Source organism: Diadema antillarum, unplaced genomic scaffold (genome assembly GCF_040938485.1).
Source record: "Diadema antillarum isolate AM-2024a unplaced genomic scaffold, OU_Dant_1.0 seq00001611_RagTag, whole genome shotgun sequence".
NCBI classification, from domain to species: domain Eukaryota; kingdom Metazoa; phylum Echinodermata; class Echinoidea; order Diadematoida; family Diadematidae; genus Diadema; species Diadema antillarum.
The window spans coordinates 354,791-426,879 of NW_027272324.1; the positions used below are offsets into that span (position 1 = coordinate 354,791).

Genomic DNA, 72,089 nt, shown 5'->3' on the forward strand with positions numbered 1-72,089 from the left:
GTCACACCCTTAATTTAAGCAAAGTTTGACTATGTTTTTACTGATCGTTTCAATTGAGTTGCAGTATTTTATTCAGAGATAGACACTATCCGACTGTAATGATAATTCTGCCTTATGGTCATTTCAATAATGCATTTATTGATGATAATGTATAGATTTGATTTTTTTTTGTGTTTGTCTTTTTAATCATGATTTATCAAATTATACAATCCTGACGTTGGTCTTTATAGTAATGTTATTATGATACAACCACCAGTGTGATCATCTTATTACCATTATCGATCTTCTCTTCATTTCTTCAGCATTCATAAACACTGGCATTCATGTAATTGTTTGCGGTAATTAGTTAAAAAAATGATAATTGGTACTGTGAACACTTCGTATCGACACATTTGACACCCAACGCAGGCTACAGATCCGTACATATTCGCCTTAAGCATATTATAAGCATTTCATTATTTTAAACTGATATTCCTTTTTGCTTCTGTTATGTATTCCTTTTTAGTAGATTCCCATTTTACGTGACACGAATGACTTAAAAAGAATTATTGCTTTATCCAAAATCAGTTCCATGTTGGTTTTCTTGTTGTTGTTTTTTCCAATAATTTGTTTTTATTTATTTGATTAATTGTCTGTTATATCGTTTTTAGGCAAATCGAAGTCTATATCAAGCAAGGTGAAAGATTGAAAGCACAAATCCAGACTAACTGTAATCCACAAAATGAAATTGAGAGGTAATTTTTTAGACTGAAAGTTCTTGAGAAGTGGATCGATTAAACTACAAATATACAAAGAGAAAGAAGGGGGGCAGAAGTAGAGAGAGAGATAGAGAGTGAAGGAACGAGGAAGAGAGGGATTAAAAGACAGAGCTTGGAAGACAGTGAAGTGAGATGTGTCTGCCCGAACACAAACGAAAGGTAAAGATGAAGATAAAAAAATTAACGGACGAATTGATGGAAATGTAAGATGAGAGAAATAATATAGGGAGGAGAAAATGTAAGAGAAGAAGGACGAAACTTGGGAGAGAATGAAGGATCTAGGAGGAAGAAGATATTGTAATTGAGGAAGTAAAACGAATCGGACTCTCAAAATGTCAATGAACCCTTCACAACTTCGCCACGGAGCCAGCCTACCGCGATGGGCAAAGAGACACTGAACGAATACACTTTGAAGAATTTGAAACGTCCGGGTCAACACCGTATTCCTCCCCAAAGACAAACTGGAAGATTTAAGGTGCTCCTCGAGATAGATTCGCAGTTCTTCTTTTGTGAGTAAACAGAAATACCACTTTATGATAGGAAAAGCATTGCCCCCTCCCCCCCCCCCCCCACAAAAAAAAAATAAAGCTCGCACCTGTTGGAAAACTTCTAGACGAACCGATCACCCATGTGGCATAATACTTTATTCGGCCGTACCACTATCAAGTCATTTTAAAGAATGCTATTTCAAACCCAGGGAAATTTAGGCTATAGGAAGACCTTTAGGGCTTTAGTATGATTATAAGTCAATTTCGATGATTTGATGATATAAACCGATTTGATGACATCTAAAAGGTATTTAATTAAACAACATTTCAGGGTGAAATTAAATCTTTCATCTAGAGATTGATTTAGAAGGTCCGTCATACCGAAATGTACAAATACCGTATGCCTAGATTTTCGTTAATCCGAAAATGAAATATCATTATTATGGCATTTTAATCCAAACATTGGTAGCGTTACTTCGAAGGTTCGTTAATTCTAAAATGGAATAACATTCGTTATTCCGAAGGTTCGTCAATCCGAAAATGAACATGTTCAAAAATTTCTTAGCAACAAGTTGCAGAAAAAAAAAACCACAACAAACAACAAACAAATACACAAAAACAAAAACTAAATTCAGAGTTACGAATTATTTTACTTCATTTTCAGAATTTGGGAAACACCGAATGATGCTGATTATTTCGAAATGAAATAAGGTTAGTTATCCGAAGGTTTCTTTCTTTTTCTGAAACCTAGCTCCAATTCCTGATGCATATATGCTCATTAGTCTGAAAATGTCATATATAGGGTTCGTTCATCCGAATATTTGTGTCTTTATTCCGAAGGTTCGTTGGTCTTAAAATGAATTAAGAGTTGTTATTCCGAAGGTTCGTTTATCCGAAAATGAATAAAGGTTCGATATTCCGAGGTTTCGTTTTAATGGTTAGAAAATGAAAAAAAATAAAAATAAAAATGAAGGAAACAATCAGCTGACAAAAAAAAAAAGCCATGCGTATTTTGAACCTTCGAAATAAGAAACCTTATTTCGTTTTTTAGATAAACGAACCTTGGGAATAACGAACCTTATTTCGTTTTCGGAATTTTGAACCTTTGGAATGACAAACCTCCTGATGATGTTCATTATTATCTGAAGGTTCGTTCTTCCGAAACAAGCTAATTCCGTACATTACAGTAGATGTTTGTTAATCGGAAAACGACATAGGCTTCGTTATTTAGAAGGTTTGTTTATCCGAAAATGAAATATGGTTCGTTAATTCCGAGGGTTGTTAATCCGAAAATGAAAAAAAAAAAGTTAGTTATACCGATCCAGAAATGAAATAAGATAATTACGAATGTACATTCAGAATTACGAACCTTATTTCGTTTTTTAGATGAATAGGGAACTTCATGTCATTTTCGGATTTACGAACCTTTGGAATAACTAACATAAGAATATTAAAAATCCGAACCTTCAGGATAGCAATGTGTTTTTACACAGAGAGTTGTTTTCGTTTATTTGTTCCTTTGTTTGGTAATTTGTCTGTTTGGCATATTGTTGGATATGAATAGAAAAATCACTATTTTGAAGTTTTCAAAAAGTGATGAAGCAATTCTAGTATAGTTTGAATTTCAATGGCGATAGTTTCGTCATTATTTTGTTTTGTGTGTTTGGATCAAACATGGATTGCAACCGTACTTCTTGCACATGAGATGCATGGAGTATATTGTCGATCCTAACAGGAGGGTTGCTGATCTTCTGCAGTTTCTTACTGGTATCAATGATGAGAAATTCTGTCTGGTTATCGTTGTTCAGTGACTTATTTCTTTTCATCTAAAATTGAGTGTCACTGAGACATGATTCCATCAATACACAATTCTTCTGCACTTTCACCGGTGTGATCACCAGTGTCAATCACTGTCATCGGCATGGCGGTATAGAAGATGTTTCTTGAGGACATTGAGCAGATCGGGATTGTATATCGAAAAAAAAAAAGATGGAGCCCCAGACAGGACATAGCATGTGGAATGCTGTCGTTCAGGTATAGAACTAATGAGCCAGGGACAGGTTAACCCTAATCTTCCATCAATCCAGCTCCGAAGGAACCCACTCCAGTGCATATCCATGGTTTATAGACGACTTGCATGACCATTGGTGCTGAAGGCAGAGCTATACTAGGTCCAACAAACCAACGAGGGTGACATGTTGAAAGTTCATGGTTAGAACAATGTAGGTTCTGTATTTTCAGCAATGCAGTTTCAGACCTGCGGTTCCTTCTATACGGCAAGGGAACTCTAGTAAGCCATTATCATACACCACAGCCAGTATACCATTTTTGTCGAGCCCACCGGAGTCGAGGGGAGACTAATGGCCCAGTCACAATGTCGGCGATCTGTCGGGGATTAGTTTTGGCCGGGGGTCGTCGTAGAAAATAAAGAATCCTTGAACAATCCTAGCAATAATCCTAATAAAAGTGGAGCAGTCACATTGTCTGAGATTTTTTCAAGGATTTTAACCCGGTTTTGTCGAAAAATCGTGGGATTAGCCTCCGATCGCCGATCTCCGATCGGAGACGATATCTGCGATCGTCTTTTCTTTTAATTGGCATCTTCAAAATCTTCAAAATCTTCTGTCACAGCCTCCTGCAGCAAGAGCGTCTCAAACTTTTAGCGATCCGGTCGGAGGCGCCCTTATATACACGGCGATTTACTACGATTCCACCGTACGAATCGTCGGAGACGATCACAGAAAGCGTACGAATCGTCGCAGGGCGCCTCCGATTCAGTCGGAGGGCGCCGGAGACTACTCGCAGACATTGAATCTCAACCTGAATTTCCAATCCCACACAGAATCTTGCGACTAGTCTCAGATTATTCGGAGGACGCCTCCGATTAATCGAAGGGCATCGTAGGTCATCGGATATTGTGTCTGGGATGCCAAAAATGGGTGAAAAATCTTGTAAGCAATCTTGCAATTTTAAGTTCAAAGTTAGGGACCGCGACGGGTGTGGCGATGCCTAAAAAATCTGCGACAAGCCGCAGGCGTCCGGAGAGCGCCTCCGATGGGTGCAAAATCGTGAGATCTGTCTCAAGATTTTGTTAAAATTTTCCGGGTTTTACCCATCGCCGACGCATCGCAACTGATTTGTGACTGGCCCATAAGGGATCTCCTGCGGCGTCTGTCCGTCCGTCGTCCGTCCGTTCGTCCGTCCGTCGTCTGTCCGTAACGCTACAAAAACTTCAATAACTCATTACTCTGGGCTTCAATTGCAATCAAACTTCAAGGGAAGAGGGGTCATACAAAGTTTCACATTTTACCATAATACTACGAAGGTCATCTCAAGGTCAAAGCTCACAGGCAGGGGTCAATGAACTTTAGCGCCCAATGTTAAGTTTTTATGGCGCCTTTCTATTATGGGTCATAACTTTTGATCCATAACTCCATTTGCGACCAAACTTGAATAGTAGATGTCTCTTGGGGAGTGGATGGTCACCACAAGGTCAAAGGTCACAAGCAGCTGTCTACGAACTTTTAGAGCCCAATGTTAAGTTTTTGTGGCGCTTTTCTATTATGGGTCATAACTTTTGATCCATTGGTCTGTTTGTGACTAAACTTGGATGGCAGATGTCCCTTAAGGAGTGGATGGTCACTGCAAGGTCAAAGGTCACAAGCAGCGGTCAACGAACTTTTAGAGCCCAATGTTAACTTTTTGTGGCGCGTTTCTATTATGGGTCATAACTTTTGATCCATAACTCCATTTGTGACTAAACTTGGATGGTAGATGTCCCTTGGGGAGTGGATGGTCACAAGGTCAAAGGTCACAGGCAGGGGTCAACGAACTTTAAGGGCCCAATGTTAAGTTTTTATGGCACGTTTCTTTTTTTACCATGAATTTTTACCCTTTTATACTCTTTTTATCTGTTTATCTCTTTTTTATGTGTTATATCCCATTCGTGTATACGCGAATTGGCGAGACACAGTATGGCACTTGCCTTTTTTTTTTCAAATTACATGTCGTTGTTTTGTGGTTCGTTATTAAAACTGGCGATCTGGCCGCAATATACTGGCCACTTATGGGCCTGCAAGGATGAGACATCTAATGTAAGAAACCACCAAACCTTTCGCTAAAGCTCCTCATTTAGAATATAGCGCTTCATTCATTGAGTAGCATCTGTCTGGTTGTGTTTGACTTCATAACGGGTCCCTTACCACTCACTCAGCCAACGGCATACGTGTTGGGCCAATTGTTTCAATTCGCCCCTCCCATTTATTCCCCATAGTCCTACCCCTATTCAGCTCTGTTGCCTACCGTCGTCGTCGTCCCCTCAGCTGACAGTAAATGGCACAAATAACTATAAATGACGTACATTGGGGCGTCACGACAGCGTACATGTCTTGAACCACCGTCTCACCGCTTTTCTCCGAAGCCATTTATCATTAATATCATTATATCCGCACAACTCTTATCGGCAAAATGACCACATTCGAACAGACTAAAAGAGCAACAACAGAAACGACAAAAATGTAGGCCTCCCCTGACAGAGTTGGCACGTGTGATAGTAACTCAACGTTAGGACCCTATACCCACGTCTGTACCTTAACAGCAATGTCTCAGACTGAATAAAAGCAATGCTTGCAGATAGTTTGACATTAAACTTAAAGTCGGCCCAGAGATTCGTCACAAATTCAATAAATACATGGTGGTCAAAATTGATCTTAGTACGAAGACGTCCAACTTATTTCTGATTATATGGCTACATTGTTCATATGCATTCCTTCAAATTCCAGCCTTTGTATCTACCTTTATCGCCGAATAGCATATCTTCAGTAATAATAGTATTCGGGATTCCCCATGCTTTTTTATGTCTCTAGACATTACGAAATGGATTTAACTTCACCTATACATTTTCAGATAGTACATCATCTCTTAGCTAGTGGTCATTTCACATTACCTGTATAGCTAATGGGCTTTGTCATTATGTGAGTAGTAAAATTGCAATAACAAGCCGTTTGACCAGAAAGAGATGGATTTTAAGTTTAAGGAACTCAGCAGATAGTAAGGATGGCATTGCTCCTCCCCGACAATGTCCGATGACCTACGTGAAATACACCCAACAGACAGTGGTGATGAGTCAACTCGCGTTGAGGAGTACAAGAATGTAAAACCGGTGCCGTAAATCCGACTCTTCTTTCCCCTCAATGAATAAAGGCAAATGAAGAAAAATGAATAAATAAACATCACAAACAAACACATATACACATAATAATAACGGAAAGTGTAATCATGAGTTTATATGTTGTAGCTCCATGGTGTAACACTCAATCTTATCACCAAAAATAAGACTGAAAACATTATTTTCCCCCTTTTTTAAGAATTGGAGCGCCCACAACCAAACACTAACTAAGCACCTGCAGTTCACGCGGGAATTCACCCCTTGCCTCAGTCATCTCGACCCCAACTTTTTGATAGAAAGCAGAAAGAGGATTGCTTCAATAACGGCACACGCTTTCACGCGTAGCAGCACGAATGGGAGGTATACACACGGAGTGTCCAGATAGACTTGGTTGGAAAAATCGAAGATCAGCAAAGAGAGCATAAATCAGCGGAAAAGCTACAAAGTAGATGATTAACGGTTAGAGGGAATAGGATATTACTTAGAGCCGGCTCGTGATTCTGTCAACATACATGAGATAGCGGAAAGTGGAGGAGGAAGACTGGCCTGTTTCTCTATTCCATTCCTATCTCGCTCCCCCCCCCCCCCTGCTCTCTCCCTCTTGGGTGTTACCTCTTTCTGTTAAGCTTTTTCCCTTTACTTCATTCATTCACAGGCCAGCATCCTACCTCTACACACATGAACGCAATTCGTCCAATCTCGGCGGGGAATGTTTTTTTGCCGTCCAATCCGGATGGAGGAGTTTTCTTGGAGATGAACTCACTCGATGACGATAGATTGATACGCTGAACTTGATTGGTCAATTTTTAATCGTTCCGTCATGCACCATTGCTTGTCAATTTCAAATCACATGAGTTGCTTGTTATTATATTCCAAGATATCCAACTTTCATATATGTCTACCTCGAGAGATTTTGTAGAGAAGAAGTCAACGTTTGATGTCATTTGAACAGACCGACCTCATCTCCGATGGGCGCAAATTGATTTCAAAGTCAAACGTGGCACTGGTATATTTGAAATCATTGGTGCGTTGAGTGAACATTGGGAAACAGCCAGCAATCAACTCAAGTTTGCAACATCCGTACTCTTCTTCATCAGAAATTCAGTGACAAGCCTAGACTCGTTGGAGAAGCTTCAGTGCTGTGGAAAAGAAATAAAAACACGATCGTCATGGAGATGAAGAGTTCCTGTCATCGAAGCTTTGTCTGTCTTCTTTGGATTTTGGTAGGAATACGAGCTACAAGCGGTGAGTTTGGGCAATACAAAATACAAGTTCCATTCTTCTTTTTTTTCATCCCTTTCCCTCCTTCCCCCGTGTTTTCCTCTTCATCTTCTTCCTTATAAAGTCATTGTCTTCTCCATCCATCAGTTCAAACGTCAGGTTACAAGGTACAAACGTTCTTATCCATTTAGATTGTTTTTATCTAGATTTGCCCTCTTTTGCACGATTTATAGCACTTTCGAAGGCAACGTGAAGTTTAGAAAAACATTCGACAATCGGAATAGATATTGATTGCTCGAAGTGCAATCCATCGCCAAATGGCGAGTCGTATTTTAAAAACTAATACAGGCTGTTTATCACACCGCCGTATCAGACGATGTGTTACACGCCTTTAATAAACCACTCAAAGAAGCAAGTCCCATAGTTGAACTGGGGGATCAGCGCAATCTGAAGATAAATAGCATGAATGAAATCTGATGGAGTAGTTCTCATTTATTGCAGAAAGTACTTCCACTTTTAAGAGATGTGTAGCAAATAACAGATAATGAGTGAGAGTACGGAGGGGTGGAGTGGAAATGGGAGTAACGAAATACCTCCAGGTTGATGACGCAACTATTGCGACGATCTAATGATGATGCGTGGCTAGATGTTACGTAAGTTTCCACAGATTTCTCAGACGAGCACGCAGAAGGGACATTGGCTGTTTCGTGTAGAGTAAGTTTTCTGAGTCATGTGAGTGATTCCGACAAAAAGCAAATTGTAAAAGCAAATTGTATTTGTGTGTGTATGAGAGAGAGAGAGAGAGAGAGAGAGAGAGGGAGAGAGACAGTGTGCGTGTGTGTGTGTCTGATCGCATTTGTAATGTCGATACAGGGTCATTTTTATTTCCAATTTCAACTCCTGTATAACATAAATTCTGATGTAGTTTACAAAACCTCAGTCACGGTGATAGTGATAAAAACAAAATAAAGCGAATGTGTCTGATATAAAGAAAACAAAATAATTGTACTCATTCAGAGAGCTATAAGTACTTTGTGCCTTATAGTTGTTGGTCCAGATGAAAAGCATTGTTATGACAAACATGTAATGATTAACAATGTTATTGTTAACTTTGTGTATGTGTATGTACGTATATATATGAATATTTGTGAAAATGAAGACAACATGTTCCATCCTACTCAATTGCTATGCATGTTGGTAAGTAATTCATCAGACATAAACCGGAAGATATAGGTAAAAGGGAATGTTTCAAAAAGGTTTGATTTTGATGATCTAAAGACTTCACTTATAAAGTTTGAATTGTACCAATAGTACTAGTGAAAGAAAATCCAGAAAAGCAGAGATTTGTGAAGCAATTGGAGTGTTAAAGGGACTGTATAGTTCTGGTTTAGATGGAGATTCTACAAGATAATTAGAAACTTCTTTTATGAAATATTAAAGAGCATATTATACAATTCTAAGAGGAATTCAAAGTTAACATGACAAAAATCCGTTTTGAAATGGCTGATATATCCAGAAATCTGGTGTCCCAAAGAAAGGTGGGTCCAATTCTTTATTAGGACCACTTTGCTTTACTTTTTTTTTTGATATCTCAGCCATTTCAAAATGGATCTTCATCAAATACACTTTGAATCCCTCTTAGAATTGTATGCTCTTCACTATTTCATATAAGTGGTTTCTAATCATCTCGTAAAATGTTGAAAACTGAATCCCCATTTCTATACCATCCCTTTAATGGCATTCGGCATCGGCTACGTATATTATATTTGTATGCCCCTGGAGAATCTCCATGATCAAGTCAAATCTTTTATTGAAGACGTCATACATACCATTTCGAATACTTTAAAGTCCTTTAATTTTTTTCTCTTTGTTAGAGCGTTGTTAAACTATGGAAACGTTAGAGAACTCGACTTGACTTTATTTGGGATTCACTTCATTTTCAAAGTCATAATTCTTTGACAACTCTTGGTATCAATGAAGAATTCAGCCTTAGATAGTCATCTGACAATGAAATGTGCACAACGCATGTTCAATGTGACAGACTTCGCCTGCCATTACATTGTTTTCGCTTTACGTGACCGCATGACTAGCTCAAACCAAAACATAATCCAGACGGCATCTATACAACCTGCCTCCGGCAGATTGGCAAAACTATTATCTGTAGCATCTCAAATAAATGTCTCATGACAATCTAAAAATCAGTGCAGTTTTATCGTTTTATCTTCTTTGGTGCTTGTCAGAATAAATCAAAATTAAGCAGTCCTACCTGCTTTATAAAGTTTAACTGATACTTCGTTTGAACTCATTGTGTCATTTTCCTTCGCTGCCACTGATGTGATGGTTTGTGTTCTCTGCTGTCTCCCAGTATTTCCCTCACGCCATGCACTGAACTCCCATCAGTATCAGTAAGTGGCAACTTCAGTGGTCGACTGGTGCAAGGGCTGATTTAATTTCACTTTCCAGGTTAATCTAGTTTCATCGTTCGATCCCTATGCCTCCACACAATGGCGGGAAATGATGTTTCATACTAAGATTCCCTACCCCTACCCCGAGGACATACATGCAGTTAGGTGTGTAAGTCATATCGAGGAGGCGTTTTCTTCGAAAAATCTGAAAGAATTATGTGTTGCTCTGTCAATATCTGCTTTAGCATTTACACAGAATAAGGAGTCGTGCCCAAGACGTTTAATGTCTGTGGGATATGACACAAGGGAATTGCAACTTTCGCTGTTATAGTTATCACGATCCGCAAAGCGTTGGATTGCATGCCTGCCCCATAAGGTCAATGATGAACTATTCAATACTCAAACCTTTGTAAAACTTACGACAATGATGGTCCAGGACACAGATAGTTAACCACTCCCTCCTACCCACCCCCTACCGCCCCCCCCCAAAAAAAAAAGAACATAGAAACAAACATAGTGAAATATAGGAGAAGTAGCTGAATAAAGATTGTAAACTCAAACAGCGTCAAAAGGGGAGGCAAACCAAAATTTGAAATAAAATTATGTCAAGTGCAAGAACCCACCTATGATCAATTTTTCTTGCATCATGAATTCGTGCACCAAGATCAGGGCCGACTTTAAAAGTCAGTGGTCCTTGTTTTGGGGGTTAAAATTTCTTTTTTCTTTCATTTATTTTTGTAAATATGTATCTTGCAAAAAGAGTGACCATATCAGCATATAATGAAAAAATAGATTTAGAATTTGAACTTAGAATGAATGTGATTAAATGAAAGTAAGACAGAAACGACAATCCTTAAAAGTAAAATAACGAAGTACACTAGTCTCTGATCAGAAACTTGCTACAGGAATCATTAGTTTGTTTGTTGTTGTTTTTTTTTTTTTTTGGTTGTTTTAATCGTTGACTGGCTTTGAGCAATCTTTTTTTTTTTGATATTTGAATATTATTCAAATGGCCATTTCGGGTCTATGTTGCTATGGCCACAATGTTTTGTTTGTTAAAGTGCTGTTTCGCACCTTGTTCACTATGGTTTTATTGTAAAGAGTTAATTCTAAACCAATAAAAGTTATGGAATCTTAAAGTTTTCCACGCTTTCACAAGAAGTGTAGGGAGTTAATTCTAAAACAATAAAAGTTATGGAATCTTAAAGTTTTGCACGCTTTTACAGGAAATCATATTAGCCAAAACCAATTTTCATACTGGCACAGATGATGATGTAATTTCCTCAAAATCTTCCTCTGAAAATTGTACACATATTTTCTCTAAAGTTTTTTTCTTTAAAAAGGAATCGATAAGAATAAGATATGACCGCATAAAATTACTGTGGTCTTGTCATAACCCTGCAACGATTACTGTTATGCAAGGTAATGCCCATATGCTAAATCACCGCCCCACCCCACACCCCCCGAAAAAAAAGAAGCATGAATTTTTTAATGATAATTTCTGTGTATTATACAAACCACTGGACAGTTGCGAATTATCATGACCTCTTCCAAGTTTCGTGTCATTGGTGAGTGCATGTGCGACTTTAAAGTTCTATCTCTTATGTCCGATTTTGGTGCAGTTTCTATCACTTTCTTTGTCTGAGTGGGGGTCACCCCACGACCTAGACACCCAAGAGATCCACGAGCTAGACATGGAAAAAAAAGGGCCATGAGTCGTACGCTTACAAGCCATACCGCTCACGAGTCACACGGCCACGAGCCAGACACAAGATGAAATTAAAATAATATTATCCCCGAGCTTGACCACGTTGACACAAGACAAAAATGTGGTCCACGACCTTGACACAAGATAGGCAAAAAAAGAGTCCATTGTATTGTATTGTGAATTCTCAAGAAATGTGTCGCAGTGATACCCTTCATATTGTTGTGAATAAGCCTTCAGAATATTCACTGTCTCAGGAATGACATCAACACAATTGCATCAACTAATCATTAGCTGTTATGTCTGGCTAGTTACATTGTATCTTCTCACGCATGTCTTGAATGGAAGATTTTGCAAAATGCGATAAGCCAAATAGATGTGCTTTCTTGTTTTGCCACGTTGCTGTTATTTTCCTTGTCGATGCCTTCTTGAACAATTTGGTTTCCAACTCTTCGTTCCTAAAATGAAAGTTGAATTGTTGAAGTGGCCAAAAGAGTTACCGCTGATGTTGTATCATTCGTAGGGAGTATACGTCATTGTATCCCACCCGCTACAGATACCCCTGCACAAATCATTATGGTCTACAAGCTATAGACATTGGAAAAAAAAAAAGTTTATGGGTTATGCGGTACACTCTCGAGTCATATAACCAAAGAGTGATACATTCCACAAGCTAGACACCAAGTAAAACAGGCCCACGAGTTATAGATACTATAGGGAAATGAGGTCCAAGAGCTCGACACTAGGCAATTAAGGCCCACGAGCTTGATTACAGGCGGAAGAGGTCCATGGGCTCGACACTACGATCGTGGGCTTAGTGCATGTAATGTCGAGTCTTTGGACCTCATTCTCCTAGTGTCTCTAGGTCGTGGACCGTATATCTATGGCGGTTTATTTTACTTAATGTCGAGCTCGTGGACCTTGTTCATTAAGTGTCTAGCTCATGGGCTGTGAGACTCTTGGGCTGTATGACTCGTGGACTCTCTGACTCGTGGGTGTGGAGCTCGCGACGTGTACCCGAGGAATCATCGTGTTTAACCAAGTAGGACCTACAGTAATCCATGTGATGTGCCCTCATGTCTAGGGATGCAGTTACCTCATTCAGCCTCACTTGAAATGATCCATATTATGTCCATGACCTTCCGATTAGGGACTTACGATTCTTTCATGCACACGTCAAGCTCCACCCTCCTTAATTTCAGAAAAGAACGCCACACCTGTATCAACTATCAATTGTTAACAATTTTTGTTCATATACGCACCAAGTAATTTTTTTTTCCATAAAAATACGTCCTTTACAAACACAAGGGATTTAAAGTTGTTTTTGGCACAGAGTAGATACATGAATAGATGGCTAAGAGGATACGATGAAAGAGAAATATATGCGAGAAAGATGTGGTTTGGGTTATCTTGGTTCATGCGGAGAGAATTTTTGTATTTACCGCAGCATACAGCCGCAAAGGAGTCACTGGCTGACTCAGTGTCTGGGAATGAAAAAGAAAACCAAAACCCAACAAGAAAACAGAACGAACAACACACACGTGGTCTAATTCGTAGGTTCGTCGAATATGGGCCTATAGCAACTCGCAGAAAACGGTACACGCCAGATTTCCTCTCATCAATTACTGATTCAACAACCAGAGAAACTTACACTATGTGTTCTTGTCCGTAAAAAGCTCATTGTAATGATATTGATATATCCCTGCTCGAGTAGACTAGCCTAATCTAGGCAAACTAGCAAACCCTTTTGGTAGATCATGGGGGCTTAACCTACAAACATGGAAACGAATGTATGGGAATACTAGGAATATATCTGCACATTAAAGACTCATAAATTCAATTTTAAAACTCTCACAGTTCCAGTGCTTAATTTCCCTTCTTCGTTTTGTGACCTCACATGCAATTACACGTTATAAATTATCGAATTGTTAATACTAGATAAACACTATAAACCCAGTCAGTATGTGGGCCAGGAATATTTGGACTTACAGTCTGTATATTGCTCCCTCCGAAAACAAAACAAAACAAAACAAAACAAGCACATTCTAATACAGGCTAGTCATTTTCTTATTCAGTGAATTAGAAAACGAATTCGGATTTCTGGATTTACATTTTCCACCAGTCTCCACTCCGCTGTGCATTTTTTTTTTCGTTAATGTTCTGTTCCAAGAGAAAAATCCTGCAGTGGGAAAAAAAAAGACACAAATTGCAAACATTGCGTACATAATTGTACATGTAGTGTTCGTAATTTAATTAATTCATAACAAGTCAAATCAGATGTAGTGTATAGCTTCTCAAAAATCAACGATAATAACATATATCACACCTTCGGTCATATTCTGAAGTCTTTGCTGTGTCTGTAAGGGGTTAAAGCAGGGTTCAAAAAAAAAAAAGAGTTTAAGCGATAAAGAGGGGAGGGGGGACTGCGGGAGGGAGGAAAATAGTTTGATATACACAGATTTAAACATAAGGTAGCTTTTCGCTAATACATTGTGCAGGACTTACTACCATCACCTCTACCTGACCAAACGTTTTCCATGACAAAATGCTGGTCGTGTCAAGAGTTTAAACAGCTGTCATTATTCTTTCTTCACCAAGTAATCAAATGGGACACGATTGATTTTGACAAATGGAGTGGTGCGAGCTTTATCAATTCTCTGCTTTGATGCTCATTGCATCGTATCACCACACGGAAGCAAAGGTGAGAACAGACGTGTTTCAGCTATGCGACGAGTTTCTTATCTGCACTTTAAGGGCATCTGACCTGGTCTCGTCCGAATCATCCTTTAACAATGCAGCCATATTAGATGTTCATCATGTTGTGATATGCAATACCGTGAAATGCAAAGATGAATGGACTGCTAAAATTATGAACAAAACATGTGGTAATTAATGTCGCAAAAGGTCAATATAACGATTGCAATTAATGATGAAATTAAGTGCATCGTAATGTTGTGATATGCAAATGCCGAGAATTGCAGAATTGAGTGAAATGCCATGATTTTAAAAATGGACAGAACACGTAATCACGTACGTCGAAAGAAGGTCACTCTCATTGTAATTCAATTAAGTGAAAATGAAGCAAACGATGAATTTTGATGGATGGCGTTGAAGTAAATTAGACTCTCATGTGAGACTTGTTACTTCACTGGATTCACTTTACTGGATTACAGTAACATAACGTGTAAAAATGGACGTAACCAAACTGTAATTATTTCAAATGTGGGATTTTTCAGTACTGACAAACAGATGCACTTTTCTTCCATTGTCGTCTTAAACAGGGACGGACCGGGGGGGGGGGGGGGGATATGAACTTTAATCTTGACCTTTAAATGTTCTCTCTTCCATTTCAGTTTTATTAGTGGGTGAAATGAGATTTCAAACTGATCCAGCAGCAGGACTGATTATAAATCTAGCCAGATTTAGATTGGCGTTTGTCTTTGAAAGTCTATATCTTCCATCAGCGACGTTATTTTTCTTTTTGTATAATTGTGACCATGCACCTCAAAACGAACATAAAGTCGCACTCACTGATTTTGCGCGAGGACTGAAAATAAGTGAAATGGGTCAACCTAGCCGAACTTGACTTTTTCACATTTTGTGAAAGAGCGGGTCTTCTTTTACATTATGCTAAAATTTTGTATCATAAAACGGGCAGGAAAGTGTGTTTTTTTAGCAGTTTATCTCGAACATTTTTGGTAGAATAGTGTGATTAGGTGTGTCTTTAGAATCCCTTTTTCATTTCTGAAAAACCTTGTCCACACTCTTCACTTTCAACTCTCATAACTTTTGGAAAGATAGTGCTACTGCTTTGACAGTTGGTATTAATTATGGACAAAATGTGTTAATGAGGCATGCTTAATTTCAGTTTAATCTGATACTCCCTTCATTGTTGTTACTTTGGTGGTTTACTTCCTGTTTTTTGTCCCATTCATCGCACAGCCAGCACGGTTTGGTAAAGATTAAGCGCTTGAATAGACACTGTACTTCAGAGCCTCTTTTTTCAGTTCACGCTTTTCCTGAGTTTGTGCTTTCTTTCCAATATTTATTTAGATAGGTTAGGAGAGTCCATTTGATTTGAGTTATACATCATTTTAAAGCTTAAAGTCTGCTCTTTCAGAATATGGTCTTAACTAAAAATTCATGTCTGGCGACTTTTTGTCTGTTTTGAGGTGCAGGGTCACAATTTATATTGATCATATCAATATAACTTCACTTATACATAAACAATAAAAAGACCCCTATGAATCATTTCGTAAACATGAATATTAATGTCATACAAAACATAATCATTTTTTTCCCGGATTGACACAGATTTCAAATAATATGATTTTTTTTTTTCCGGGGGGGGGGGGGGGAGGTGGGATCCTTGCCGGGGTGTTAGCTTTTAGCTTTAGCTTATTTAAAGGTAAGTGAACATTAAAGGCTCACGAAATACAGTGACTAAAAAGTTTCAAAAATGATATTGGTGTAAGTGATAGAAAAAAAAAGTTTTGAATTTTTATATCTAAAGTTTTATGATGGTTTGTTATGTAACGTATATGTATAGTGAGTAACCGTATAGCAACATATATCCATATAATTTAAATTGTTGTCCAGAACGACGTCATGAACTGTAGTAGTCTTCTTATCCAGCGATGACTGCACCGAAATTTTAGATTTTCCCCAAAATTTCACTGATGTGTTTTACTAGTATACTACTGCCTTCACTCATCCACGTTTATGTTTGAGCTTTGGTTTCCTATTACTCTTCGCTCATTCATTCAATGGTACTTTCATTATGTTTTCCACAAGTATCATCAATAACGTTTATTACAGTTAAAGAATATTTCATAATTTCCCCTTCCCCTTCTTCTCCTTTTCATTCCTTTCCAGCCGGAGTTTGCTGGGGAGCGTCCAGCGATGGTAGCCTCTGCTCCTCGCTCATCAAACTGGACATATCCCGAGAGGAGTGCTGCCAGCATCAAGGTGCTACCATCTCCTGGTCGCCCGCCAACCTCACGCTCGGTAATATTATTCGGGTGTTGATCACGTCGGGATTTTCGTTATCGGAATGTATCCCGTGCCGAGGTGAGTCTCGTCCCGGTAAGTGCACGCAACTAGCACCGTGACCTCATCCCAAGCTCCTCCACTTGTATCACTCTTCTCTGTGTAGTCGGTATGTATCTCGTAGACTAATCTTTCCTCTATGACTCGTAGCCTGGTTACCATGCGTCAAGTGAAAGGTGGTATAGGTTCGCAATTGAGGTGTGGTAAGGAAAAGAATAGTTGAAGACAATAAGTGAAATTAGAAATAGGCTAGCCTTCGGTGTATGACGAAAAATTAATTATTGTTTTTAAAGGATTACGGTCATGCCAGCTACATGTTACAATACTACATTTTATTTTTTGTACTGCGTTGACAATTCTCTCATTAAAGGAAACCAAATCCCAAAGAGAAATGTGGATTGAATAAAAGCAGCAACGTTACTAGAACACATCAGTGAAAGTTTGAGGAAAATCGGACAATGGATGCAAAAGTTATAAATGACATGACGTCGTGAACTCTATAGTAGTCTCCTCATCCAGCGGATCCAACACCAAAGCTTTAACAATTCCTAACTTTCGTATCGATTCCGATATTCCTTAAATTTTAACTGATGTGTTCTACTGATGATGCCGCTTTCCCTCAATCCACATCTCTCTTTGGATTTTGGTTTCCTTTAAACAACTTCTCTTGCTCAGACAACTCTATATGGAGTAATCGCTCATGATTAATTTTGGAATTGTATAACAAATAGCAGATATGCCTTTGTTGCCTGTAATAGCTTTCGATAATCAAGATAGTTTTAGTCTGGCGAAGATTGTAATAATGTTGTTTACCGACCAAAACATAAGTTCAATGTAGCAACAAATAATTTACTCAGAGAATTTATATTCATATCAATGATAAACTGATATACATTTAGTAGCTATAATGCCAAAAAAAAAGATGTTTTAAATACATACGTACCATATCGTATAGCAACTGAAAAAAAGAAAAGGAAAGAAAGGTGCATTTACAAAAAGAGTTAAGTTTCTTTTAACCAGAAAGCAACAAGCATTGCCAGCTCAGACATGAAATTTTGAGCAGAATCATGCCTGTATTATAGGCACCATCACCTGTTGCATTTTTTCTCCTCGGAGTGTCAATCCAAATAGGCCTAGATATACCAATAGAAGCGGACGATGACAAAACATAAGAGAAATCTGTCAATGGAATCGTAGTAAACCGCCACCTGTTTCCTCTCTTGGCCCATTACCTGTCTGCAACGTCTGTATAATATGACATGTTTGATATTGTGACTGTGTATATAGCTGGCTAGAAGAAGAGGAAATCGGGACAGTGGTCGCACACAAACGAGGACAGCGGACATGAGGCATTTCTTTCAGTCCTGATAAACACGACGAGGAGGGGGGGGGGGTGGGTGATAGGCAGATATTTTGTCAGTATCGTTTGTGATCGATCGGTAAAATGCGATGTTTGTTAGTCTTATCCTAGTTGTTGTTGTTGTTGTTGCTGTTGCTGCTGCTGCTGCTGTTGTTGTTGGTGGTGGTGGTGTTGGGGGAATGGATGCTGCGCTTATAAAACAAACATTTGCCGACGTAATTCATGTAATATTCGTTTCGACAGAAGGATAAATGATTGGGCAATAAAGTCAAACAACGTTTAGAGAAATCATATTATTGCAAAAGTGATTATAATTACAATGGGTGTGATGATACAGATGATTATTACCATTATGATAAGATGATATTATCGATGCTGACAATAAAAGTAATAAAGATGATAATGATAATCAGAATAATATTGATGATAATAACAATTTGTTATTGGAAACATTACATGATTATGATTTTTGAAGATCAAAAAAATAGCATGAACCAAGAGAACATGTAAACTGATCTGAGAAAGAGAGAGAGAGAGAGAGAGAGAGAGAGAAAGAGCTAAAGACAGAGATAGAGAAAGGGATGTCGGGAAGAGAGGGGGTGGCGGGGAGGAAAGTGGGAGGTATTGATGATCGTCTCGGTCTTTTGGGCATCTGATATTTCAACTTGCTGATATCTCGAGTGTTTTATCTACAGGGAAGCTTCTGCGTCATTTTCCCTCTAAGAAAAATAAGGCACATCTAAGTTTGGTGTATTCTAAGTCTAGGCTATTTCGGATCAATTCCTCGTTGCCGTAGATGTAATGATCTGTCTGACAGGTGATATTTATATGCACTCACTGACAATGATGCGTGAAGAGTCTTCGTAACAACCGAATGGACCCCTCAGGACAACATGAATACCAAAACCGATCTTGTGACATCCACAAAGGCGTTAAATACACTCAGCAAAAATAAGGAAGTAAACGCTTTTACCCAGTTCGTGTTTTTCATAGAAGATTTTGATAAAAATCATTGTGCCACATACCATAATGTTATTAAAGGATATTTAAGTGGCTATCAACCTGGTAGGTTTATGCAAAGAAAAAAAATTACGCATGAGGAACGCATTCATTTGTGTCCTCCAAGGCACAAAAGTAAAAACTGCAGAAATTGACATATTGGAATTGATATGAGAATGCCCTTCAAGATAAAAAAATAAAAACGATAAAAAAGACCAATTTAACGCAATGAGAGACATGAATGAAACAGCAGAAAGGAGTATTCGTTCCCTTTTACCTCGTTATATTCTCAACAAGAACATAGTGGGGGAACTGATGAGGGAACGTGATAATTTTCTGTCAACTCAAAGTTTAAATGACATAGGGAGTAAGCCGCAGAGGTGATAAAATGGACAGAATTTCTTTATTTCCTTTTTTCTAATCAAGGAAATAAGAATTCATGACAAATTCAAGAACCAAATAACTATTATTTCAAATTTTCTTAAGATGGAATAACATTTGAAATTTCTACCATCTTTGTTACTGTTACTACTTCTCTTAAAGGGATGGTACAGTATTGGTGGAAATGAAAATTGGGCTTTTTAATTTTTGTGAGATACCAAGAAAATACTAGTACAGAGCATACCATTTTGAGAGTAATTCAAAGTTTATTTGATGAAAATCGGGTTTGGAATGACTGAAACATCCAAAAACGAAGTAAAACAAAGCAATCGTAATAAAGTGTGGGTCCCACACTTTATTAGAATTGCTTTTTTATGGATATCTCAGCCATTTCAAAACCAATTTTCATCAAATAAACATTAAATTCCTCATAGAATTACATGCTCTCTCATATTTCATAAGAGGTTTCTCATTATCTCACCAAAAATGTTTAGAAACCTGAAATTAGGTCTCAACCAAAACTATGCGATCCCTTTAAGTCTTTTAAATATGGATTTGACTAAAGATTCTTCATTGTCCTCCATTATTTTTTTGGCTTCCTTTATCTTTGGAGGGTTACAGAGATATCATAGGTTGATTTCTGCAAAACAATTTGCATTTCTTAATATGTTGAATACTGTCCTTTGTGTCATTGTTACATGGAAGAGTACATACGCTTGAATAACAACTTGTTCATTTTTACAATTTTTACTTTTGTGCCTTGGAAGAGGAAAACGAATGTGTTTACTCATGGGTAAAGTTACCCTTTTTATTGACCTCCTAGGTTGATAACCAATCAAATTGCCTTTAACATAGTATATAAAATATTGATATCAGCCAAAAAAATCTATGAGAAAGATGAACTTGAAAAAGTGTTTACTTTCTTCTTTTGCCGAGTGTAGATAGCACAGGAAGTAGTATCATCTACAACATTGAGGGACGGCTACCGTAATCAATACTCAGTGATGATGTTTGCTTTTTATAAAACTAGATTCACATTATCAAACAAGAATGTGCTTTGATTTCTTATCTGGAGAGGGTGAGTCAATCATGATATGGATTTTTTGCAGCACACGACACACGTTACAGGTCTGTTGTGATTATTGCTACGTCGACCGTTCCGTATAGTGAGAGGTGGCGCTGTCCGTCTTCAACGTAAAGCCTTGATAGATCGCTGGGCAGCCATTTTGTTGGTATCAAATATCACAACAGTTCAACGAATTAACTACCTAATTACGCATTAGTCAGTCTTGTTACGAGGACGTGTAACCCGTTTCCTTCAACCAACATATATCTCACATTCACCCTTTAGCTAACAACACACATTGTACCATGATTATTATATCCATTAATGTGTAATATTCAGACAATGTAACTATGATATATAACGACCTAACACACACATGTTGTATTAGTAACTGTTTTAACAAGTATGTCACGTGTCGTTTTTAGTCATGAGTTATATATTCATACTGGTATATAAACACAAAATATCTTATGTGGTTGATATATTTCATTAGTTGATATTGCATGTGTGTATGATCATTTGTATATATTTTCCTAAAGCATATACTAGTACATGTTCCTTGTATTCAACATTGTATTGACTGTCACAGTCCAGTGTCTTTTTCTTCATTTTTTTTTTTACTTTTTACACTTTTTACACTTTTTACACCCTTTGAAGACTGTTCTTTCTCATTTTGTACCAAATATGAAAATAATTATATGATTATGTATTCTTTGGATATGAAACATAAAATGCACGTTGTCGTGAAGACATTATCTGTTTTCTTGTTCGTCTCTATATTCAACGAAATGTACAAAAAAAAAACAACAACTCTGAATAACTTTGCAAACACTTTCTTTCTGTCTTTTTTTTTTTTGGTCATGGTAGTTTTGTAAAGAGATGAGTGTTAGTGTGAAATAAACTCATGCTAGATAGATGAGGACACCCCCTAGAAAAAAAAATATAATTATAATATATAAATTTCAAACTTATCGTGCCTCCTTCTATAATAAAGGCATTCCCCTTCTGGCGACCTCCCCCCCCCCCCCCCCCCCCCCCCCCCCACAGCACACACATACATCCATAATGATTATGGGCAACCCTGGTTTACTTGACTAATCCTAACATTTTGCAATGCTGTGGATTTGACACAGAAACGTGCGACGAAATCAAATGTCGCAGCGACCAGAAGTGCGTCGTGGAGAAGAACAGGACGCTGTGTAGGTGTGAGCCTGACTGTACTGCACGCCACGTTCACCGCGGACCCGTGTGCGGCACGGACAACGTGAACTATGAGTCCCACTGCGCCTTCCTCATGAAACGATGCCTGGAACCCGCCAGCGACATCGAGGTGGCCTACTACGGCCAATGTCAAAGTAAGATCATTTTTGCAACCCTGTCTCCTCTAAACTATAAAAAAGATAGAAAATGTTCATCATGATAACAGGTAAATGTTTGCATGAAATTATATTGCTTGTTTCAGCTTTTGAATTTACAACTGAATGGATGAACAGAATTACTAGTTTCTTGTGAAGCACTTTGAGGACAACGACGTGATAAAAATACAAAAACGTTTATGTATAGTTTATTATACTATATAAATGTCAATTGAACTAAATACCGATAAAAAGGCAATAATCAAATGCCTATTATCTCTATTATCTATTGTAAAGGCCTACATTTATATCTGTCTGTCTGTCTGTCTGTCTGAATGTACATGAATGAATATTATGTATGTATGTATGTATGCATGCATTTGTGCGTATATCGGTGTAAGATATTGCATTATTAACTACTACCTTTACCGTCATTTGTATTGCTCTCCTAACCAGAGTCGTGCAACGGTGTTACATGTCCGGGAGACAGACGTTGTGTCGAGGATCAGGCAGGGCGCCCTCATTGTGTCATGTGCTGGGCAGTGTGCAGCTTCCCAATCGGCGACGAGGATTTCGTGTGCGGACGTGACGGAGTAACCTACGAGTCTCGGTGTCATCTTCGACTAAGTTCGTGTCTGAGAGGGAAAGCGGTCGGCATCACCCACTACGGCCGCTGTGAGAGTACGTCAGCGTGATTCCTTGTGTATTATTTTGCTTGAGTTGACTATGACTAGTTATTATGACATTCACTTCTAGCGTTATCCGACAAAATGTTTATATAGGTTTTATTTTTGGCGTAACCCTTCGTGAACAAGGTCGTATGCTTGTTCACTACTACTTATCAACTTCAACTTCAACTTTATTTTCATTTCCACTGAATAAACAGGGAAAATTATATACAATGCATTAACAGAACATATTTGTAACAATTTCAAAGAGAACGTACATGTGAACACGAGTAACAACATAAATTCATTTTCTAAGGTGTATGTATGCATAATACCAGGATTGGAATGGAAATGGAGGGTCCCACTAAAAAGCAAAGCTTGTAGGGTATGGGACCCTTGGAAAATAGGAGAACAAATAATGACTTAATGAAACTACAAACATTACATGAAACAAAATCATAAAGTGCTCTCCCGTTGTAACGATTACGGTTATAACGAAATTTTGGTAACAACAATCTAAAATCGGCGTCCCAAAATTTTCACCTATACATCTTTATACATTTTATTTGTTCCGCTATAGCGAAATTTCGTTTTTTACGAAAGAAAATTGCGGGTCCCTAGGACTTCCTTATAACAGGAGTCACCTGCACACCAAGAGAAAAAGAAAGAACTAGAATGGGATATGAACCCTTGTCATCTATTGTACTGCTTACTGATATGCGGCCTCACCACTGAGCTGAAGCCAGAGCATGGCTGTGACACAATTATCATTCACAACAAAGTTCCTTCATTTTTGCAGACAATATATTTTTTACAACTTCGACACTTTCATTGGGCACGATTCTCCTTATACTAAAAGTGCAAGAATTAATTGGGGGAATATGATGAATGATGCGTTGATAACATGAATCGTGATAATGGTGATGAGTCAATGAAAGACATGAGGAATGGTGTGACTGTGCACCTCAAAACGAACATAAAGTCGCACACACTGATTTTGCGTGAGGACTGAAAATAAGTGAAATGGGTCAACCTAGCCGAACTTGACTTTTTCATATTTTCTGAAAGAGCTGGTCTTCTTTTACATTATGCTTAAATTTGGTATCATAAAACGGGCAGGAAAGTGTGTTTTTTTAGCAGTTTATCTCGAACATTTTTGGTAGAATAGTGTGATTATGTGTGTCTTTAGAATCCCTTTTTCATTTCTGAAAAACCTTGTCCACACTCTTTACTTTCAAGTCTAATAACTTTTGAAAAGATAGAGCTACTGCTTTGAAAGTTGGCATCAATTATGGTCAGAATGTGTTAATGTGGCATGCTCAATTTCAGTTTAATCTAATAATCCCTTCATTGTTGTTACTCTGGTGGTTTACTTCCTGTTTTTTGTCCCATTCATCGCACAGCCAGCTCGGTTTGATAAAGATTAAGCGCTTGAATAGACACTGTACTTCAGAGCCTCTTTTCTCAGTTCACACTTTTCCTGAGTTTGTGCTTTCTTTCCAATATTTAGATAGGTTAGGAGAGTCCATTTGATTTGAGTTATACATCATTTTAAAGCTTAAAGTCTGCTCTTTCAGGAAATGGTCTTAACTAAAAAATCATATCTGGCGACTTTTTGTTTGTTTTGAGGTGCAGAGTCACAATGGTTATTCCTTTTCTTTTTTGTTGTCGTTTTTTTTCTCATCATGTTGATACCGGCTGGCTGTGAGGAATCAAACTTATTACATAGACTGTCAGACAAACCCCCCCCCCAAAAAAAAAAACAACAACAACAACAACGTGATAGAGTAAACAGTTGTAAATTGAATTCATAGCTTGTTCGAAATGCTGCATTTATGAATTGCATTCCTCTGTCTGTCTGGGAGTACGTCTTTCATTCTCTTACATGTTATAATTATTTGTTTGATATTAGTGTTCTGACTACCCAGCTGGATTATTTACCAATCATGCTATTATTTCTACTGTCCAGGATAATTATCATAACATGCATTTCAATGTACCAAGTAATTACCCGTGCATTCACTCCTGACCGGCGTTCTGCTTAACTCGAACAGATTTCACCACCTGCAGCCACTTGAGCTGCGTAAGAGGAAAGACGTGTGTTATGGATCCAGGCACGAGGGAGCCACGGTGTGTCCGTTGTAACATCACCTGCCCAGAGCGATGGCAACAAGGCCAAGTGTGTGGCAGCGACGGGCGCACGTACAAGACGCAATGCGATCTCCAGCGACACATGTGCTCCAACGGCACGTACGTGCACGTCGTCCAGCGACATGCCTGTGACGGTAACTGTCTGATAATAATAAATTACTTATGTGTTAAAACATTATGTCAGTATTGCCGATCTTCCTTTAAACTGGCTCTCTTTCAGAGGGTTACTAACATTAAAGGGCACTGTGGTATTGAAATCGGATAAGGATAAGGAGCCGTGAACAAGATAATCTGGGTTCGACTTGTGCCCATTAGCGCCAACGCCATCTAAAGTATCTTTTTACATACAACATCTTAAAAAATTCTTGCTATCCGATTGGTTGACCGCTCATCACGTTACATTCACAACAGTAGTGACAACTCAATTAAAGACCATTGCACGTCTTTGCTGTTGTGCTTGCAAGTTTAGTCGAATAAATGTTTTGATAGTGCATTCTGACGTCATTAGTCGTTTACATCTTACTCCCATGAGAGGCTCTCAATAGTTCAATAGTTCAATAGTTCAATAGTTTATTTATTTCCATCATCACAAAGAAAAGAAAAGACAAAGTTGACATAATCCAAAGTGATACAATTTTTTTTTTCATTTCTCTTACACTCGTCCGATAAAGGATTTTTTTTCAATACAATATAAATTATACACGAATGATGTCGTAAAAAAGAAACAATGCACTTTGTCATGGCAACAAATTTTTAATAGTAAATAATCACAATGATGGAAAACAGTGTTCCACTAAAAAAGCCACGCTTGTAAAACGTGGAACACTGGAACAAAACAACAACAGCACCAATTTGTTATACCAATAAGACATATTCATTTTAAATTCTTATATATACTATTGTACATTTTACTCATTGATATAATGGTGTTGATACTATGAACAATACTTACTAGGATTTTAGGATGCAAACGTATAAACTATATAACATATCACATTTGTGGCACAGACACTATGGGGCCAGGTGTGCCAGGAAAATTGAACGGAAAGGAAGATATGCAATCGGCCACAAAAAAAAAAAACATAACGACGACAACAACAACAACAATAACACAATACACAGAAACAACAGAATTTGAGGAAATGCACTCAGACAGATACTGGACAACGAAGAACGAGGAAAAAGGAGCAGGGAAGAATAGAGAAGGAAAAGGAGAGGGATGGAAAAGGTCTGTGGACACACTACAAAATCTCAAGGAAAAGTGAAACATGACGGGTTTTTTCATTGAACAGAATTAAGTGGTATATTTAGAAAACAAATATTTTTTGAGTTTATACTTAAATGTAATTAACTTCACAGATTCTTTTAGATCATTATCTAAGCTATTCCAAAATCTGGGTCCGGTATAAACAAATGTATTTTGAGCGTGTACAGTTCTAACTAAGGGAAGATGAAATTCTTTAGATTGTCTAGTGGGATAGTTATGTACGTGGCTGTTACGGTGAAATAAAGAATAAAATATTTTGGGTAGATGATTGCAGTTGTAATTAAACATAAATTGACCAAGTTGAAACAAATACAACTCTTTTATTTTCAGAATTTTGTGCTCAAGGAAAAGCTTGTCAGTATGTGCTGGGATATGAAGGTTAAAAACGATTCTGAGCGCCATCTTTTGCAGAAGAAAAAGTTTATCTAACAATATCGAATAATGTATTCCCCCAAGCAAGAATTCCGTAATTCAAGTACGGCAATACCAAACTTGAATAAAGCGTAATCAAAGCCGAAGAAGGAAGATAATATTTCAATCTATTCATTATCCCTATGTTACGTGCAATTACTTTACAAATATTGTTTATGTGACAATTCCATGATAACTTCTTATCAACACAAACACCTAAGAATTTAATAGACGAAACCTCTTCTAGGGGAGTAGTGTCAAATATAACATTACCTGGTAATCTATCTAAAGAATTACTGAAAAACATATACTTTGTCTTCTCAATATTCAGTGACAATTTATTTGCATATATCCATTGTGAGACATTCTTCAATTCATCATTCACTGTACTAATCAAAGTATTAGGGTCAGGGTGGGAATAAAAAAGATTGGAATCATCCGCGATTAATATGAAAGAGAGTTTATCTGAAGATCTATAAAAATCATTAATGTAAACTATAAATAACAGTGGGCCTAACAAACTTCCTTGCGGAACACCACATTCTATTATCTTCATAGAAGAATCAAAACTGTTCACATGTACATATTGAAATCTGTCAGATAAATAACTCGTAAACCATTGCAAGGCTTTTCCGCGAATACCATAATGGGATAACTTAGAAAGAAGTATACCGTGATTAATCGTATCAAAAGCCTTTGAGAAGTCCAGGAAGATGCCTATTGTATGCGAAAATGTATCAAGTGCATGTGTAATCTTTTCCACAAAGGTAAGTAAAGCGTGGGTGGTGTTGTGATTTTCTCTGAATCCAAATTGAAAATTCGTAAATATATTACTCATATTGAAAAATTTTACAGTTCGGATATATACTATTCTTTCCAAAATTTTAGAAATTGAAGTTAATAACGATATTGGTCTGTAATTATTGACATCATTTTTCTCCCCTTTCTTATATATAGGTATAACTTTGGCAATCTTCATTTGACTTGGTACAAGCCCAGTACTAAGTGATAGATTAATAATATATACTAAAGGATCTATTATTTGAAGAATTATATTTTTCAACAAATAATTATCGATTCCATCACAACCTGGGCTTTTCCCTTCTTTCAAATTATTAATAATATCAATAACTTCTTCATTATACGTAGGGTCCAAAAATATAGTTTTAGGATTAGGTATATCTAAAAAATCAGAAAACACTTTATTAGATGAAGGGATACTTTGTGATAAATTTTTCCCAATCGATGCAAAAAAATCATTAAAAATTTCGGCCATACCAGCAGGTACATTGCTTGAGGTATTACCCCATCGTACTTCTGAAATACTAGATGCATCATTAAATGTATTCATAACATCTTTTATTGTTTTCCAAGTATTCTTAATATCATTTTTATATTTCATTATCTGGTTGATATAAAATTTTCTCTTTTGTAAACGCAATAAATTAGTAAGCGTGTTTTTCTAAGTCACATATTTTTGTCTGTTTTTATCCGTAGGGTTACTCCTGTATTTATAAAACAAATTATTTTTTCTATTAATCGATCTTAAAAGTGATTGGGTTATCCACGGGAGTCTTGGAGTTCTTTTATAAGAACTTTTCCTTGTGCAAAACGGAATATGTTCATCAATTTTAGAAGTGATAGTTTTCATAAAATAATCAAAACACAAATCAAGATCGGTATTGTTGTATACAAAAAACCAATCAATATCTTTTAAACTATTTTGCAAATTAATAAGATTATTGGCCGTAATCTTACGACGTCTCTGATAATTATTTTGCCTAGGAGATAACTTAATTGGCACTTGTGTAAAGATTGGATAATGATCAGAGATGTCAGATAAAACAATACCAGACTCGGGAATTGGGAGAATATTACAAAAAATATTATCAATCAAAGTGGCAGATCGGTCAGTAACACGGGTCGGCTTAGAAATTAACGGTAATAAAGAAACAGACATTAAGGTTTCTACAAATTCTTGCGAAATATGTTGGGAGTTACATTTCATAAGATCAATATTGAAATCACCCATTAAATATACATGTTTATTTGTAAAGATAGAGTTCTGCATTAGATTTTGTACATACAACAAAAATCCATTCGGATTCGATCCAGGGGGTCTGTAAACAACTCCAATCAGTATGTTTTTCCCATTCGGGTTTACCATTTCAACAAAAAGAGATTCAACTACATCAGGCTCTCACTAACCCTTTATGTGCCAAAATTTCGAGATTTTGGACAGTGTGTACAGTGTTATGGGATTTCAGTGTCAATCGGCAAGCAGAACACACCGAGGGTAAAGTTTGCACTATAACACTAAGAAAAAAAAAATGTGGCCTCACAATATGCAGATAACCTTGTAGCTCGCACTATCGGTTGCAATCGTTCTCTCACCATCAGCTGATCAGTAGTTTCAATCGACGGCTTCATCGTACAATTATGGCACCATTCGTCTTTCCTGAGGAATGGTCGCAATTAATGTGCTACGTGTACATTCAGGAATCGGCTTTTATCGCACTCGTTAGTGTTCTAGATGTACAGAGTGAATGGTATTTCCTCTTGCATTAGAACACGATTTTGCTTTCAATGAAAGATAAAACACTCTCCACAACTCGGCTTCGCGCCATCGTACTCGTGATCACCAGAAGTGGCTATGTACGCTATCCCGAAATGTGTTTTCAATTTTGTGAAAGGCTACATTAAGTTGTGAATCTTCATTTTTCATAATATGCATAATTTTATGGAAATTTCTCCGTGAAGCTTGTGTGAATACCTTCTAATGTGAGCTTCTTAATTTCTGTTCGCATCCAGCAAATTTTCCTAACAGCGGCGAGGACGTGGGGTCCATTGACCGGGATACCTTCTTAGACATTGTGGAGCCCATAGCCGTGCTCATCGGCAACGACAGTGGGTTAGCTCGACAGCAAAACAGGGAATCCAGCTCGAAAAGCGTCGAAGGCACGGACAGTTTCGTCACGGAAATATACGAGGAAGCAACGACCATCGTGCCTGTGACTCTCGACATAGACAGCGAGGGAGAACCGTCCGTCCAGAGGGAATCGTCCGTCCAGAGGGAACCGTCCGCCCAGATCAACGGCGAGGCGGAAGATCAGGCGCCATCAGCACACACGCACGACAGCAACCGCAACGGAGATACGCACGGTGTGGGCGACAGGCATCGGCCACGTGATGACGAGAGCGAGGAAAGGGCCGCCGTTCCCCCTGCTAACGAACCAGATGGGGAAGATTATGTTTAGACTTTGAGCACAGAGAATCGACAGCAAGAAATGGATTCGGTGGCTGCAGTTGGTTCGATGAACTAAAGCAATAGATCTCGATTGTGAATTGAGATCTGTTCACTGTAACTCTCGATTATGCATGGAGTTATGAGTGGAGAAAAGTTGCTTCCTGCATTTCTAAACAGTATTCGCTTTAGTTTCAGCTGTAAATGAAAATAATCATGCGCAGTAATTGCTTTTTCTTTTCTTATGTATTGATGATAATATATGCGTCCACAGAATGTTCTTAACTTCTCTTTCTCTATTCTCTTTTTCTGTACCAACTCAGTTTGATCCCCCCCCCCCCAAAAAAAAAGAAGGTAATTATTCATTTGTGTGCGTGTGTGTGTGGTTGGTATGAGGTATGCTTACTTCTTTCTAAATCATCAGTCCTTTTCCATCTTCAATTTTTCTCAAGTTTGTCGCAATCTATGAGGCAAGATGCTAGATAGACAAACGTGTCTTAAAATGTTGGTGGCGCTATTAATCACAGTGTCTTCTCCCCTCTTTCATCTCCAATATCTCTCGACTTTTTGTCTGTACAAAAACTACAAAAAATCGTTACAAGCGAGAAATATGATTATGAGTCTGTAATTATTAGTTATGCTTTTCTGTAAATAGCATTACACTGACAGTTTATCTACAACAGAGTTATTCAGCAAGCATTATGTTATGAAGATCATAATTAAACCATTCAGTTTGTTTGGTGTATACTTTTTGTTGTTCATTATAATAGACGTAGAATTAGGAAGGCTTAGATTAATGTTTTCAGTATTAGTTTTCAGTATTTCAGTTTTCAGTATTTCATTTGTAATATAATATATTCAATGCAGACAATTCCCAATAAGTACATTTGATCTGAACTGAATTGAATTGAATGGAATTGAATTGAATTATCGTCAGCTGACAAAACGGCTTTACACGGTTACGCGATCATTATCATAATGATAGTGATGTCTAACTTACATTCGATATGAACTTGCACGCATGAGCCAAGTTAAATTGACTCCTCAAAATGTATTCACATAATAATGTGCAAACATGACAACAACTAATTATGCATACGATGTTACAGAAATTTCTACGTGTGTTGGTCATAGGAAGAAGTCTGTTCTATGAAATGAGAGAAAGACTTCTCCATTGATTTTCGGAAAGTATTTCTGAACTCTGGTAAAGACATTCGGTCATTATGTCGTCCATCAAAACGGGGAAAGAAACTGTTAATGAATTCTTCCGCTGGCATTTGTTTTTGCTTTATTCCTTTAAAACTGGCAGGGATGTGTGACACACATGTCAGATTCCTCGCCACCATTCATGTAAATTAGAAATAAAATTGTATTTTATTCCTAATGTACAAGGTTAGAGTGTTCTTTATGCACTGTTGTATGTGAATCCATCAAATAACAAGACGAGGTTTTCGAGTCATAATTTCCGACCAAGGTTAGGATTTCATGAGCTTTAGATGCTACTTAGTGACTATTCGTAGTGATGTAAAATTCTTGATTTTTTTTTAATATTCAAACAATACGCTGAATACCTCAAATATTCGAAATGTACCTCATAAGAGATGTCGTATTTTCCCATGCAGCTTATCTTTGTGCTGGTTTGTCTCAGCTGTAATAATTGATTGTGCATGCATTGTTTTCTTTACTCAACTTGAAGCACATTGTACAGAAAATAAATCTATATTGTTAAACGTTAAGTTGTCCAGCTCTAAGTTGCTTTTCTTTCATATATCTTTCTTATGGTATTATACGCATTTGATACGAACATATAATAAAATATACACTCAGCAAAAAAAGAAAGTAACCACTTTTTCGAGGTCCTATTTTTCATGGAAGATTTTTATAAAAAAACAATGTATTATATGCCATATTAAAGGTAAATTAATTGGCTATTAAAATAGGTTGATTAAAAAGAAAACTTTACGCATGAGTGAGCACATTCGTTTTTGTTCTCCAAGGCATAAAATTGAAAATTGCAAAAATTAACATGTTCTCTTTCATTTGCAAATGCCCTTCACGATAACACTGACTACAAAAGACCATGGACACAATGAGAGACATGAATAAAATAGGAAAAATAAGTTTTTGTTCTCTAAAACTAAAAGGGAAAAATAAGAATTTTCTGTCAAGTCAAACTTCAAATGACATAGGGAGTAAAGCATAAAGATGATTAAATGAGCAGAATTTTTTTATTTATTTCTTTTAATCTAGTGATTTAAGAATCCATGTGACAATTGTAAGAACAAAACATTATTTACAATTTCCTAATTTGAGAAAAAAAGCTCAAATTTCTACCATTTTTGTCAATTATTACTTCTTCTCTTATTTCATTTGAATTTAATTTTGACATAAGATGCTTTATTTTCTCCATTATTTTTAGCCTTCATTGATCTTTTGAGCTTTAAAGATATCATAGAGATCAAAGGTTTAGTTTTTCAACTTAATTCATGTTTCTTTTTGTGTGAAATTTGTTGTTTGTTCTTATTGTTCTATGGAAGAGCGCATATACGCATGAATGACAACTTGTTCAGTTTTGCTATTTTTACTTTTGTGCCCTGGAAGAGAAAAACAATGGTGTTCACTCATGCGTAAAGTTTCCCTTTTTGTTTTTGTTGACCTACCAGGTTGATAGCCAATTAAATTACCTTCAATATGGTATATAATACATTAGCTTTCAGACACATATTCTATGAGAAGTCTAGACTTGAAAAAGCGTTTACTTTCTTTTTTTGCTGAGCGTAATATACATGTATATTCATGAGAATGATATTCATTACAATAATAATATGTATTTCATTGAGTGCATTATATTATAATGCACTCAATCACATACATAAATAGCGTTGGACACTATACCCGGCTAATTTAACAATTATAGCTTGCTTAGTTGAGCTTCATCGATCTATAGCCAAAACTAAAAACACGTACTGTGTTCATTATTGTTAATGAAACTCACCTTCTTTTGTCTAAGGGAAGTATATGAATAAGAATATCTACAATTTTATTCTATTTTTTTTCTTGCAAAAAGGGTAATGCAGGAGTCAATCAGTTCCATTGTAGACTACTGTAGTCAACATTTCTACAATAAATCTTTTGTTGTGTATTTTGAAATATCCCTGTGTTAAAATGAACCGAAGGTTTGTTGACTCCGAGCAGAAACATTTTGTTGTTTTATAAAATATGAATGTATATATATATATATATATATATATATATATATATATATATATACTCGGGGAAAAAAAGAAAGTAAACACTTTTTCTATGTTATATTTTCATAGAAGATTTAGATGAAAATCAAGGAATCATTGAAGGTGATTTAATTGGCTATCAACTTAGTAGGTCAATAATGATTATAAAGGGAAACTGTACGCATGAGTGAACATAATTATTTGTTTTTGTCCTTCAAGGCACAAAAGTAAAAATTGCAAAAATTGACATGTTGTCTTTCATTTGCAAATGCCCTTCAAGATGACAATGATAATAAAAGACCAGTTTGACACAATGAGACACTACAAATAACAAAAATACGTTGTCGTTCTTTTTATCTCTTTATAACCTCAAACGAAAGCAAAGTGGGAAACTTAAGGGCGAAAAAGAATTTTCTGTCAACTCAAACTTCAAATGACATAGGGAATAAAGGCTCAGGGATGATTAAGTCAACAGAATTTCTTAATTTTATGCTTTTAAATTAGTAATTCAAGAATCCATAATACAAATTTAAGAACCAATTTTTTTTTTTTACAATTTTCCTAATTAAAAAAATCAATTAAAATTTTTACTGTTTTTGTTGAAATTGCTTCTTCTCTCATTTCATTGAAATTTGGATTTTACAGGGGATTCTTCATTTTCCTCCATCATTTTAGCTTTCTTTAACTTTTTGGCTTCAATGATATTACAGAGATCATAGGTTTAATTTTGCAACTTCATTAATGTTTCTTATTGTGCTAAATTTGTTTTTTTTTTCTTGTCGTTATATGGAAGAGTACTTACACATGAATGACAACGTGTTCATTTTTCCAATTTTTACTTTTGTGCCTTGGAAGAGAAAAACACAGGTTGATAGCCAATTAAATTATCTTTGATATATGGTGTATAATACATTAACTTTTTGCCAAATATTCTATGACAAAATAAACTTGAAAAGGTGTTTACTTTCTTCTTTTTTGCTATATATATATATATATATATATATATATATATATATATACGTGTGTATGTTTGTGTGTGTTTAGTGCATTATTTAATGTAATGAAAATGAACGTGTGTGTATGTAAGTGCAAGCGTGTTGTTGTGTAAGTGCTTAAATTGTTCGGTGTTAGTATTATGCCTATGGATGTGTGAGTGCGCATTCCCAAGAATATTTTGTAAACCACATTCCGTAGTATCACGAAAATAAACAGGGCTACTATATTTCCATATCAATGTTTGTGTTTGTCTGATTTTGGAGTTTATTTTCGTGTTTCACTTTAGATAAATCACATGCGAACGATGCAATAATTTCATAAGGAACAAGCAATCATAATACAACAATTTACCATCAACATTACAGGTGTATTCCATAGACAAACACCCAAGGAAGCAAGTATGATAAATCACTTATGTAGATTCATGCTTAGTTTTTTACCGGCGTAATGATATCAAGAGTTAATTTGAACAGACATGAAAACAAAAATAACGTGCACAATAGAAAATTTCAAAGAGCATAATTCGTTAGCATACTAGAGAACGCGTTTATTCTTGAAAGTATTTGACTTGAGAACTATAACCACGTTAATAAAGGGAAGGACAAGCAGAAGTGGAAATAAGTCAAAGACACTGCATTGTGAGTTATATGCAGGGGACACAACATGCTTGCAAAATCATTATGGAAAGAATCATGTTAAGAACTAAGGTTGAGTGAGCATTACTACGCACAGAAACAAGTCCCGCTCTCGCCAGTGTTCGGGAATGCAGCGCTGTCCCGCCGCCGCGCCGTGTCGACTTATGTGAATAAATTAAGGGAGATACTTTTTAAAATCCTAACAGAGTTGTCATACAATCTTTTATCATCATCAAGCTTTTGTGGAATTAGTGAAACAATGTGAACCAATCTGTTGATGTCCTACTGAATGTAATCAATTCGGCTCGATCAATTCTACTGTTTAAGCTTGTCGTGACGGAAGCAGCACGTACATAGGAAATGGCTGAGACCTGGATTTAGGGTCAAAATCAAGTTACACTCTATTTAACATTGTTCGTCCCGAGGGTGAAAATCTACAAGCCTCGACATATTTTCCATATCATGAATTATCTAAAATTCTGCTAATGGGTGACTTTCCTAGCAGTCAGTTACTCCTTCACTAAATAATCTGCATTTACTGTAGGTGTCCTGTAACCCTTGTGTGCCACATTAACTCTCTCTCTGAACAAATGACTCAAAGTCGCATTGCTATATTATATCAATAATATCTTGCCCTAGAATACGAAAGGGTAAGACACGCAGGGTACGGAGGTATCCATTTTTGGTTTTCTTTCTGCATAAGCAAAATCGTGCCGTTTTTAATTACATGTAGTGTGTAGGGGTTAACATGCTACGTGGCGCCGCGAACAAACTGTTGTCTATTGTTTGCTACATTATTTGGCATTGCATGCGTGTGTGTGTGCGTGTGTGTGTGTGTGTGTGTGTGTGTGAGTGAGAAAGAGGGAGAAAGAGAGAGAGAGAGAGATGGAGGAGGAGGGAGGGAGAGCATGGGGGAGGGAAGGATCGAGGGGGTCGGAGGGGAGAGATTAACCCTTTTTGGCTCCTTTTCGGATGAGTCAAGACCGTATGTTGGAACTTCAGATAAGGATGGTTTAAACACACGAGTTGGATTTTGCCATCATGAAGGATGTCCTTGGTACACAGCCACAAATTATAATAAACCACAAGGAACACGTGTTTAAAAACATGCTAGAACTAAAGTAGCTGATCACGGACTGACTTACGCATCTGGCTGCATCTCGACTTACCATGCTTATACGATGCTGTTCAATTTTAATGAAATTAATTTGAAGAGAAAAATATTACACACTTGCATGAACAATGGTGGTCTTACAGATTTACAAGGGGTTGGTTATTCAGTGTTTGGACAGACATCAAACATTGACAAAAAAGAAGAAGAAAAGAAACAAGCATATGCCTAATAGTGAATTGTGATACGATTGTCACAGCTCTCACATCCCGAAAATAATGCTTATATTTATGGGTCATAGAAATGTCATGTGTAGATTGGACCAGGAAAGGAACATTATGCGTGCAAAATAAAAGACCAAATCCATTGAGGGAGAGAGAGAGAGAGAGAGAGAGAGAGAGGGAGGGAGGGATGGCACAAAGAGAGGGAGAGAAACATGGTTTGATAAACTTAGATATGTGGTGGCTGGACACTATAAACATAATGCACGACTATCTCAACAGCAGGCTATGAATGCCAATAAGTAATTGATTTAAATTTTTCATCCATTCCAGTGCGATTTTTTTTTTTGGTACATCATACGCACAATTTTTAAGTCATCGCCTATGAGAATCGGGTGATGCTCAATGTATTAATAGGGCCTACACATAAAGCATAATAATGATTGTTGATATTGTAGGAGACAGCGAGTTAATCTATATACGTCTCGTGGCATACACACCAGGTCGACCTCTTGTCACCGTTTCGTGTTTGTCTCATCGACTTACCTCTATGTTTGCAACCTTCACGGCCATGCTGGATGGATATTGACGTATAGAGAAGTGACTCAGACGGATCACTCATCTATACAAACCAATGACCGACTTGTTTCCTTGTAATCGACCGTCTGTTCCACTCAGTCTGACATTTTAGGCCTGAAGTTCAAGTAGTTTGCCCTTCAATACTCATTGTTGTATGTGTAGTCCCCCTCCCAGCCGACACCCCCCCCCCCCCCCCCCACCCCGCGATCGCTGCATTCAACACTAGTACAATGCCTATTTTACGGACTTTGGCGGTCATGGCCGAATCTTACCGATCTGCTGTAGTTCAACGAAAGCTTCTTATTTTCCATGTTTTCTGTTCTAGTTGTTCGTTCGTTTTCGTGTTTGTTTGCTTTCCCCATGTCTTTCAGGCTCTGAAGATGTAGCGGCGCTCAATAGGTATTATCAAGGAAGTTCCTTGGTATTATTCCTCAAAGTACGAGGGGTAGTAGATCACCAAAAGAGAAGGACGCCATCATTGTCAACTGATTTAGCCACTTTGACGCTTAGCATTGTCACCACTGAACTTTATATGAGGTATCTGGATATGCCACAGGCTCATTTACAATGTGCAAAGCCGCCATCTGTAAAAACCAGGTACACTCTATATGGGGACTTGCACGCGTTTTCCAGTAGAGAGTGTCACCAAGATTTCAGGTCATCAGGTCTGATGTCGTGAGCTCAGTACACAGACCCTACATGTAAAGCGGGGTTCCCACTGTCGTGCGATCCATTGCGAACGCCACGATTGGACATTCGTAACTGATCGTGGAAAATTTGTTGAACTCGTCTGAAATTTCACGTTTGGATACGAGGTTATACGAATCAATACGTGTCGGTACGCTTGTATGCGATATGGTCACGATTGGCCTATTTCAAGCGATACGATCTGTCACGATCTGGTCTGCCGTTCAAATACGATCCGACAGGATTGTCCTGATTGAGTTCACGATTGGTTCCGATCTAACATGACCATTACGATCAGGATCCCCGATCTGGTACGTGCAGCAACGTACTGATACGTTCCAATACGAATACCGCGAACCAATACGGGCTGCTGAGATAAGATACGATATCTTTTACGATCGGGATCAGAAGCGACCCCCATTTAAGGCGCGATTGGACCCGAATGGGAATATTATAGTCCGGCTGACGATACATTTCATTGCTTCCCTTAAATTATGCAGAGTGATTAGGCCTATTAATTTTATCCACAACCATTGATGATGGCAAGGCTTGACAGGTTGACGATGATGACAACATAACCTTTGCAGTGTTGCTAATGACGATTATGTTATCAGAGAGAAAGCAACACCCAGGCCAGCCATAACCTCAGATATTCCCTCGTCTAATATTAAACGTAAAGAAATTAATAGATTATCAAAACGATATGCTCACCCTCCCCCTCACAAAAGAATGAAATAACGAACCCTATACATAAGATCAGATGATTGCCCCTCTTCCCCAGAAAAAAAACAACAACAGCAAAACAAAATGACCTTTCTCTCCAATACATGAAGAAAATAATTATATGATGAAATGGAAGCTAAGAAAGAGGATGGGATCATTTTTAATGTTATGTAACATAGTATTATGTGTTATATACGCTTGATATAAGAAAGTTGGCCGAATGGATAGTATTGCTTATGTGTTCGATTTCATATTCGCAAAGTGTATGTATCATATGCCTTTTTATCTCAAAATGTCGTTATCTCATGGGTTATTAAAAGTTTGGTTTATTCGGCTTGAGTTAGTGTTTTACTTAACAATGTTTAACATAACTGATACACACACATACCAGAAAAGTGACTCCCTAATCAAAATGATGCCACTTTTTAACAAAAAAGGAGGTTTTACGCAAAATTATTTCGCAGGGGTATATTGCTACACTTATTGAATAACTAACTGTGAAAAATAATAAGAGTGATCTTCATTGTCATAATCATACGAGTGATGTCACATCCACGACAATGGTCACTTTTACATTTGCAGTAGTAATGAGAGTTGAAAATAACCATTTTCCTCTAAAATTATGCTCTACCAAACATACCAAAAAGACATTGAAAAGTGTCAAAATAGATGTAAAGGGGTCAAACGATTGCTGATGAAACAACAACTCTTAATTACTATCTACAATACAGAAACAGCAGGATACTGCACCCCCCCCCCCCAAAAAAAAAAAAAAAAAACCTCTGTAATATACTTTTAAAAATCAACCATTTGCCTTTGATATGTACCCATTCAAGCACGATTTATTAAATTATTCTCATAAGTTTGTACTGCCGTTAGTCAATACGTGCAGACGTACAATTGCCATTTTATTTTTGCTCATTTTTAGTTTTCGTTACAAAAGTTATCCCATATCCTGTTTTGTGTGTCTGTATAATGGTAATAGCAACTCATTAATGAAAACATCATTAACATAATGTATGAAAACATCTAAAAATCTGTAATACAGCTTTCATTTTATGAAATCATTAAACAAATGATTTTGATAATATACCTTATAAAAACTACGACAGTTAAACCCCACACCGTCATACAATTTACCGTTTGGAAATATTAATCTAAAGATGCAGGCTACCACCTATCAGAATACAAAATAAAACAATTTATGGGTAAAATAAGGGCAAATGGGCAAAAAATAATCATAATGATAAGCGGAAGTAAAGGGAAAAAGTCGATCCCGATCAACACGATTAAGAAGCACGATTAGAAGAGATTTGCTGCGTTTGGATACGATCCTAGACGATCTGATGCGATGATCACGATCAAAAACTAATCGTGATAATCGTAGAAAATTTTTGAACCGTCCAAAATTTTCCCACGATTAACGCGATTGCCACGATTGACCTTAAGATCTGATACAATCTGATAAGACCATCACGCTTGCTGCACGATTAAGACCACGATTTCAATCGTGGCGCCAATCGTGATAGTGGGAACCCCGCTTAAGGGCGATGTGCCTGGTAAGATGGCGGTTAGGTGGCTTCAGAGTGATTGGCTCGTGTAATATTCGTATACCTTCTATAGAGATCAATGGTTGTCACTATACTATTCAGGAACTGGTATGGGCGATCATGTAGCAGCTCTACTATAATAGTGTATGATATTTATTACCTATCGCAGCATCGGTCAGATCAGTTCTTTTAAATTCCGTTCAGTTCAGTTGAATGCAATTAATACAGTGCAGTGCAGATCACTTCAGTTCAGTTTAATTCAATTCAGTTTACTTCGGCATTTGTTAAAAACATGAAAACAAAAACAGGTTGAATTTTCAGGAGTGAAAATGATGACATGTCATTAATGCATTGCGTGAATTTGTTTTGATTATCATTTTTTAGTTTTTGAAAACCGAGGCAAAGCGTGACGACACTTTTGGGGAGGGATCGTTAGGAGTTGACTGTTGAATGTTCATGAGACCAGTACACCGTCTCAGCGTTTGGTTAACAATATTATTCGCCATATTATGCTGAATGTTAGGAACGAGTTAGTGATGGTCTGATTCGCAATTTGAATGCATTTCACAGAGCAGAGTCGAAGTATAAGAAGATAAACATTTTTTTTTTTTTAAAATCAATTATCACTCTCTGTACAAATGTATTTTGTAAGATCGCATACATGTTAACAAACATGTCAGGGAAAAGGAACCAGCGGGAATCGAACCTGTCATCTACTGCTTTCCGGTCTAGGGATAGCTTGGTGGTAGTGTCGCTGCCCGGAAAGCAGTAGATGACAGGTTCGATTCCCACTGGTTCCTTTTCCCTGACATGTTTGTTAAAATGTACATCAACAGTTGCGATCTTACAAATACTATCTTGTACAGATGGTGGCAATTGATTAAAAGAAATAAAGATCTATCATAACACATCTCACCCCATCTGCAGTGACATTCTCTTCCTTACAAGACAAAGATTTTCACCACAATAGTGCTTATTTATGACCAGACACGTAGCCAAGTTTATGACACCTCCATCATAAATTTGGGGAAAGCGTATTAAAACAACATCATGCAACGAAAAATTTAATAATACAATACATGACTTGCATACGCTTCAACTATATCTCGAGTATATAGGTAGGCCTACAAGTTTTCGCCAGCATGCAGTGTGAACCAATAACAACAATTTCGCTGTCATACATTATGACAAACGTGGTTTGACACGAGTGAAATTCACACAAGACCTGATCTTAACCTGGGAAGAACGGAGATAAAAGTTGACGTGTATCCTCTAATGTCCGTCGCGTCGAAAGTTGACAGACGTGCGCTCCGGATATAGAAGAACCCCCGAATCGGACGTCAGGGAACTCTTGGGTGTAACATAAAGATGATATCTTACTAGGGGGTGGAGAATGAAGTCAAGAGCGAGTCTAGGTCTATCAGAAAACAAGAGGCAATGAGATCATTCAAAGTTTCTTCTGCGACTTTTCACAATTAAGATTAAGCCCGTCATGTTGAAGCAGTGGTGAGGACTATAGATGAAGCAAGGGGAAAAGGGGATACAGGTAATACCACACGTATAGCTTAGACCTAGGATAATTATGAAGTTCCACTTAAAAAGTACTGACAGTAGTATCAATAATAGTGCAGGTATCTATAATTACATTGATACTACCAATAGTGTTACATTAAGAAGTAATTACTAAAATAAAAGCAAATAGGTATTCATGATGAAGTCAGCACTTATAACACACGTATAGTAACAATAATGTTGATGACAATAATAGTTGAATTGAGGCCCAGGGACCTGCCCTCACCACTTTTCTAACAGGACCTTCATCTAGGTCATGACTAACACAGTGGTATGGGCGACACTCTGTGTTTAAGGATCATCATAATGGGGCGAGCAATGCACCCAAGCAGGAGCTCTTGATGAGGAATAATATAGTGCTTATTTAACTATAGTAGGCCTACTTCTGGGCTATAAGCTATAAGCTATAAGCTTGGGTACTATTATAAAAATCTTGACACCTAAACAGGATATGCTTGGTTTAAATCCTGCTCTGATAACATGTCTTACCCGACATTTCTATCTTGAACCAGATGGATAGGCCTACATGGGTCATAATGTAGCCCTACCTTGCTATTTTGCATGGACTAGGGTAAGGACCCCGAGGAATAAACACAGCTAGAACTGCGAACTCTATACCCTGGGTATAGTGGATGCTAGTGTTATCATTATTTTGAGATAATTTTATTTCATTAAAAGATGTGCGTAAATGATTGTACGTGCATGTGTTTGGTGTGTACATATGAGCATTTCCAAATTCTGAAAGAGGCTGTTCATTCGACGAGACACCTTTAAAAAGTGACAATACGAGTGAAACGTGACATATTTATTTTTTTTTTAACTTCAAAACACAAATACCTGATATCAAGACAGACCGATTTATTTGTTTGTACACATTCTGCTCAACATCATTTAAAACGGCAATGCTGCCATATGACCGCATTATATAATGTATACTAACTGTCTATCAAGTGATGAACTGTTCACGTAATTGCACGGACACAATGTCAGATGTGAACACTGCTTTATCAAGTAATAACATGCAGCAGGTGTCTTTAACAAAGTCCTACTATACAGTAGTGTTCTCTGCTGTGGTCGCATGTCTGACATGTGATTTGAGGCCCTGCTTCCGTTTAAAGCTTCTTGGCATTTGGCTGGTCCAGGACGTAGGCGGTTCCTTTCTTCACAGTCGCTATGGTGTTGTCGTTTATTTCCAATGATGATTGACAATTAGCACAGTCGTGAAAGGTACTAGCCGGATTCTTAATTCTTTTCCCTTGAATGAGAAACACAAAAAAGTTATTGCCTATGTGATTTTTTTTTCAATTTCAAAGTTTATTTCATTTTTCGACATAACATATATATTTCACTTCCTTTGATAACAGATAATAAGGTGAAAAGTACATTCAATTGAAAAGACTGTACCATAATTAAGGAGCCTTATAGTAATTATACATTGTAGTAAAAAAGAAACAGAAGTGGTCGAAATAAAGTACATGTATAACCTTGCGTAAAGTGCGAAAAATGGAGGGACCCACTAAAAAGACAGAGCTTGTAGAATGTGGGCCCCTCTGGAAGAGAACATCAACGGAAAGATAAATTGAAGCATCGTAAAATTAGATTACTTAATGACAGGTTTCATTTACAACTATTGCGCAGGTACATATAGCTATGTCAGCGACATTGACAGAAAGCGATGTTTAAAAAAAATTTTTTTTTGCCCAGGGCTTAGTAGCTGACAGAATACAGGTTAGTATTATACTATTCAAAAAACAACAACAAACAAACAAAGAACAAACATAGTCCTATTGACGATGGAGTTATATTCATTATCGACTTTAATACAGCTAGCTCCAAGAGCTCATAATATCATAATAATGTTGTCTTTCCTCAAGGGTCTTGAATCGTGTTCTGTGCTGCTTCTCATTCACTGTCCCGAAGGATGGTCATACGAATACGCAATTTTGTGCAAAGTTCGCCCCAAACTTGTGAAAAACCAATAAAAGTAGCCGAAATAAGGTCACACAACGGAACCCGAACAATACACGAAGGCTACACGAATATGTAATATGAAATCTTTATCAAGAAGTTTACCCGAAGGACACACACGAAGGAAACACAACGGCTACACTAAAGGGCTTTTTACACTTGTAAATTTTTGCTTAGTCCCGTACCAACGGTGGGGCTAAGGGGGGGGGGGGGGGGGCTTAGCCCCACCGTTGCGGGACTATCCTTAGCCCACTTTCTGTTTACACTTGTTTTTGCCAAAGTGGGCTAGCCCCACCGATAGTATCGTACTATCTGGCCCTGCAAAATAGCAGGGTTAGCACCGCAATTGCGGTGCCAAGCAAGTGAGTGTAAACAGAACGAAAAAATAATCCTGGGCTAAGCGACGGAGACGAAGTCCGACCCTCACTGACCAATCAGAAACGAGGTAAGCAAGTGCTGCCGGTGCGTGCGTGTACGTGTACAGTACACAGCGTAATCATGAATATTCATGTGGTTTGGAAAGTCCGGGGCTAAGAAATACGAGTGTAAAAAGGTCAGTTTTCTCCTTAGCCCCGGACAAGAGATAGTACGGGACTAATTGGCGAGTGTAAAAAGCTGAAAAAAATTGGTACGGAACTAACGATAGTCCTGGGTCAGAAGAAGTCCGGGGTTGAGAAACACAAGTGTGAAAAGGGCTTTAGATTTTTCCACCGCTCACGAAGTTGCTGCCGGAGCCTGAGAAACTCCTCTGACATTCATAATTATGATGGTTTAAGATGTCCTCGCGAATGGCCAGATGTTTTTTTTTTACAATCAAAGCCGAATCTTAACATTTCCTTTATCGTGTATCCATCTTCGCTCAATTTCGGGACAGCGTGACGTTTGCATTAGTAGTGAAATATAACGCGGTTTCACAATATAAGAACGATGTGATGGTCTGACGGAAATTAACATTATCATACTCATTATGCGATTTGTCCTATAAGCAGCACACTTGCTACAAACAAGGAGCGAATCAATAAAGATAGGGAGGAAATGAGTATGACTTGATGGGAAGTGAACGATGCAAAATCTTCCCTTGAAGAAAGACTACGCCGGTAGCTGACTCGCTCGCCTGCCTCGTTAGCGGGATAGTGACACATAGAACAGGGAGATGGGCAGCGTTCCAGACAGGAAGATGTGTGAGAGATGGTTTCCTACGCACCACATCCCGACCCCCTTTATGACGTAACCGTACCTACGCATCCTACTCCGACCTACCCTAACTCACACTTGGAACTGTTTCTTATGGCAAACATGATTATCTTCCAAAGATTCGAAACGCGTGCTCATGAACACTCACGATGTTTATTAGTGAAAAAAAAAAAAACATCTGAAGTTCAACATCAATATAATTCTGCAGCAATCATCGAAATGTTACTTCTCTCTTTCTAAAATAAACAAATAAAAAGTAAACAAACACAAACAACACTGCCGACCTCCTCGACTCTTTTTTTTTCTCCAGAAATCAACCCGTGGTAATTCTTGAGTATGGTACAGCTCCCTCTGTTGTTCCAATCCATGAAAAAAAACCCAACAGAACAGAAAGAAACCACAAATCTTCCCTGCTTTTCGAGTGGGTGGGGGGGGGGGGGGGGGGGGGCGCAAGGGATTTTTGGTTCAAAATTTTCCAAAAGCACCAAAATTTGGCACACATGTAGCCCAAACCATACTATTTCGAATTTTGATGGGCGCCAAGAAGGGCGCCCTCTGGGGCGGCCATGTTGGCAAAATCCAATATGGCCGCCATATAGGTTTAAAGGTCACTTGCATTTGAAAACATAAAAGGGTTACAATCAATTCTAAAAGTCAGGTTAAGAGGTTTTCCGGGTCAAGGAATTCGAATCTGAAGTTGTTTTTATGGTCTGAAGTCAATTTTTCCTTATAAGGTCACCTTAAGGTCATTTAGGGGTCAAGCCATTGTATTCATAACAGTTTATTGAAAAAATGGCTTGCCCATGGTCAATATTCCAGGAATGCCAGCTTTAGTAATAGAATTGCAGTTGTCGACGGCTGAAAAAAGGCGTATTTCTTGTGAAGGGCGCCCTCCGGGGTAGCATATTTGCAAAATCCAATATGGCTGCCACCTACGTTTAAAGGCCAGTCCATAACAAAAAAAAAAAAACCTTTAAAGTGTTACAATAATTTGAAAAGTCAGCTTTAGAGGTTTTATGGGTCAAGGAATTCGATTCTGAAGTTGTTTTTATGGTCTGATGTCAACTTTTCCTTATAAGGTCTCCCTTTAAAAGAGTTTTCAAGATTTTATTATTGGATTATTATTTTCATCTTCATCTGCAAGGAATGCAATAAAAACATACATATATGAAAAATAGAATCCTATCGCTACCTAATATATTAATCGTTTAGCAATAAGGGCGGGGGGGGGGGGGGGGGGGGGCTACTCTCTATATTACCGGCGTCCTTGACGTTGCCGTTTAAAAGAAAAGTGTTTTTTTCTCTGTTGCAGTTCAGGGATCCTCAATCACAATAGATATTCATAATTCAGATTTGAATTCAATGGAATAATAATTATGAAGATCACTCCTAATCTGGATGAAAAAAATATCTGTCGTGTTTAAGAGAGTTTTTAGTACATCAGGTTGGCATCTATTTGCTATTTTCGAACTTGTGTAAGAAAGTTCGATTCTAAAGTCCTTCGATAAGAAATTTATGTGCTTCCACAGCTAAATATGCCGTTCAGAGAACATGACGGTCCTGGTGACGTCATGTAGAGAACAAGCATATTTCACAGGTGCCACAGTGACACCATTAACAGGGCTCAGATTAGATATGTTATAGTACAACTTTCATGACACCTTCTAGGGTCTATTAAGATTCTATCCAAAGTGCTTGGACGCAAATTGGTATGATATCACAAGACTTTATAAGTTGGTATCTCGTTAGTCTGAAGACTATAGGTTGCAACTCTACTCTCCGCAACATCTCTACGACGCACGTCTCCTGGAGACGAGCCCAATCAGGATTCGCAGGAGAATCGAACATTTCCGATTTTTGCAGAGACTATTTCTGTCTTCCAGCTTGTCTCCGAGACGTCTCTGCGAAGTCTCCATCACTGTGGCCATGCCGTGGGGACTAAATTTGTCTGCAACATCTTCGAGATGTCCCCGCATCTTGTGGAGACCGTAATAAGATAATGGCGACGAAAGGGAAAAATCGCTGAGATAAGACGTCTCTGATAAGTCCCTGCGACTGCAAAAGCCGTGCCAACATCCCCGTGACTTCCAAGCAAATAAGTTGTCCCTTTGTTTGAAGACGTCTTGGACGTCGCCCTGGAAATTGCGTTAGTTGTGACAGCGGAAAATAATTTCTTCGAGACGCTGGCATTGCGACAATGTCTCCTCCCGTCAGATAGGCCCTCAATCCCCTCCCTCCCCACTTAAGTTTGCAGCAATATCAAACTACTGACCATGGCTCGTCTGACACCTGCTGTACATTGTGCATTTTCACCTTCATTCATTCATTCATTCATTCATTCATTCATTTCATAATTTTTTTTTCATTTCCATGTTTTCCACCTCCCAATGCATGCCTTAAAACAGCTGTGGTGCAGAAGAATGAAATTTGCTACTGAAGCATTGCGGAGAGTGGCTGATAGTACTATTAATTGCCATGTACCTGTGCCATCTTTCCTCCAACTCCACTCCCTGAAGTCAGGGATCACATCAGATAGCAATTTGATTGGGTGGTTTCTGATGATCTGCTCCCACGTTATGACGAGATGATGCCTACCCTCGTTGACGCAGGCTGCCCCATAAACCTTGTTGCTCATCAGTCCTTGCTGGACATGAGCACGATTATTTAAGTAGTTAATGTGTCAGTGAGCTCTGGTTTGTTGACCGATGCTACTTAGGCATTTTGCACGCCACATCAAAGCAAGTCTGAAGTAAGGTCGCACCCTGTCAGTGCCTGATGTTGGGCTCTGGAAGAGAGGTATGCTGTACAGGAAAGAGCTGAAAAGGCCTTTATCTTTTCAATACCACGACCCACCCGTAACTCCCTCAGATGAAAGGGATTAAAAAAAAGCACACTACCGAAAATGTGATGTTATGCTCATCCGTGCGATTGTATACTGTTTTCAGAAAATGCTTTCAGAAAACATCATGTCATCCTTTGTAAGGATATCTTTGCTTAGATCGCATCTAAGTTGTTGGAAAGCTGAAGGGATGTGAGATCACAATTCCTGTTGGATATTTCCGTCTCGAATCAAGTGCTCATTTATTCTTGGATATCTGTGCGCTGATAAATGAGGGCAGTTCTTTATTTTTCAATCTTAATTTTCAGGAAGCCGCTACGCTCTTCCAATCATAATTTGAGATTTGAGTGGTGCCATCACCATCTCTTGTCAGAGGACTTCACAGTGTTGCTGCGCAAAAATGTTCAGATTATTTTCTTCAGGATCAGTATCCCATACAACATCAATAGGTGTTCAGTTTCCCTAGTCATTTGCGCTTTCAGTAAAGAAACGGTTTCGTTTGATAAAAAGAGAATAAAAAAAGATAAGAAAAAACCTTCAGCTGAATTGTCTTCACCTACTCTGATACGATACTGCCATTAAAGGACTTTAATGATCGAATTTAGTTAACTGCCCCTAGAATACTGGTCTGACCTGGATTGAGGAGCTCGATTCCCCGTTAGCAAGGGAGAGCAGGCATACACCAATTTCGGCAGGAGGAGAATCATATCGCTTGCCAGCTGGAAAGTTATATAGTTGACCATGAAAGGTGACGAGGTGGCTCAGTCGGTAGCGTATGGCTTGCGGTCTTAAGATTTGTGTTCCGGCGCGGGTTCGAATCCCACTTATCTCAAGTCTAGCTGAGCAATGGTGTGTGTTGTCATACCGTCCCCTCTACTAGGGGTACAACACTTTGCACCTTATCACTTGGATATAAAAAGTGGAAGTCCCTTGTGTGAAAGAATCACAAACCCAGACACATGAAAAAATCCCGAATCGGCGTTCCGTTATCGGGATCTCAAGGTGCATAAACCGGTAGAGTGGTCCACCCCAAGTACATACAACTGACCAGCTATTTGCATACGGGCTATCCAGCTATCTCGTCAGAAGGAAAAACGAAAACAAAATAAGATTAGGCGTGTTCATTACCCTCTTTGCCATTGCACCCTGATTCGGCACCTTGGAATAGGATGGAGGCCGTATTTAAGCATATTGAAACAAAGAAAGGAAAGACTGACCAGAAACAATTGATAAATAGTGAAAACTTTGAGCAAAGAAAATGAGAAAAGAAAACGAAACCGATGGAAGCCCATTTTCTGTGCTCAAAATTTCAACATAATTATATGTATATATCTTAAAAATATATATATTTTTTTCATTTATTTGTCATAATCATTATTGATATGCAACCCCTTTTGGCCCTAATTGACCATTGAAGGAATATGGAAGAGATGACAAATGGTACAAAATAGGGGTACCAGTGAATTGCAGTTGAATGCTCACAGACGCCATTTCGAAAAATGCTCAAAATGCCTGATTTGACCCTTATTTGACCTTTAAAGTGACCTTGAAATGTGATAGTGACCGTGAATTGCAGAAATGATATTTAGAATCACATTCTCTTACCCCGTAAAATCTTCCACATGGGATTCATAACATTAATCAACCTTTTCAATTTGTAACTGCAGTTGACCTTTAACCCGGATGGCGGCCATGTTGGATTCCACCAATATGGCGGCCCCAAGGGTTTTTAGTCTTGGCGCCCATCAAAAATCGAAAGAGTATGGTACAAGGGACCTATGAGCCAAATTTGGTGCTTTTGGAAGAATCTGAACCAAACAACCCATTTTGAGCCCTTAGGCCCCCAACTATTCGTGATGTAATCAACAATGAATTAGGGGAAAAAATAAAAAAACACAATGTATTTTGTTGTGCGCCTTTTCATAACCAGGTTGAAGAGCTCACAAGAGCACAGAGAAGTTTCATACAATTTATACTCCCATTTCTTTTCTTGCTGTATAAGCCTACATAGCAATCATATATGGTCATCATTGAAAGGTTCTGAGGTGTTATTCTGCGGCACCTGTCTTGCTTTTGTTAGTTTTTGCATTTGTCGAGGTAAGGTGTATTATATCAGATATTGCGATGTTTGTTTAATTCACTTGACTATGCTGTTGATGACTTCTTGGAAGGAAAGATAGTTTATTCAAATATAGTATTTCAATGGCTTGAAGACTTGGTGGTGACCTGGGACCTGCTTCATAAAACCTGTTATCAGTAACAACTGCCATATTTCTATGACAAATTTGCTCTCAGCCAATCAGATGAAAGGATTTCAGTAGCCTATAACAGCTATCGTAATTTGTTATTGATAACAAGTTTTATGAAACGGTCCCTGGTGTCGACTCGAGTCTTGTTGGTTGCGGAGACTCTCCACGGAGACGACGTCTCCTGGAGACTATCCTGGTGTGTGTGTGTGTGTGTGTGTGTGTGTGTGTGTGTGTGTGTGAGGGGGTGGGGAATGGGTGGGAGCGGAGGGGAGGGTCGAAAATGTTTGAATTTTTTTTTTCTTCGGAGACTTTTTTTTTTCCAGTGCCCAACTGGTCTCGGACTCGGAGACGTCTCCACAACGTCTCCGTGACGTCTCCTTTGTTGTAGCCAAGTCACGGAGATTAATTTTGTCTGCGGAGACCTATGGTAATGAGCGTCGAGATATGGAGACATCGAGGCGACGTCCCCGCGACTTCCGGGCGAACAAGTTGTCACCGTGTTTGAAAACATCTCGAATAAATGATCATCTGCTCTTTTTCTTAATCGAACCTTTGATGTAATTATAATCGAGCGGTTTAAAATCAAGGAGCTTCAAATTGAAGCGGAGTTTTGAAGTTTCAAAAGAACTACGTACACTCGTTTGGACGGTTTATTATCTTTTTTTTTTTTTTGGTCTGCAATCAAAGTTTTCGGGAGGAAATCTTGGAATGGGCAGATTTGCGGTTGCCTTGAAGTTGGACAGGAGCCCATGAAGCAGATGAAGACCTTCAGACGGGGAACTTTGAAACAGTTGACTGATGACAGAGAATGACAACCTTCTGCTGGAACAGTTGAAGATTTGAGTGGCTACACCCCTCAGCCACCTCGCCCCCTTTTTCCGAGTAGGGAGTAGTCTTTGAGCTTTTTCGTAGACCTCAATTGGAGAGTTACTGGATAGCAATCTGACATTTGATGTTTTATCTGGTTATCTTGCATTTTCAATTTTCTTAGATTAAAGGGTGTGTACAGTTCTGTCAGAGGTGTAGATTTAGCTTTTAACGTTTTGCGAGGTATTCAGAAACCACTCTATGAGATGTCAAAGAGCATGCAATTCTAGGGGGTATCAAAAGTTTATTTGATGAAATCGGTTTTGAAATGGATGAAATATCCAAAAACAAAGTGAAACAAAGAGATCCTAATAAAATTGTGGCATGTCGCCTTTTATTATTAGCACTTTTTTCGATATATCAGCCATTTGAAAACCAATTTTCATCAAATAAACGTTGAATCCTTCTTAAAATTACATGCTCTTTCATATTTCATAAGAGGCTTTTCATCATCTCACTTAGGAATGTTAAAAACAAGAATCCCTACCTCAACCAGTACTGTACAGTCCCTTTAAGTATACGAGGGAATCAACAACACAGAACCAGAATGAGCAGGAACTGCACAATATTTACGTAACAGCTTATATTAAAAAAGGAAAGCATTAGAAGAATTGGTTGGTGGAATGATCAAACTCTAAAACAATGTTAACATACGAAAAGAACAAGAAGCGAAGACAGCAGTTAACCACGAGAGATTGCATGAGGGGAATTTAATCTAGAAATATCGCAAGCCTTTAGCGTATAGAAGAGTTCTTGGTGCGGAGAATGAGAAAAAAAAAGAAAGAAATTTTGTTTAATTCTCTTTATATTTTCTTGATATCCTTAGTCATGTGTGACGTCACCTACTATTGCAGTCATTTCATCCAGCGATGGCGGCACTGTACACTTTAAAAACTCACATCTTTTGAACAGATTGTACAATTTTCCTGAAACTTCACTGATGTCTCATATTGCCGCATTTACTTGATCCATAGACATTATTATTTTGGTTTTATTCTCTTTCAATACGCGGCACGCCTGAACATCGTAGACAATGGGTTGAGTTGTTCACGGTTAGTCTGGAAGTGGCTTCTCAATTGTTAAAACTTAAATGGTCTTGATTTTTAGGAACCAAGCATAATTGAGAATGCCCTTGTGGAATGGATTCGCGTTTTGAGATAAGATATTATGTACCTAAAACTAAAAGGCAAACTGGCATTCATAATATGAAGAGATGAAGTAAATTGAAGTGAATCCACCAAATACCCGAAGGTTATCAAGAACGTTTTAAGGGTGTAAAGATAAGTATCAAGAGTATCGTTTAAAATTGGGCTTCTATATATCAAACTAATGATAAAGTACAAAATGTCTAAAGTGTGCATAAATTGCAAAGAGAAGAAGATGGAATAGAATGGAATACAGTACCGATTGCGACAGTGAACAAACATAGCAAAATGGTCGTGATCAACTGTGAAACACGACTGCATGATGGTAGTGCAAGAACGTTAGAGTCATGGTGAAAAAAAAAATGGTTTAGAAAATGTTTCTGCGGTCTCTGTGAATGGAATTCTTCCAAACAGTGCCAGAAATTCTATATCTAAAAATACAAAGCAATCCGGTTTGTCAAGAATGTTTTACACTGTGTGGCATCGTGTGTAAGGATAAAAGTGTAGTAAGCCACGATTTTCCGGCACTGTTCACAAATACTAATGTGGTGACGTTTTGCTCGTTTCACTTTGAGGGAGGGGTAAGGACACTTTGTAATAGTTTGGAAGGAGTCACGAGTACATAACTGTTTCCCGCCTAATCCCAGCGAGTGTTGCAATTAATTCCTACTATTTTATTCTGGCATTTTGTCTGCGGTCAGGAACAATGAAATATGACTTTAAGCCCTGCGCAAGGGGATGGGGAAACACTAATCACGATCAGCACACCCGATCAGTCTAGCGCACGTACGGCGGAAGTGAGTTAATGAATACTTTCTCGTATTCCGATGAAAAGTGCACAATTCGTTTAATTCATGTGTAACAGATACTTGCTAGAAATTTGTAATTTGCTTTCCACAGAAAATGCCATATCTGTTTCTTGTCTAAGACCTTTATGAATACGTATGCTGCTGAGAGGTCAATGCGGTTTTACGTGAAACTATAGGCCTATAAAAACGGACAACATTTTGTTAAAACATGGTCAGGCTTGAGTGTGGACAGACCTGCAGTCGATGTATACGGTGGTATGAGAAGACGAAACTAACGTTGACGTCGGTTGGGAAAACAGCGGAGATATGTGTATTCCTTTGAGCTATTCGATTTCGCTTTCGTTCTCCACGTCCCTCATCACTTTCCTAATCGCTTGTTTGTGTTGCGAACCGCCGGGATTTCCCGCTCCCGAGCCCTAATCCCACGGCCCGTCGAAACCGCGGAGTCCTGGCAAACTCTGAATCAATACTCCTGATCTTGATCAATTCAAACATGGTGTGTGCGTGTATTTAATCATATCAGGGAGGAGCTCCAATGCATTTGCCCACAGTTCAATTATTTTTTTCAACCGTATTGAACCGTACATTATTTTAATCAACAAATATCAAGTCCAAGTGATTTGCCATAAATTGCTGTCTGACTGTTCGCATTGACTTTCGAAAAATACAATCATGCCCCTTACATCTAAGTAAGTGTACTGTAATCCACAATTGTCTCCATTAGCATCATGCGCACTCCTAAGAGACATTTCAAAGCTGCCGTGTATTTCCAAACTAGCGCAAAATCGTGCTGGTAGTTGTGTCATAAATGCTAGTAAAAGCTACGTTGGAGTAGCAACAAGGTAGTATCAGTTGTTGTCGTCGTAGTATAAGTATGCCTAGTGGTGGTTCAGTCGAAGTAGTAGATAGAGTAGCAGCAGTCGTTGGAGTTGAATTTGTAGTAGTGACATAGTTGCAACAATGATATTATGATAATGATAAAAGCAACATCGTTTGTTGTAGTTGTAGGACTTGTGGCATTAGAAGTAGCAGTAAACTTAATAGCATCGGTGTTACTTTTTATTCTTTAACCACCAAATCTTATGTTATTTCTTTCATCTCTGTTGCTTCTATTTAATATGTGTATTTCTTCCTTCTTTTTTATTTTGTTTTGAGGTGAGTAGTCTTGTTTCGTCTCTCTGTTAAGCGTGAAATATTACTGCATTCAGAGACTCATAATGAATGTACCGCGTCACTGTATCATAATGACTGCGAGTGAGTTTAAGACCTGCCAATGACCTTACTGGATGTGGAATGCCACTAGTCAAATTTCGCGTGATAGGCTTACAGCAGCACGAGTAGGAGTCTTCTCGGTCAAGGTCGCTCTGGACGTGTGAAGTGACGGCCAAAGTTATAGTTTGTGGCCGCGACACACGGATGACCACAGCTGTTAACACCCGCATGACAAAGAGTGACACGAATCACAAAGATCCAAGTAGTCCCTTCCACATTGTATGTTTTAGGCAGTTTTTAAACAACAGTGTAGTCATTCCATAATTATGTTGTCAAATGCATTACAATTTCTTGTATCCGATGCCACCTAAAAGTTTTTCTACATAATTTGAGAGAAGACAGCATAATGATAGTTGAAACATATTCAAATAAACCTAATGCACTCATTTGATAGTAATACAATGCGTCCTAGTTTATGATTCGCGGTTACATCGTAAACCCTCGTTCATGTCGTTACACAAATATATGGCCGGTCATTAGGCCAGTTAAGAACGAGGGGTTTAGAGATGATTATATTTTCAGCTAAAATTCTTTTAAGAAGACAACCAGCAAGACAAAGCTCGCAAATGAAAACGTCTATGAGGAAACATTACAGTCAACGAACGAGAATTTTCTTTGTTATCACGATAGAGTCTGTACACGTCGCTTGATCAGTTGATCGGACACAGTATCTTCCGTATCACCAGGCACGCACGTTCTCCAGAGCAGTCATCGAGTAAATGTACGTGATCATTCAGACATTAAGGAGCTGTGGTGACTGAGATGCTCGTGAGGGTGTCTAATGTGCTGTCACGTGACGTCTGTTCTGGGAGCACTCTCCCCCAGGGTCGTGAGGCTGGACCGCACGGTCGCCTAGCAACTGTTTTTTTTACAAACAGCATCACTTACTCGTCGCAAGACTGGATTGCATCTCCGGTGATTCAGTCGAACATCAGAAGGGTTACTTTGGGGACTGATGGTGATGAATATGACGAAAATATTATTTCGGCAGTGTGGCTTAAAATGACAAGAGAATGAACAGGAGGAAATGCTCTTTATTGATACACAAATGAATAATGTGTCTGCACAATTTGATGTTATCCGTTTCTATTGGGAAAGCATTGATCTGGAGGATTGGCCGACAAAAATAAAGGGCAATGGATTAGACTTGATATTCAGGCCTTGTTTCCTACTTCAGTCAATGATGATTTCCAAAGCCCCTTCACCTGATTTGTGGCCGACATCAGAAAGAACAAAGTATTAGAGGTCATCTCATTGACTTCTCACCTACCACGTTGTTATCATCACAGATTAGCAGATGTGTATGCATATTGTGTGTGCATGAACGCTTGGGTGTGTGTGTGTAATGGTGGTTATGTGTGTGTCTGTGTATGTAAGTTCATTGGTTATTGGTTTATGCTCACCAAGAGCGTAAGTAGTGAACAATATTCTAGTGGCAGCAGTGCTCCTGACTCTTTGCGAAGGAGGTCACGTTCTTATCCGAACATTTGCACGTATATTGAATACCAAATCACACCGATGAGCAACGCTAAATTTCGTTCATGGATTCCACTTATCCCTTTTCCCTACTTTGACTTGGATGTCGTTCGACCTAAAACGGGTGTAAGAAATCCCATCACATCTTATGGAGATCAAGGTTATGAGAGCACTCCCACTCTCTTACTTTAACCCTTGCCGTTGCCCCTTTCCTCTCCACTAAACCCTTCAACTGCAGATAGATTTCCTGACAGGTGTGTTTAACGTGTGTCCTAATCAACTTGGATGCGTAGGGGGGCTGCACTGCTGCAGACAGAAAGATTGTAATAAGCCACTACTGTAAGGATGAAGGGAAGGGGGGGGGGGGGTGTCTGCAGGTTATATTTCATTCACTTATAACTACAGTGTCGGTGATATCTAATTGCCCATAAGTGTCTCATAACTAATCCCTATAGATCCGCATGCCTCTCAGCTCCCCCTTTCCTTTCCTTGTCCCTCCTTTTTCTCTCGTTAACTACTTTTTCTCTCTACCTTCTGTTTTGTGTTGTTCAGTACGCAGTCTTTGCCCCCCCCCCCGAAAATGATCTAAATCCCTGCCGATTTTTCCCCCGCCTGACGGTTTTAGACGAACAGCCCAAGTGCGGCGCCACACCTCTAATCAAATTGTAGCAGGCGGAACATTGTCGACATCCTCTCGCTTGGGGGCGCATTAACGCACTCAGGACGCAGCCATTTCAACATAAGATTGATCACTAATTACCTTGTCAAAGAAAGAAAGAAAATGTTAACACCCAAACATGAATCAAGTATTATTTCGAAAAGCTTTATATTTTCAGACGGTACCAGGTGATCTTCGACATGAATGCGAGAAACCAAAAATTCGAATTGAGATTGTAACCTAGGTATAATCATTTTGTGTTCTCTTATAATTTTTCAAATGATGACATTAAGTATGATCACTACGGTACCAGGTGATCTTCGACATGAATGCGAGAAACCAAAAATTCGAATTGAGATTGTAACCTAGGTATAATCATTTTGTGTTCTATTATAATTTTTCAAATGATGACATTTAATAAGTATGATCACTATTTTTGTCCCGCACAGAGTTTTGTTGAGGAGTCATGAAATTATATTAATAAAAAGAATATTTTACTAGTGAATTGCTAAATTCCCTTCATCAGAGGCAAGTACGTGGTTCACACCGTCTGTGACTCACATACAGAGCATACAGAATGTTGGGTGCATGTCGAGATAGCCTCACCAAGCATACATCAGGAATCCTTTCTTTTTGCTTTTTGATGCTCAATGCAAGCAGGAATTCGGGCACGGCTTTGGTACAGAGGGACGGAATTAAACACGCCGTTTGACATGTCGAAATTGATATTCAAAATGCTTGACAACAGCTGTAGCTACAGTATAAATTATAATGTAATGAAATGAATATTACTATATCCGGATAAGCATATATATGTTTATAATCATACCTTCTTTATTATGTATTAAGTACAGTTTAGGATCTGAGTGTGCTGGCACAAAAATGGATATTCGTTTACCCTATCACATACACAATGATAATAGAAAAAGACAACTCAACTATTATCACAATATGGCCTGTCATATCAGAGTTTAGGGTTTATGCGACCGGCTTTTGTGTTTCATTTCTAAGTTTTATATTAGTAAAGCAATATATTATTCAAAATGGCTGTTAACAAAGTGGATTGATAGATTGCGCTTGCAAAGAACATGTCAGCGACTCAGAGCATTGTTACGAGAGTGATCATTTGCATTTACGTCACAATCACAATATTCTGGTTAAATGTTCCAGTACTCGTTCATTAGAGTTTTTAGCGGTTTATATGTCTCTGGAAATAACGGTTAGAATCAGAATTATGAATGCATAATCATAATCAACTTTATCCACTTACTGACAATTGATAGGATGAAGAAAATAGGGCTATTCACAAGAAAACGTGCCCCACCAAATTGATAATTAACTATTGAGTTCAATATGCTTGATGCCAAATTGGGACATTGCTAATACGTTGTACAATAGTATTTTAAGGGTATTGCCAGAGAGAGAGAGAGAGAGAGAGAGAGAGAGAGAGAGAGAGAATGAATAATAGTTACAGCTGCAACAATTGCGACGACAACAACTCAAACAAAAAGAAATACAGAGCCACGCCATATCAAGTTTCCATGAGCATGAGTATTCATGCGGAGTAAGATTTTAAAGAAAAATAATGAAAGTGCAGGTTTCATCGAAATCAGACATACGATACGAAAGTTATCGGGTATATTGCAATGAAGTTGCATATTTATCATGCTATTCGTTATCTTTTGCTGAGTATCATTATAGTATGTTTCGTCCACTTCATTTCATTTATTAAAATGATTAGATATATAGGCCATATTTATTATTTTATTTAATATAAGTTATTATTGTTCAACAAAGAATGTTGAACAACAACAATTTATTCATTTACATTTTCAACAAAAATATAATTGTACAAATTTATCCTGGTAGAAAACTTAATGATATGATAATATATTATTCTAAATATATCAAAACAAAGTATAATCACAAAATGATACGTTGTAAAGCAAAGATGCATTGTATATAAATATTTATTTGATATTTCAATGAAACAGTGTTTAATAGTCATAACCACACGATAAGACTATAAGATTAAACATGGGAATGGTGTCATTGGGTTATGCCAAAAAGAAATTTTCACTAGATTTATATGCATGCTGAAAATTAAAAAAAAAAGAAAAGAAACAGCAAACAGAATTGTACCTTTCGAATCAAGTCGGTGCTCTCTTGCACAACCTAGGAATGCTGACTTTTAGGGAGAAGGATTTGCTGTTGCTAAATTATCAACACAGCGCGGTGATTTGAATGATACCTTCCCTTTCAAAATTGGAAACTTGTGAAAGGATAATACCGTCATTGCGTCTTCTTTACATGACTCTTGTTATTATGAACATTGCCACTGTTTATGAAACCTTAACATTCTGCTGATATGGCATTCATTGGCTGTTTTTTATGAAAACTTTTTCTAACAGATTTTTTTTTTTCTTTTTGATTTCACTTCTAATTTCTTGCCTATTTGAACATGGAGTGGCACCGAACTTTGTGATTACAATAAGACAGTTTAGCTTTTGGTTTTTGGTTTTTGGTTTTTGGAATAGAATTCCTGGAAGAGCTTGGAACATGGCACTGCTGGTAAATCGGTACAACGGACGAAGGAAGCAAACGCACACATTCGGAAGAAAGTTTTTGACCCCGCTGGCAATCTGACATGAGGACGGCGATAAAAGTCAACAGCCAAAAACACAGACTCGCATGTATCGTTACTGCGCACTTGTCCGTGTTATGATAATGGTAATAATGATAGTGATAACAACATCGCGTTAGAGGTAGCGATAATGAACTCCGGCCCGAATCACAGCCCGACTCTGGTGCACAAACAGGAAGAACGCTAGCCCGGGCGGAGCCCCGGTAGCCTTGATGTAAATTTAGCCTGGCGTGAGCAAACCCTGCTCCCTCGCCATTGCTCGCTGGCTGCCGAGGTGTGTTCAGGAGCGGGGCAGCCTTGGTCAGCTCGCGGAATCTGAAATCAAACTGAGTCCGTTTCGTCAAGAACTTTACAAGAATCTCAAGGGGATGAGGCGACTACAAAGGAACTTTGAACATGCATACCGTCGCAATGCAGGGATATTTATCTTTACGATGACTTCGAACATCTTAATGAAACGAATTGCTGATCCAAATAGATCCAGTAGATTTGAAACGGTAAAGGTTCAAATCTATAACATGCCTTGATTATTATTTTTGAGCTTTGGGATGTCAATGTATCAATCACTTAAGTGAATAATTGCTAAAAGTATTGATTCATCTCTTGGATTAACACCATTTTATTCATTTGTTTTTAAAAATAATTGTTTATAGTTGAGCAGGTATTTATCTGGTAGAACTTATTCATAAATACACTATTTGAGCTTACCTAGACTAAAGTTCCCAGTGTGAACACGGCCTATTAGACAATCATGCCACGGAACCGCGCTAAATCAATCATCCACGATGGTTCAAGTGTAGGTCTATAATTAGATCTGGGGAGAAAAAAAATGAAAATATCATGAAATACATAAATCAAAATAAGCCTGTCAGAAAGTAAACTATTACTATCTGGAAATAAACGCTTAATGGTCTACTTAGTCCATGGGCCAAGACCCGAAAAATGGGTTGTTGGTACCATTTGAGGTGGCACAACCTTTTTGGTGTCATTTTGTTTGTCGGGCATAGATATGCTTATCAAGCTGTGATAGCATTTCCAAATGAGTAGCTTAGTCATAATAAATGCATTTTTAACCAATTTGGTCTCGTATTTATATCCCTATACTTCTGAATCGAAACTAAACCGCTATACATAGAAGAGCACTGCCTTCTGTATGTCCACAGGTGTTCTATTGTAAATGCGGTGCGCTTAGTCTTTATTCAAGGCAGCGAAGGGAATATCCAAAGGGTTATGATGTCCACAGCTGTCACGCGGTGCGCTTAGTTCTTTATCTAGACCAATGTACCGTTATCATATCTAAAGTTCCTCATAAAAGGGATTATCTATACTGTTTTTATACTACCCTATCAACAAATACATCAGTTTTAAACAAAAATCACTCTGTTCATTTACAATATCATTCATTATAATGTATCGTAGTGTACCGGTACATTGTTTTTGCATTATCTTATATTGTTGGAGGGAAATAAAGCGACATCGGCGTGGTATCAGCGTTTTCACCGTAGCGTTTTCACCGGAAAATGATAAATGATTGAAAAAGACGGTAAAATTCACTAGGAATTGCTTTTGTTGTTGTTGTTGTTTTTAGATAAAAGGATTATACACTGTATCATACGCTTTGGATATTCTCTTCGCCGTCTAGAATAAAGACTAAGCGCTGTGGACATCATAACCTTTGGATATTAACTTCGCTGCCTTGAATAAAGACTAAGCGCACCGCGTTTACAACAGAACACCTGTGAACATACCATAGAGCTGCATTTTACAGCTCTCATGGAACATACAGAAGACAGTGCTCTCCTTTATATGGCGGTTAGTTTCGATTCAGAAGTATAGGGATATAACAACGAGACCAAATTGGTTAAAAATTCATTTACTATGACTAAGCTACTCATTTGGAAATGCTATCATAGCTTGATAAGCATATCTATGCCCGACAAACAAAATGACACTAAAAAGGTTTTGCCACCTCAGATGGTACCAATATCTGGCCTGGCCCATGGACTAACTGCATCTTGAGAGAATTATGGGATCACTGAACTTGACCACCGTCTCTGTGCTTGAACGCCAGTCCTTAAGTCTTTGTGTGGTAGTGTGTGTGTGTGTGTGTGTGTGTGTGTGTGTGTGTGTGTGTGTGTGTGTGTGTGTGTGTGTGTGTGCATGTGTGTGTGTGTCTGTTCCCAATAATCTATCGGGCAGTTGTTCATGATTATGTCTATGTTCACGTTTGCGTTATATTTTTATCTTCGTAATTTCTTTTCTTTGTCAACTGCATTGACGATTTTAGTTACAGTCATCTTATCCTGTGCCAAAATAAATTAAGGATAATTCATTTATTCTCCCTCTCAGCCAGCTGTTCTCTCTGTCTATACAGCTTTTGTCGATGCTTACAGCAGAGGATTTTTCAAAATCGCATCTTTCTCACATCAAATGGCCTATTATATCTAACCATTACTGTGCCAGTGATTTTGAAAAATGTGTAGATTTGTCTGGGCTTTTTTATGTTTTAAACGGCACTCAAGCACTCAAGTTTAAATCATTAATAGCTTTCTTTAGTACTGGTGGTTATATCATTTAAATACAAAGTATTAATGTCACGTCAGGTTATATTCTGAAATATCAAAAAACCTGCAAAATATAGAAACAACAGCAACAACAAAACACAGAGCGTTCCTAATCGACCATATTGAGTATCTTGAACGGTCAACCCAGAATCTTTTCCGCTTTACCAGTGTTTATCATTCATAAAATTCCATGGAGATGGGTCATATACATTTTAAGTAATAGGCACAGATTCAAGGAAATATCATGGAAGTGCGTAATGACACAACGATGAGATTCATATGGCCTTGATAGGCGCTTTTATAGTCCTTTGTATTATGATGCATTACCTAGAGGCCACGGGAAGATATACTTCTCTCTCCCTCTGCCGCCTACTCAACCGGCAGTATTTTGAAGCTAACAAATACCGGCATATTGGCCAGAGTCCAAATTATGCAGCTATTTAGACTTGTTTTGATACTTGTTTACTTAGTTTGGCAACGGTAGACTTATCGTCAACCGTAGGAAACACAAACAAACAAACAAACCACCAGAAAACCCTAGGAAACAAACACGAATGCTGAGGAGGCAATTTCAAAGAAAAACGTCTGGATAATCTTTGCGAACACTTGTAGAGAATCCGCGTATCCTAACTTGTGACATTAATTAGTGACCGATAACATACCTATGTCTATGATTCCAAATTACTGCTGTACTGACCTATGCAATATGATTTATATTTTGGCAAGAAATTGATGAATAGTGTTCGAATTCCAGTGTTTGTCTCGGGCGCGCTCTATCATTGATCAAGGTTATGCGACTATGACGTCAGTATTGTGGCGACAGACATAGGATAGTGACATTGTATCAAACGCATTTATGACTTCAGTAAGGTAGTAATGCCTCTATCAAATTCCGTGACCCCGTATGGATTATTTATGCACAAGGAAGTTATCGCTCTCAAAATCCATATGCCTGCCAATGACCTGTCTCTTAAATGCCTATTATAAATGAATTGATTTCAGCTTTAGTTCTGTTTCAAGTAGCGGCTGTATTTCTCCACTTAATTCCACCATTTTGATGCAATGTTTATAAGCACCTATACCCCTGTTGAGTCAATACTCCTCACACAATAACGACCTACCAGACTTGACGAGACAGATGATTAACGATAAACGACTTAAGTGTCAGTAAGGCCATGAAATAATACCAGGAGCACATGAGATAAAAACCGTCGCCGCTGCAAAATGAGGGCGTGGTCTCGGTCCTTTCACAACTTTCTAAAAATTCTTCTCGGGAAATGGAAGGGGATACACCCTCCACGACCGTCGTGTTTGTCTCTCTATTTGGAAAGTTCCCCATCCCCCTTCCTCTGTCCCCATTCCCCTTTACCCATTCCCCTTACCCATTCCCCCATTCTCCCCCCTATAGGATTGGTAATCTGAGCCCCCTTTCACCTTAAGGCCTCCAACTCTTTACCCCTCCCTCCACAACTCAAGCAGGATTCTTTCAGGAGCGAGGCGAGTCATTGGGGACTTAAGAAGCCTCATCCTTCCGCTTCTCATTTACCACTGACAGTTGTGAGAAGGTGAGCCGGAATTGTTTACTATTCAGCAGACCCACGCAATTACCCTTTACTCTCATCCAAACCGATCCCGCGCATCAAACACTGCATGGACACACCATGTTGTCTGCTGATGCCAAGTGTCTGAAATAATCTTGAGACATCAATCGTTGTCAATAACATGAACGACGTCCTTCTAATTTTGTACGACTATGGGAAGCGTCGTGGTCTCTTTTAATCAAGGTTCTGCTGCCAATGCATATTTACTACTGTGTTTTAAATAATGTATGTCATAATCCACGCTTCTTTAGAGATGGTTGTTCTTATGAAACATGATACCAGGCCCAAGCAACAAATAAATCTGGGATAAATAGATGAAGTGATCTTTTCACTGTAAATAATTGAAGCTACTGCTGTTGCTAATCCACAGTTCAGTTGATTTTTTTTTTTCATTGGTAGAGTACTTACTTCCGGCAGAATGAACAAGAATACACTGCAACGTGTGATCAAAAAATGAATATGCACATTTTTGCATTTTAACTTATTTTAATAGCGTTCTGATATCACTCTTTTCCATCGCTTTATTCATTTCTTATGTCATTTCTGCAAAGTATTCAATGCTTGCTTTATACAATTACACAATACAGTCATTCGCGTATACATTTAGTACCTTTTTTTAATAATATATAATTATGTTTACTTTGTGCTAATAGGCCTATTTATTGCCTTTTCTTCGATGAGAGATAATGAAATTGAATTGATTAAAAATTGGTTTTACCCGTACGTTAACGGGTAAATGACGGTGATTTGGCTCAGTCGGTAGCGCGTCTGCATGCCTCCAGACATTCCAGATCACAAGGACCCGGGTTCGATTCCCCAGTCTAACTGAGCAGTGTTGTGTGTAACCATTACATTACCGTTCCCTCTAGCACAGGCATAAGCACCCTGTCACTCGGATGGAATATAAAATAGAGGTCCCATGAGTGCCATAACTCATGCACGTAAAAGATCCCGCTTCATTCCTTTTTTTTTTTTTTTTTTTTTTTTTTTAAAGAGCAGGGTGTTTAACCCGGTGAAGCGGTCCCGCCTTACGTCCAACTGGACTCCCTTAAAGACTATCTAGTGCAGCTGAATATCGGATACCACCTATCTTCTCAGATGGCAAACAGCAAACAAAAACTTGAAGACGTATTATCACAGTGTTCAGCAATCCATTTCAGTTATCATAATTCATCAAATAGAGAAGTCATCCAGTGATATATTGAGTGGGTCTGAAGTGACAAGATCGAGATCAGATTTGTATGTGCAATTTTCACAATAGTTTTCATCGAGACTTGATGGGGAACTACTATAGTATTTTTGATTCTTTCCGACTGAATGGTATGATACAATTTGTATTCTGTAAACCCATTGTGTGCACTGGGCAAAGCACTGTGGGAGGACGTAACAGCGTTAAAAGGAAATTTGTTGATATTCAGAAAAGAAAACACTTTTACTTTTCACTGCGAAACTATAAACTATTGTTCGAGCATCTATAATTCCTTCTTCTTTCCTCGTGTTCTTTGTTCATCAATTCAAAGATTGTTTATTGTTTATTGTTATTTTACGTCTATGCATTCATCAATTTATACTTGTGCCAAAAAGAAGAAAAGAGATTGATATCCGTGAATACGTTATCCAATCTCCTTCAAAATAACACATACACACACACAAAATATATATATAATAACTTGACACGTAGGGGTCTGAAGCCAAAGATTGTATTGCCTTTGTACATAACGGCAATATGCATGAGCAGTACACACAGGTTAGTACAAGTATACTTGTTGCATTTGCCACTTCTCTTCCGGTATGCATTTGTCTGTTTGTTTGTTTGTTTGTTTGTTTGTTTTGCTTGTTTGTTTGTTGTTGGGGTGGGTTTTATGTCCTTTATTGCTTATTTCCATTTACTTGTTTTGTGCACATCCACATGCTCTCGCACTCACATACAGACATCACACAGAAACGCGTAGCTCTGTCATTATTGTATTCACATTGTCGTTTGACTTTGAAGATGTAACGTGAGCTCTTATCGAACAAAGTTTCGTACAAACAAAGAGCTAAGCGAGTGAGATCTACAGAGAGAAAGTTGTAAAGAGAAAAATAGAATTGTGTTGTCAAATGTGAGGGATAGAATGAATAAAGCATCATGTGTTGATAGATCAAAAGGCGGGAAACGGGGTCAAGGAAAACTTTGTGGATGGCGGTGAGTAATCATACCTGCGGAAATGTGACAGGGCCAACGAATCACGGAGGAATGCCGTCTCCTTAACCACTTCATGGATGTCCTTTCTAAGCCACTTAGCGAATAAATGACCGCATCTTTAAGTCAAGGGTGACACAGTCTCCCTGTGGATAAATCACAGATGATGGGACTATCAAGAATAAACCACCGATAAATACCAACAATCACAAACTTGACCCCGGTTACGGATAACTCTGGACGCCTCTTTGCAGTTTCCTTTCACGGACTAATCATTACAAGCCTGGAACATTGTTGAATCAATGGAAATAATGTTAGACGATTCAGAGAAAAAGGATTGATCCCGGAGAAAGCGCACACTCTTGAAGACAGTCTTATCGAGGTTTAATAAGCCTATGCTCTGGCAATGTTGAAATAAACAGTCGAGGTGTCCCATGGAAGATCGACGCTTATGCTGGCAAGGTTGCTTTGAAGAAAAAACCCTCCCCGTACACAGCACGTGGATATATGATTGATAATCATTGGAATTTAGATAAACAAACAAGCGAAAAAAAAGAGAAAAAAAAAGATGGTGGAATATTTATTAATTGAATTATTCGACCACTCCCTTTGGAACCGAAGTCTGACTGAAAATATTGAAAGTCAATCAAAAACTATAAACACTAACTAAGACACAAAATACATATAAAAAGAGAATTTGTAGATCATCATTTTTTGTTTTAAAACATATAGGACCCAACACCGGTACTTTATAATTATGAAGAAAATAAAGATTTGATGCCTGAAAGCGCAAGATTAAGTTCTAAAAGAAAAAAAAATGAAAGAGCAGCGCACTATGTAAAAAACAAGATATTTGACTATTAAGGATCTGATGCTGCAAATGTACGCAGAAAACACAGACCAAGATGCCAAGATTTGTCGCGTAACCATGGGGATAATGTCCAACCTCAGCAACCCTCTTAACCAACGTTTATTAGCGTGGGATGATTCAGCATCCACCGAGTTTACCCCTGGCAGGTGCGGCAAACCGGGGTAAAAATGTTGCGTCATTGGATATGGAACCACGCACAACGTATCCCTACAAGATGTGTGACTAGTGCATGATTTTTTTTTTTAATACAAAGTCCTCCTTGAAATATTACCAAAGTATTTTTTTCTTTATTCAAATCAAGGTGGCTTCATCGATTGCATAAATTTATTTACCTTTTATACGTTGTAACATTGTACATCATTTTTTTTCAGTATCTTAATTCCCATTTTCTTTATGTAATATGCATGGTTTTGTATGATTTGTTTTTGTGTGTTTGTTTATTTGATTTTGTTTGTTTTGTTTTTTGTTGTTCTTTTTAACGTTTCCTACACCATGTATAAAATGTATTTTGTAATTGTATGATTTTTACTTCACGGACTCTCAGAAGAACAGCCATTGGCTGAAGTGAGTGACCCGTGGTGAAATAAAATAAACTCAAACTCAAACTCAACGTTTTTTCCCCTTTAAATATGTCACTATGAAATAGAATCGAACTTCTTACATACTTCGAAAATTTTCAACATATTATTTGCATTTATGTGGTCTCGAATGTTTGTTCGATTATTGTTTGTTTGTTGTTGTTGTTTTTTTTTTTGGGGGGGGGGGGGGGGTAATTTCTACTTATTTGGATTCATTGTATCTATTGCTATTGTTTGTTATACCACAACGCAAAACAACCCTACTTTCAAATGTTTATAACGCTTACATGCTGGTGCACATGGCAATAAAGAGCACATCAAGCATGTCAATGTAGCCTGCATGATTCAACAGATCTGCTTGTTTTAAAAAATCGGCTAACTTGTATATAGGATATGTTATCATTAAATCAATAAGTAGGTAATCTAAAACGACAAAAGGATAAAGTGGGTATCTGAATTATCGTCACGTAACGGTGATGTCATAATAAGCGATACTATCAGCTCTTCCGTAATAACAGTTCTTTGACTGGGGCAAGAACTCATGAATTCGGCGTGTTGGCAAGGTGAATTTCAGTTTTAGTGGCTCTTTTAGAGACTTAACACTGATATCATCATGAATTTGTAGTTGCTGTCCTAAAGAAACTTCAGTTTAACTTGTATTATTTGCAAAGTAAAAAAGTGTACGTTTCCCTTCACTGAAGTCACTCGTTCCTGTTGTAGGTAATCGACAGTCTCTTTGAAGGCATAATTTACAATTTGCAGATGGAACAAAAACCAAGCGTTACTGCTTCAAAATGGTTCTAAAATGTGAGTTAGGATAGAAACAACCAATGTAAAAATTTGAACCCGTATAATCGATGTTAAGTATTGTTAAATATACAAAATGCGAACAATGGGTATAATAAAAATGTTTCCTGACTAAACCGTTTACAGTTATGGTTTAATGCGAAAAATAGTGATATCTCCTCTTATTTTAGGTTTTATTGCAAAGTTTTTACATAATATGATGTTTGTGATACAACTGAGCTACACATAATATGCATTAAATGTAATATCTCAAATATTTTTTTTTTTAATTCCTGCTCCCAATGGTAAGCTGTACCTTAAGGCCTCTGTGTGCTTTGAGTACCAATTAAAACAGAAACACCCCACGTTGTATACACTGCCACAGAATTCTTAGCACGGAGGTGGTTAAAAGACACATTTTTTTTTCTTCACATTTCGCAGCAATTTCAACTTACAACAAGACGCCAAATGAGCACTTGCAGGTTTTGGAATATAACAATTTGCAATACGTGAATTCCAGTTTCAAAAAGTACAGAGAGTAAAAAAACAAACAAACAAACAAAAAACATAGTAACACAATTTATAAGGTACTGTGTATATGAGTGTAATGATAATATAAGTCGGTGAGGGAAATAAAAAAAATGGTGTACGGTGTTTATGCTGTTTTACAAAATTAAAGAAACCCACAAATTTGTATTAACAGCCTCTTTAGTGTGTGTTTCAAGAGATCATAATTCTTTTAATTTTGAAAAAAAAAGTTTCATTTTTTTGTAACTCCAACAAAACCCGAATATTCTCCTGAATATCTATGTATTTGTTAGCCAATATCTATGTAATCTACATAAGATCTACAATGTAGTTGAACTCATTAGAAAAAAAAAACCACAACAACAACCTTTGACACCAATGAAAGCCAGGTATCACTCTGCCGAGTGGAGACAAGCTTTATTTATCATGGAATCATGTTGTGTATTTTGAGTCCAGAAGTTTCCAGTTGCATTTTTCTGACAAAAAGGGTTTGAATTACCTTCCTGTATAATGTACCAGCTTACGAAAGAAATCTTATTTCCAGGGTTGCAAAAGGAACACACGAACTTTCACCTTTGTGTATATGTTTACCCATATGATAAATGATTGTGATATACATACCTAATTCGCCAGATGTATTCGTACTAGTAACGGATTACGGTGATAAAGTACGACTTTACTCTGCTACTCTGACGCGCTTGTAAATGTCAAAAGCAATAAGATGGATTCGAAAATAGCGATGGTTTAACGTAAGACTCAGCAGCGAAAATGTATAACGCAATCTTTAAAAACAAACGACAACAAAAATCTAGCGTGTCCTCAGGAAGTACTTTCGTGTTATCTGGGGTGTTATTTTTCTAACCATGGTGATAATGTGGTTCTACACGCCTCCTCCCATGGGTGTCTGCATTCCTGAGGCTCATTTTAGATTTCTGTTTTGTGAAGTTGTCGATCAAATTAGATTTATGGATATTTTGACGTCAAGCTTAATTAACCACTTGAAGTTAGACTTACAACAAACAGATCAAGAGGTAGTTTGATACATCCAGGAGGAAAAGCCCAAGATGTTTGCATGATTATGCGGTTTACCTGCTGGACATGCACCAGTTCTCCTTGAGCCTTATTTGTGGATTCCTGGACGCTTATTTTGGGTAACTATGCCCAGTGATTTTTCGAGCTGGTGACCCCAATGTGTTTTTGATGTCATCGTTTTCCCCGCCAGAATTTCGTGACTTGTGTCTGTACTTATTATGGCTAGTGAAAAAAAGAATATATGTATATATATATATATATATATATATATATATATATAACATCATTTTGATTATAAGAATTATTATCACTATCACACTTTTCACTTCGGCATCGCGGCTGTTAGTAGCGTCATAATGATTGCAAGGCCCGCTTATATGATTGTTCTTATTAACAATAATGAAAGGTGACATCAACACATGATGCCTGAATGTAGGTCTGTTTTGATTAGTTTGTGTGTTTTTTTCTTTTTTGTTTTGTTTTTGCTTAATCTCGCTTTTTTGCGGTTTGTTTTGTTTTATTTTTATTTTATATTCTCAGAATGGGCATACATCCTATATTTTTACCAACGATAACGTGATGATATATCACAACGTGCTGTGGCATCGAGGCCTCTTGTTCTGTTTTCCATAATATCAGTGACGAGTTATATCATAGTCATTACTACCTTGAATGTAAAACGTTATTATCATAGTATTATACTTACATAATCCACTCCACTTGATATGATTTAAGCCTTATTTAACTGTTGGATCATATTCACTGATGAAATCAAGAACTGTACAAAACTTAGTTTATATTCCTTAGTGTGCTATTTTGAACTGTTGTATTCTCGGTTAAATTGAAATAGTAGCTCTATAATATGAATAAGGGAGGGGATGTTGACCGCAGTGTGTTATCATCATGTTATAATACATAATGAACGCACACACACGAGCGAACACGCAGACATGTAGTATAAGCAGGACCTATATTCTAGGTGAATGACATGAAGTCATTTCGAAAACTGCTCCCAGAACAGCCATCTATACATTCATCAGTATGTCGTTAGCTAGCTTTGCATTCACGCAGTAAAGTGGAAACTTTCCGTTTGCAGTTTCCTGTTTTTGAGCGAGTGATAATTCATTTTTGCGGTGATTCACCGAGTCTAATTCCCATTCTCATTCTTTGACAGACGATGCCAATTTAAGCAGTGTACATCGTAGTTTGTTAGATACTTTGTTCAATTTGTTCGTGCATGAAGTGCTCGTGATATTTGTTATATTAAAGGGCAGGTAAAATTAGTGCATTTATCAAAATAGGAAATTTTATTGGGAATGGTCGCTCGGGGGAGTCTACAAAGATGATTTCGATTCCATTTTACCCCAAATGCCTTTAGGTGTTAATGAGGCGAGACGTTTAATTGAGCAAGCTACAGACATAAAAAACATCAAGCTTTTTTTTTTCTTTCGTTTTCCATTTTCTTTTCTTCAAGGAGAGGGGGAAAGACTTGTTTATGACTTCGGTCTTCTCCCCGTATTCCCTGCTCATTACCGGGTGCAGAATGTGATTTCCGGAACTACCTGTACGTGCTGTGAGCTGGTGAATAACTCGGCTCTATACAGGCTGTCCGAGTTGGCAGGGTGTTTCCTGCTGCACTCGCGACAAGTCAGGGAGGGAGTAAAGGGTGGGGCCTAGAGAGACAGTGGGAGAGAGAACGAGAGGAAAAGGGAGAGAGAGAGAGAGAGGGGGGGGGGGGGCGTGGGGATTGTCGAAGACCAGGGGAGAGCAGTGAGGGGGTATGGCTCACACTGATACAGGAAGTCTCTCCGTACGCGTGCTGAAGGGGGAAAATGCGCGCGCTTTGCAGCGAAACCATGTCTAGTCAGTGTCAAATCACATCAAAGCTAGTATATGACAGACTGCGATCTGCTAAGCGAATGCGCTTGATCTGCCGAGAGAGGCGCAGCGACCCAACAGACATTCGCCGGTACGATCAGTGTGAAGAAAACATATCAAGCCCTGACGGTAAATAAGACTTGTTAATTCTTTGGTCCAACGCTTGCCGCGTTTATCAAGAACACAGCGCTGCAATTCGGCAATGGAACATATATGTTGGATATCGGCACTTCTGTGTACGCTTACAGTGATTCAGAATGCTCAGGCGGGATTTAACGTACAACCGACATCTAAGGAAGGAATCCAAGGTGAAACTGTAGTACTGCGATGCCAAATACAAAACGAACAGGGAGCAATTGTCGTGTGGGACAGAAACGGCCTTCAGCTCAGTATAGATAGCACACTTGTGGAGACCCTTGATGCAGAATTCAGTGAGAGGTTTTCTGTCATTGGCAACCACACCCAAGGCGAATTCAATCTTCAGATAAACGATGTAAAGCGAAGTGACGAAGGTGAGTTTCGCTGCTCGTACATCAGCCGTTCTGGAGGAGCCTTCTCTGGAGTAGCAACATTGACTGTTCTGATTCCACCATCTGCTGGATTCCCACGATGCCAGGTTCTAGCCGAGACCCCCCAGAACTCCAAGAGTACTTTCTGGCCGGGAGACGTGGCGACACTGAGATGCGAGTCGGCAGGAGGCGACCCGGCGGCTAACCTGACATGGTTTCGGTCCAACTGGACAGTGACGGCCTCAACGAAGCACACTAATGTTTACAAACGGATCCTTACGCGAGGAGATAACGGAGTCACCTTCGTCTGTGAGGCCACAAGTCCAGCACTTCGCGAACCACGGAGATGCTCCGTAACGCCCATGAGAATCCCGCCTGAGGTGCATGTTAGGGCCCAGAGCAGTTCTGTCCTGGTAGGGACTAATGCAACCTTCCACTGTGAGGTCAACGCAATAACCCGAGTCCTGGAGCACAACTGGTTTATCGACGGCGACCTACTGACATCCGAAACGCCGGGGATAGCGTTTGGCAGCAGTGGGAAAGTGCTTGTGATTGTGAACGCCCAGGTTGAACATGGAAGTAAGACTGTCGAGTGTCAAGCCGTTATTGAAAACAATCTCGAAGCTAGAGCTAGTTCCAGGGTAGTGGTCATTCCACCCAAAAAGACAGAGCCCCCGCCATCGACACCGACACAGAAGGTAACCATTATTGAAATCGACAACCCAGAGCCTCCATCGACGTTTCGTCCTTTTATCACTGCCGATATGAACCTCATCATTGTCGTAGTATCCGGCTCGCTCATCGTACTTCTATTGTTGATCGCCATCATCATGGGGTGTTGGGTCTTCGGCTTCCGTAAACCGCGAAGACCGAACACGCGCGTCAACATCGACTACGGCGAGGTGCCGGCTGACATGCCTCTGGACGGCATCAGCCACTACTCCGTTCCCGCCGCCATGTTTAGCACGGAGGTTCCCGACACACGCGGTCCCGCTTTGATCCATCCTTCGAGCAACATGGACGAGAACGCCTCAGGGTACATATCGGCACTCTACGCAACACTAGATAAAAACAAGCGGCAGCAGGGCAAATTGACAAGTGCCACAGCTCTTCCAGAAAAGCCCGTTGCTCAGATCACTCCTACGGCCAGTCGGAATCCGCCTATGCAGTACGACACCGCGGCGACCTTAGAGAAGAGGAAATCGACGGGAGCGATTGCCTATTCCGATCTCAAAAACACGGAAGAGGAGGATCCAGCGCTCCTGAAAGGGGGCTGCAATTGCGACTGCAAGGGTACCGACTATGAGAAGGAAGATCCTGACACAGAACAATGAGTTACTCTTTATACCAGCCCAATAGCGACATGTGAGCTGTGCGTGTGAGGGACTCTTGAAACTGAGAGGATAAATTCAAGAGTGAACAGTGTCGGCATTTTATCAC

General features: G+C 38.4%; 2 protein-coding genes across 2 annotated transcripts; both read left to right on the top strand.

Moving 5' to 3' along the window:
* The first annotated feature begins 11,579 nt into the window (after positions 1–11,579).
* Positions 11,580–29,708, top strand: LOC139711109 (follistatin-like). Its single transcript, XM_071623024.1, has 6 exons — positions 11,580–11,607; positions 16,620–16,829; positions 21,733–21,954; positions 22,411–22,635; positions 24,677–24,907; positions 29,263–29,708. Exons 1-6 carry the CDS (start codon positions 11,580–11,582, stop codon positions 29,706–29,708), a joined length of 1,362 nt encoding a protein of 453 aa, XP_071479125.1.
* A 40,634-nt stretch (positions 29,709–70,342) lies between these two features.
* On the top strand, positions 70,343–71,983 carry LOC139711105 (uncharacterized). The gene has a single exon (XM_071623021.1). It carries the CDS (start codon positions 70,343–70,345, stop codon positions 71,981–71,983), a length of 1,641 nt encoding a protein of 546 aa, XP_071479122.1.
* Positions 71,984–72,089: the final 106 nt, after the last annotated feature.

Excerpts from the sequence above, each read along its gene's own strand:
- LOC139711109 (XM_071623024.1), top strand. The coding sequence starts at position 11,580 with ATGACCTCTTCCAAGTTTCGTGTCATTG. Across the intron at positions 21,955-22,410 it reads CTACTACGGCCAATGTCAAA|AGTCGTGCAACGGTGTTACA; the intron begins GTAAGATCATTT and ends TCTCCTAACCAG. Across the intron at positions 24,908-29,262 it reads CCAGCGACATGCCTGTGACG|CAAATTTTCCTAACAGCGGC; the intron begins GTAACTGTCTGA and ends GTTCGCATCCAG.
- LOC139711105 (XM_071623021.1), top strand. The coding sequence starts at position 70,343 with ATGGAACATATATGTTGGATATCGGCACTTCTGTGTACGCTTACAGTG.